Source organism: Pelobates fuscus, chromosome 3 (genome assembly GCF_036172605.1).
Source record: "Pelobates fuscus isolate aPelFus1 chromosome 3, aPelFus1.pri, whole genome shotgun sequence".
Classification (NCBI taxonomy): domain Eukaryota; kingdom Metazoa; phylum Chordata; class Amphibia; order Anura; family Pelobatidae; genus Pelobates; species Pelobates fuscus.
This window is the reverse complement of record NC_086319.1, coordinates 422,409,666-422,481,754: the sequence shown is the minus strand read 5'-3', so window position 1 is coordinate 422,481,754 and position 72,089 is coordinate 422,409,666. Positions and strand designations below refer to the sequence as shown.

Genomic DNA, 72,089 nt, shown 5'->3' with positions numbered 1-72,089 from the left:
TATAGACCCCAGAGTTCTGGTAAGGTAGAGAGAATGAATAGAACTATAAAGAACCAGTTGGCTAAAATGTGTCAGGAAACCCAACTTAAGTGGAACGTTCTCTTACCCATAGCTTTATTGCGAATCCGCAGTACCCCTACCAGAAGGATGGGCCTCTCTCCTTTTGAAATCATGTATGGGCGACCACCTCCCGTACTTGGTAACTTAAGGGGGGACTTGAGTCAGTTGGGAGAAGGAATTACCCGGCAGCAGGTTGTAGAGTTGGGTAAGACTATGGAGGAGGTACAGAAATGGGTACAAGATAGATTACCTGTGAATATTTATCCCCCTGTTCATAGTTATCATCCAGGAGACCAAGTGTGGATTAAAGAGTGGAATAATGTACCGTTAGGGCCCAAGTGGAGAGGTCCTTATGTTGTTCTTTTGTCTACCCCTACAGCGATAAAAGTAGCCGAAGTAACTCCGTGGATACATCACTCCAGGGTTAAACCAGCAGCAGTCGATTCTTGGCAAATTACAGCAGATCCAGAGAATCCCTGCAAGATCCGGTTGAAACGCACTACTCAGTCGGAGTAACGAGGAATTATTGTGGATTACAAATTTTATTGTTACAGGTGTGAGTGAGAAGGCCATAATAAAGCCTGTCCGCTTACCAACACATAGTGTATAAGCCAGGAAAGTCTCGAAGGGACACCTGTGAAGACGAGCAGAACTCCATTCCCTGCAGCCCTCACATCCTGGAAGCTGAGGTTCCATCGCACGGACGAAGACTGAGGATGACGGCGAAAGATGTGCTTTTGATTGTGTTTATTTATATGTGTTTTTATATTCAGGAAGGTAGAGGTACCGACACTCCTAGCTGTGAGGTATGCATTAAGACTACGAGAACAGGTAACCATATTTCCCAAACCCTAATTTGGCATTCACAATACGAATGTAAAGGAGAGGTATCAAGATGTAGATACCTAAATATAGACTATAGTGTGTGCCATTTAGGAGTAGGAGAACCTAAGTGCTTCAGTCCAGAGTATCAACCTCGTACAATTTGGTTGACTCTCAGGAATGGAGATCCTCAGGGGACCCTAATTAATAAGACGGTGTTAGAATCCGTACATTCTTCGGGTGTTCTGCTATTTGATGCATGTAAGGCGATATCAAGTGGTAGAAAACCGTGGAATGTATGTGGGGATCTTAGATGGGAGAGGACGTATGGGTCTAATGATAAATATATTTGTCCCAGTAGTAAAAATAAATATGTGAGTCCTAGATGCCCAAATAAAGACTATAACTTTTGTCCATATTGGTCTTGTGTGGGGTGGGCGACTTGGGGACAGACAGTAGATAAAGACATGATAGTGACTAAGTTGCCGACTAGCCCTTATTGTAAGTCTATGGAATGCAACCCAGTCCATATACTTATTAATAACCCCGACAAGTTCCTAGATAAGTATGGAAATTTATTTGGGTTTCAGATATACGGGACGGGTTTAGATCCTGGGACATTATTGTTTATAGGAATAGAGACTGATACGGTATCCTCCCAGACTCATCAAGTATACCATTCCTTTTATGAAGAGATGAGTATAGATAATAAGATCCCCCATAACGCTAAAAACCTGTTCATTGACCTAGCTGAAAGTATTGCCGGTAGTCTTAATGTTACCAACTGCTATGTGTGTGGAGGTACTAACATGGGAGACCAATGGCCTTGGGAAGCAAAGGAGGTAATGTCCGGTTCTGAGGCAGTTGACCAACTAATATCTACACAAGCCGATTATCATTTGAGTGTTAGAGGTAAATCTGAGTGGAGATTAAAGACCTCCATCATAGGTTATGTTTGCATAGCAAGGAAAGGAATAATGTATAATACTTCTGTAGGAGAATTAACTTGTCTAGGGCAAAAAGCTTATGATGATGATACTAAAAATACAACTTGGTGGTCGGCTTCAAATGTCTCAGAACCATCTAACCCGTTTGCTAGATATGCCAGTTTAAAGGATGTGTGGTTTGATTTATCCATCACATCTACCTGGAGAGCCCCAGCAAATTTGTACTGGATCTGTGGTAAGAAAGCCTATTCGGAGTTGCCACAGGACTGGGAAGGGGCATGTGTGTTGGGTATGCTCAAACCATCCTTCTTCTTGTTACCGATTGAAACAGGTGAGACTTTAGGTGTTAAAGTGTATGATGTGAATCATAGGAAGAAAAGGGGACCCTTAGAGATAGGCACCTGGGAAGATAATGAATGGCCTCCCCAGCGTATCATAGATTATTATGGGCCAGCCACGTGGGCAGAAGATGGTACCTTTGGTTATAGAACCCCAATTTATATGCTCAACCGTATTATAAGATTACAGGCGGTGGTTGAGATTATTACTAATGAGACCTCACAAGCACTCAATCTTCTAGCGAAGCATAATACCAGGATGAGGACAGCAGTGTACCAAAATAGATTAGCCTTGGATTACCTTTTGGCAGTAGAGGGAGGTGTATGTGGGAAGTTTAACCTGAGCAATTGCTGTCTTCAAATAGATGACGAAGGGCAAGCAATAGCTGAGCTTACTAGCCATATGGTTAAACTAGTGCATGTGCCTACTCAGGTATGGAAAGGGTACAATCCAAGTAGTTGGTTTGGTAGCTGGTATGAGTGGTTTGGAGGGCTTAAGGCAGTGGTAGGTGGAGTCCTACTGATTTTACTGTTGTGTCTACTCCTACCGTGTCTTATACCCTTAGTAGTTAGGTCTGTGCAAAGCCTGATAGGAAGTATAGCAGAGAGGAAGGCTGCTGCACAGATAATGGCGATATATAAGTATAAGGCTCTAGATCAAGGAGAACCAATGCAGGAAGATGAGTGTTAAAAGATTCACATCATAAGATAAGTCTGGTCTGGTTCATGGTAACCTGAGGTATATGCAAACCAAGGTTAAGTGATGCCTCAAGTAATTGTGAAATATCAGAGGCATCAAAGGGGGGAATGTGATGTAATTCCAGTAAAATACAAGTTTAGCAGGCTAAGATTGCCACAAGGCATATGTATGTATATGTGTTTGTAGTATCAGTTAGTTAATTACACGTAGCTAAGATACTGTTATCACTGTACTGACCAGGTGCAGGAATGTAAGAACTGGAATTACGCGTCCCTCTCCTTTGTATCAGATGAGCCACGTGGTTAGACCGGATGGATGAGTTTAGACTCTATTTATTAAATAGGTTAAGGGTATGTGTGGGTGTAGTTAATTGTGGGAGGAGCTACAGTGCTATATAAGGAATGTACTCTATGTATTCAGTACTCAGACTTTGCTGTATTTTGGTGACGCTAGTCCCTCTGAGTCCCGATCGGTGATCCAATAAAGAATCTCTTCCTTCCTGAAGAAACCTGTGTCCATCTCTCTGTGCTTGGCTTCCGTCAGTTTCTCCGGTATCAACATTGTATTTCTATATCCTCCCAGGACCCAATCCGGGAATCATTTCATGCCCCAATTCAATCTCTAATCTCTGTCCCACAGCAGTCCGATCCCGAATTAAAGGGACAATCACATGCACCCAATAACTATAAAACGACAAAGAGAAATCTGGATTCAAAGGAACAACCCAAGTTATCTCCTGATTATAAACTATGCAACAATACAAATATAGATTTATTTATCATTTAGAGTGCTTAGATTACTGGATTTTCCCCGTTTAAAAGAAGAAAATGATTTGTGAAGAATTTCCTGAAGTGCCTTTACTTACTGTCTGGAAGATAACCATTATAGAAGTGAAAACACGGCTGTTTCTAACATCAAAATGTTACATTGTTTGGGAGCCGGGGCTAAGCCAGCAAGCAGAGCGGACGCCTGAAAGCTGAGCTCCTGTGGGAACTACCGATAATCTACAATATCCCGCAAAAATCGTGCTAAATATTAAATCGGGAGTCACTGCCTGCACACAGGGGAAACCTGGTGACACATTTGACACTTTTCCCGAGAGTATCGGTGACCGGGAACCCAAGATGGCTAGCTGGGGCCTGCAAGCGACAAAGGAGGGGAGAGACAGCCGCTCTCTCAGCCAACGAATCAGAGAACCAGACCCGTGGGCACCCTCTCCCCCCCCCAGACCGGAGGGGGTTATCCCGGTTCAACTTCAAGAAGCTACACCCCGGCACTGAACCCTATGAGAGAAACAAGCGGGCAGAGAGGCAAGGCACAGCCTCGTAAAATGGCAGTCGCCACGTGCGCTCATAACGAGGAAAGACCCGGCCTCTCAACCAGGCTGGAGACTATACTGTCTGCGTTCTGGGAGAAATTGGTGGCCAAGGAGCAACAAGCAGAGGCACTCAGAAGGGCCACAGGCTCACCCACGGCTCGGCCGACAAACCCCCACCGCAAACGCACACTCCCTCCCATAGCCAGAACCAGAAACTGGCGCCAACATAGACGGGGCTCCCGGCGGGCCCGCAGACCCAAACGACTATCCTCGCCACAAATGGGGCACCGCCGGAACCGCCGCCCTGAACACTCCAACCCACAACCCTGGCAAGCAAAGGGGACCCACTCAACCCAGCGACGAGAATCGGCAGCACCAAAGAGACTCCAGCAAAGCACTCCAGGCTTTCTCCGACTACCCCACGCGGGTTCTACCCCTTCCTCAGCCATGCTTCTGAACTTACAATGCCACACACGGGGCTGATTCTAAGCTTGGAAAAATAACTTGGACCCTTGTTTGAAGAACTGCGTCAAGTTGGGGAGATCTCTTGACCTGGATGGATCTATTATTATTATTGTTACCCAAAGCTTTCATTGACTTTAAACATTAATATTTTATTTACAATGAAAGTTCTGTTATATATGCAGTACATTTTGTACATACCGCAAAAAAAAAAAAAACTGCAAGCTACATCTAACCTATCACTCACTAATCTATTACTGCCTTGCATTTGATACATGTATTGTATCAAACTGGATGGTTGGCATTGTTAGCATAGCTTATCTTACTTAAATGCCCCTGTAATGCTAATGACCACTAGTAATCAGAGAGCTCTGTCCTAGCATGAATAACGACGGCTATCCTGCATTAGACTTTTGCCTCTATCTTAAATAACACGGTCTTTACTTGGCTTAGATTCCCTGCAACGCTGTGAAGCATTTGCTGGATTACTGCCACAGGGGGCTTCAGGTGTTCCCTTTGGTGACCGCACTGAGTGCGGGCCGGTTTCTCAGACTCCAGCAATATTAACTCCCCAGATGCCATTGCAGAAAGCGTTTACTGTTAATCTACTTTAGCTTCAACGTATTGTTTAATAAGCCGGCATAAATAATTAATGACCCGCAGCATGTATCTTAACCATACGTTCAGGCTAGCATGCTAAACTATACGATCTGTATGTTTAACTACCTGCATTCCTCATGTCACATGAATGTGTGCTGTTTACACTGTTATGTTATGTAAATGTGCGCAGAAGCTAGCGTGGCTCTGCGCGCCTGTTGTTAAGCTGAGCACATGAAAAATAAAGAATTATAATAAAAATGTTACATTGTATGAAAAGCGCGCATGCAGTGAATCCACGTTATTAAAGGGAACCTGTCATTTTTATTTACTTATTTATTATCGTTACTTTTTTTCCTCTTAATGATGGAATGCAATACTTCGTCCTACTTAGAGTCTATATAAATATCACTCACCTTGTCGTACAGAATATCTGAACACACCACCTTCCTGTCCAGAAATTCTACCAGAATCCTCAAAGCATGCAGAACAAGTACATAACATCTTTAATATTCTGTATAGTGACCCTATATCTGATATAATCGCCGAGTCCCACGGTGAGAGAGAGAGATTTATTATTATGTATTGTTACCCTATATCTGATATAATCGCCGAGTCCCACGGTGAGAGAGATTTATTATTATGTATTGTTACCCTATATCTAATATAATCGCCGAGTCCCACGGTGAGAGAGAGAGATTTATTATTATGTATTGTTACCCTATATCTGATATAATCACCGAGTCCCACGGTGAGAGAGGGAGATTTATTATTATGTATTGTGACCCTATATCTGATATAATCACCGAGTCCCACGGTGAGAGAGGGAGATTTATTATTATGTATTGTGACCCTATATCTGATATAATCACCGAGCCCCACGGTGAGAGAGGGAGATTTATTATTATGTATTGTTACCCTATATCTGATATAATCACCGAGTCCCACGGTGAGAGAGGGAGATTTATTATTATGTATTGTGACCCTATATCTGATATAATCACCGAGCCCCACGGTGAGAGAGGGAGATTTATTATTATGTATTGTTACCCTATATCTGATATAATCACCGAGTCCCACGGTGAGAGAGGGAGATTTATTATTATGTATTGTTACCCTATATCTGATATAATCGCCGAGTCCCACGGTGAGAGAGAGAGATTTATTATTATGTATTGTGACCCTATATCTGATATAATCGCCGAGTCCCACGGTGAGAGAGATTTATTATTATGTATTGTGACCCTATATCTGATATAATCACCGAGACCCACGGTGAGAGAGAGAGATTTATTATTATGTATTGTGACCCTATATCTGATATAATCACCGAGTCCCACGGTGAGAGAGAGAGATTTATTATTATGTATTGTGACCCTATATCTGATATAATCGCCGAGTCCCACGGTGAGAGAGGGAGATTTATTATTATGTATTGTGACCCTATATCTGATATAATCACCGAGTCCCACGGTGAGAGAGATTTATTATTATGTATTGACACCCTATATCTGATATAATCACCGAGTCCCACGGTGAGAGAGATTTATTATTATGTATTGTGACCCTATATCTGATATAATCGCCGAGTCCCACGGTGAGAGAGAGAGATTTATTATTATGTATTGTGACCCTATATCTGATATAATCGCCGAGTCCCACGGTGAGAGAGATTTATTATTATGTATTGTGACCCTATATCTGATATAATCACCGAGTCCCACGGTGAGAGAGGGAGATTTATTATTATGTGTTGTGACCCTATATCTGATATAATCGCCGAGTCCCACGGTGAGAGAGAGAGATTTATTATTATGTATTGTGACCCTATATCTGATATAATCGCCGAGTCCCACGGTGAGAGAGATTTATTATTATGTATTGTGACCCTATATCTGATATAATCACCGAGTCCCACGGTGAGAGAGGGAGATTTATTATTATGTATTGTGACCCTATATCTGATATAATCACCGAGTCCCACGGTGAGAGAGAGAGATTTATTATTATGTATTGTGACCCTATATCTGATATAATCACCGAGTCCCACGGTGAGAGAGGGAGATTTATTATTATGTATTGTGACCCTATATCTGATATAATCGCCGAGTCCCACGGTGAGAGAGGGGGATTTATTATTATGTATTGTGACCCTATATCTGATATAATCGCCGAGTCCCACGGTGAGAGAGATTTATTATTATATATTGTGACCCTATATCTGATATAATCGCCGAGTCCCACGGTGAGAGAGAGAGATTTATTATTATGTATTGTGACCCTATATCTGATATAATCGCCGAGTCCCACGGTGAGAGAGAGAGATTTATTATTATGTATTGTGACCCTATATCTGATATAATCACCGAGTCCCACGGTGAGAGAGGGAGATTTATTATTATGTATTGTGACCCTATATCTGATATAATCACCGAGTCCCACGGTGAGAGAGATTTATTATTATGTATTGTGACCCTATATCTGATATAATCGCCGAGTCCCACGGTGAGAGAGAGAGATTTATTATTATGTATTGTGACCCTATATCTGATATAATCGCCGAGTCCCACGGTGAGAGAGAGAGATTTATTATTATGTATTGTGACCCTATATCTGATATAATCACCGAGTCCCACGGTGAGAGAGATTTATTATTATGTATTGTGACCCTATATCTGATATAATCGCCGAGTCCCACGGTGAGAGAGAGAGATTTATTATTATGTATTGTGACCCTATATCTGATATAATCGCCGAGTCCCACGGTGAGAGAGAGAGATTTATTATTATGTATTGTGACCCTATATCTGATATAATCGCCGAGTCCCACGGTGAGAGAGAGAGATTTATTATTATGTATTGTGACCCTATATCTGATATAATCACCGAGTCCCACGGTGAGAGAGGGAGATTTATTATTATGTATTGTGACCCTATATCTGATATAATCGCCGAGTCCCACGGTGAGAGAGGGAGATTTATTATTATGTATTGTGATCCTATATCTGATATAATCACCGAGTCCCACGGTGAGAGAGGGAGATTTATTATTATGTATTGTGACCCTATATCTGATATAATCGCCGAGTCCCACGGTGAGAGAGAGAGATTTATTATTATGTATTGTGACCCTATATCTGATATAATCGCCGAGTCCCACGGTGAGAGAGGGAGATTTATTATTATGTATTGTGACCCTATATCTGATATAATCACCGAGTCCCACGGTGAGAGAGAGATTTATTATTATGTATTGTGACCCTATATCTGATATAATCACCGAGTCCCACGGTGAGAGAGATTTATTATTATGTATTGTGACCCAATATCTGATATAATCACCGAGTCCCACGGTGCGAGAGGGAGATTTATTATTATGTATTGTTACCCTATATCTGATATAATCGCCGAGTCCCACGGTGAGAGAGGGAGATTTATTATTATGTATTGTTACCCTATATCTGATATAATCACCGAGTCCCGCGGTGAGAGAGGGAGATTTATTATTATGTATTGTTACCCTATATCTGATATAATCGCCGAGTCCCACGGTGAGAGAGGGAGATTTATTATTATGTATTGTGACCCTATATCTGATATAATCACCGAGTCCCACGGTGAGAGAGGGAGATTTATTATTATGTATTGTGACCCTATATCTGATATAATCACCGAGTCCCACGGTGAGATAGGGAGATTTATTATTATGTATTGTGACCCTATATCTGATTTAATCGCCGAGTCCCACGGTGAGAGAGAGAGATTTATTCTTATGTATTGTTACCCTATATCTGATATAATCGCCGAGTCCCACGGTGAGAGAGGGAGATTTATTATTATGTATTGTGACCCTATATCTGATATAATCACCGAGTCCCACGGTGAGAGAGAGAGATTTATTATTATGTATTGTGACCCTATATCTGATATAATCACCGAGTCCCACGGTGAGAGAGGGAGATTTATTATTATGTATTGTGACCCTATATCTGATATAATCGCCGAGTCCCACGGTGAGAGAGGGAGATTTATTATTATGTATTGACACCCTATATCTGATATAATCGCCGAGTCCCACGGTGAGAGAGAGAGATTTATTATTATGTATTGTGACCCTATATCTGATATAATCACCGAGTCCCACGGTGAGAGAGAGAGATTTATTATTATGTATTGTGACCCTATATCTGATATAATCGCCGAGTCCCACGGTGAGAGAGGGAGATTTATTATTATGTATTGTGACCCTACATCTGATATAATCGCCGAGTCCCACGGTGAGAGAGAGAGATTTATTATTATGTATTGTGACCCTATATCTGATATAATCACCGAGTCCCACGGTGAGAGAGGGAGATTTATTATTATGTATTGTTACCCTATATCTGATATAATCACCGAGTCCCACGGTGAGAGAGGGAGATTTATTATTATGTATTGTTACCCTATATCTGATATAATCACCGAGTCCCACGGTGAGAGAGAGAGATTTATTATTATGTATTGTTACCCTATATCTGATATAATCGCCGAGTCCCACGGTGAGAGAGAGAGATTTATTATTATGTATTGTGACCCTATATCTGATATAATCACCGAGTCCCACGGTGAGAGAGAGAGATTTATTATTATGTATTGTGAACCTATATCTGATATAATCACCGAGTCCCACGGTGAGAGAGGGAGATTTATTATTATGTATTGTGACCCTATATCTGATATAATCGCCGAGTCCCACGGTGAGAGAGGGAGATTTATTATTATGTATTGACACCCTATATCTGATATAATCGCCGAGTCCCACGGTGAGAGAGAGAGATTTATTATTATGTATTGTGACCCTATATCTGATATAATCACCGAGTCCCACGGTGAGAGAGAGAGATTTATTATTATGTATTGTGACCCTATATCTGATATAATCGCCGAGTCCCACGGTGAGAGAGGGAGATTTATTATTATGTATTGTGATCCTATATCTGATATAATCGCCGAGTCCCACGGTGAGAGAGGGAGATTTATTATTATGTATTGTGACCCTATATCTGATATAATCACCGAGTCCCACGGTGAGAGAGAGAGATTTATTATTATGTATTGTGACCCTATATCTGATATAATCACCGAGTCCCACGGTGAGAGAGAGAGATTTATTATTATGTATTGTGATCCTATATCTGATATAATCACCGAGTCCCACGGTGAGAGAGGGAGATTTATTATTATGTATTGTGACCCTATATCTGATATAATCACCGAGTCCCACGGTGAGAGAGAGAGATTTATTATTATGTATTTTGACCCTATATCTGATATAATCACCGAGTCCCACGGTGAGAGAGAGAGATTTATTATTATGTATTGTGATCCTATATCTGATATAATCACCGAGTCCCACGGTGAGAGAGGGAGATTTATTATTATGTATTGTGACCCTATATCTGATATAATCACCGAGTCCCACGGTGAGAGAGAGAGATTTATTATTATGTATTGTGACCCTATATCTGATATAATCGCCGAGTCCCACGGTGAGAGAGGGAGATTTATTATTATGTATTGTTACCCTATATCTGATATAATCACCGAGTCCCACGGTGAGAGAGAGAGATTTATTATTATGTATTGTGACCCTATATCTGATATAATCGCCGAGTCCCACGGTGAGAGTGAGAGATTTATTATTATGTATTGTGACCCTATATCTGATATAATCGCCGAGTCCCACGGTGAGAGAGAGAGATTTATTATTATGTATTGTGACCCTATATCTGATATAATCGCCGAGTCCCACGGTGAGAGAGGGAGATTTATTATTATGTATTGTGACCCTATATCTGATATAATCACCGAGTCCCACGGTGAGAGAGAGAGATTTATTATTATGTATTGTGACCCTATATCTGATATAATCGCCGAGTCCCACGGTGAGAGAGGGAGATTTATTATTATGTATTGTGACCCTATAACTGATATAATCACCGAGACCCACGGTGAGAGAGAGAGATTTATTATTATGTATTGTGACCCTATATCTGATATAATCACCGAGTCCCACGGTGAGAGAGAGAGATTTATTATTATGTATTGTGACCCTATATCTGATATAATCACCGAGTCCCACGGTGAGAGAGATTTATTATTATGTATTGACACCCTATATCTGATATAATCACCGAGTCCCACGGTGAGAGAGATTTATTATTATGTATTGTGACCCTATATCTGATATAATCGCCGAGTCCCACGGTGAGAGAGAGAGATTTATTATTATGTATTGTGACCCTATATCTGATATAATCGCCGAGTCCCACGGTGAGAGAGATTTATTATTATGTATTGTGACCCTATATCTGATATAATCACCGAGTCCCACGGTGAGAGAGGGAGATTTATTATTATGTGTTGTGACCCTATATCTGATATAATCGCCGAGTCCCACGGTGAGAGAGAGAGATTTATTATTATGTATTGTGACCCTATATCTGATATAATCACCGAGTCCCACGGTGAGAGAGATTTATTATTATGTATTGTGACCCTATATCTGATATAATCGCCGAGTCCCACGGTGAGAGAGAGAGATTTATTATTATGTATTGTGACCCTATATCTGATATAATCGCCGAGTCCCACGGTGAGAGAGAGAGATTTATTATTATGTATTGTGACCCTATATCTGATATAATCGCCGAGTCCCACGGTGAGAGAGAGAGATTTATTATTATGTATTGTGACCCTATATCTGATATAATCACCGAGTCCCACGGTGAGAGAGGGAGATTTATTATTATGTATTGTGACCCTATATCTGATATAATCGCCGAGTCCCACGGTGAGAGAGGGAGATTTATTATTATGTATTGTGATCCTATATCTGATATAATCACCGAGTCCCACGGTGAGAGAGGGAGATTTATTATTATGTATTGTGACCCTATATCTGATATAATCGCCGAGTCCCACGGTGAGAGAGAGAGATTTATTATTATGTATTGTGACCCTATATCTGATATAATCGCCGAGTCCCACGGTGAGAGAGGGAGATTTATTATTATGTATTGTGACCCTATATCTGATATAATCACCGAGTCCCACGGTGAGAGAGAGATTTATTATTATGTATTGTGACCCTATATCTGATATAATCACCGAGTCCCACGGTGAGAGAGATTTATTATTATGTATTGTGACCCAATATCTGATATAATCACCGAGTCCCACGGTGCGAGAGGGAGATTTATTATTATGTATTGTTACCCTATATCTGATATAATCGCCGAGTCCCACGGTGAGAGAGGGAGATTTATTATTATGTATTGTTACCCTATATCTGATATAATCACCGAGTCCCGCGGTGAGAGAGGGAGATTTATTATTATGTATTGTTACCCTATATCTGATATAATCGCCGAGTCCCACGGTGAGAGAGGGAGATTTATTATTATGTATTGTGACCCTATATCTGATATAATCACCGAGTCCCACGGTGAGAGAGGGAGATTTATTATTATGTATTGTGACCCTATATCTGATATAATCACCGAGTCCCACGGTGAGATAGGGAGATTTATTATTATGTATTGTGACCCTATATCTGATTTAATCGCCGAGTCCCACGGTGAGAGAGAGAGATTTATTCTTATGTATTGTTACCCTATATCTGATATAATCGCCGAGTCCCACGGTGAGAGAGGGAGATTTATTATTATGTATTGTGACCCTATATCTGATATAATCACCGAGTCCCACGGTGAGAGAGAGAGATTTATTATTATGTATTGTTACCCTATATCTGATATAATCGCCGAGTCCCACGGTGAGAGAGAGAGATTTATTATTATGTATTGTTACCCTATATCTGATATAATCACTGAGTCCCACGGTGAGAGAGAGATTTGTTATTATGTATTGTGACCCTACATCTGATATAATCGCCGAGTCCCACGGTGAGAGAGGGAGATTTATTATTATGTATTGTGACCCTATATCTGATATAATCACCGAGTCCCACGGTGAGAGAGGGAGATTTATTATTATGTATTGTGACCCTACATCTGATATAATCGCCGAGTCCCACGGTGAGAGAGGGAGATTTATTATTATGTATTGTGACCCTATATCTGATATAATCGCCGAGTCCCACGGTGAGAGAGAGAGATTTATTATTATGTATTGTGACCCTATATCTGATATAATCGCCGAGTCCCACGGTGAGAGAGGGAGATTTATTATTATGTATTGTGACCCTATATCTGATATAATCACCGAGTCCCACGGTGAGAGAGAGAGATTTATTATTATGTATTGTGACCCTATATCTGATATAATCACCGAGTCCCACGGTGAGAGAGGGAGATTTATTATTATGTATTGTGACCCTATATCTGATATAATCACCGAGTCCCACGGTGAGAGAGAGAGATTTATTATTATGTATTGTGACCCTACATCTGATATAATCGCCGAGTCCCACGGTGAGAGAGAGAGATTTATTATTATGTATTGTGACCCTATATCTGATATAATCGCCGAGTCCCACGGTGAGAGAGGGAGATTTATTATTATGTATTGTGACCCTATATCTGATATAATCGCCGAGTCCCACGGTGAGAGAGGGAGATTTATTATTATGTATTGTGACCCTACATCTGATATAATCGCCGAGTCCCACGGTGAGAGAGGGAGATTTATTATTATGTATTGTGACCCTATATCTGATATAATCACCGAGTCCCACGGTGAGAGAGGGAGATTTATTATTATGTATTGTGACCCTACATCTGATATAATCGCCGAGTCCCACGGTGAGAGAGGGAGATTTATTATTATGTATTGTGACCCTATATCTGATATAATCACCGAGTCCCACGGTGAGAGAGGGAGATTTATTATTATGTATTGTGACCCTACATCTGATATAATCGCCGAGTCCCACGGTGAGAGAGAGAGATTTATTATTATGTATTGTGACCCTATATCTGATATAATCGCCGAGTCCCACGGTGAGAGAGGGAGATTTATTATTATGTATTGTGACCCTATATCTGATATAATCACCGAGTCCCACGGTGAGAGAGGGAGATTTATTATTATGTATTGTTACCCTATATCTGATATAATCACCGAGTCCCACGGTGAGAGAGGGAGATTTATTATTATGTATTGTTACCCTATATCTGATATAATCACCGAGTCCCACGGTGAGAGAGAGAGATTTATTATTATGTATTGTTACCCTATATCTGATATAATCGCCGAGTCCCACGGTGAGAGAGAGAGATTTATTATTATGTATTGTGACCCTATATCTGATATAATCACCGAGTCCCACGGTGAGAGAGAGAGATTTATTATTATGTATTGTGACCCTATATCTGATATAATCACCGAGTCCCACGGTGAGAGAGGGAGATTTATTATTATGTATTGTGACCCTATATCTGATATAATCGCCGAGTCCCACGGTGAGAGAGGGAGATTTATTATTATGTATTGACACCCTATATCTGATATAATCGCCGAGTCCCACGGTGAGAGAGAGAGATTTATTATTATGTATTGTGACCCTATATCTGATATAATCACCGAGTCCCACGGTGAGAGAGAGAGATTTATTATTATGTATTGTGACCCTATATCTGATATAATCGCCGAGTCCCACGGTGAGAGAGGGAGATTTATTATTATGTATTGTGATCCTATATCTGATATAATCGCCGAGTCCCACGGTGAGAGAGGGAGATTTATTATTATGTATTGTGACCCTATATCTGATATAATCACCGAGTCCCACGGTGAGAGAGAGAGATTTATTATTATGTATTGTGACCCTATATCTGATATAATCACCGAGTCCCACGGTGAGAGAGAGAGATTTATTATTATGTATTGTGATCCTATATCTGATATAATCACCGAGTCCCACGGTGAGAGAGGGAGATTTATTATTATGTATTGTGACCCTATATCTGATATAATCACCGAGTCCCACGGTGAGAGAGAGAGATTTATTATTATGTATTGTGACCCTATATCTGATATAATCACCGAGTCCCACGGTGAGAGAGAGAGATTTATTATTATGTATTGTGATCCTATATCTGATATAATCACCGAGTCCCACGGTGAGAGAGGGAGATTTATTATTATGTATTGTGACCCTATATCTGATATAATCACCGAGTCCCACGGTGAGAGAGAGAGATTTATTATTATGTATTGTGACCCTATATCTGATATAATCGCCGAGTCCCACGGTGAGAGAGGGAGATTTATTATTATGTATTGTTACCCTATATCTGATATAATCACCGAGTCCCACGGTGAGAGAGAGAGATTTATTATTATGTATTGTGACCCTATATCTGATATAATCGCCGAGTCCCACGGTGAGAGTGAGAGATTTATTATTATGTATTGTGACCCTATATCTGATATAATCGCCGAGTCCCACGGTGAGAGAGAGAGATTTATTATTATGTATTGTGACCCTATATCTGATATAATCGCCGAGTCCCACGGTGAGAGAGGGAGATTTATTATTATGTATTGTGACCCTATATCTGATATAATCACCGAGTCCCACGGTGAGAGAGAGAGATTTATTATTATGTATTGTGACCCTATATCTGATATAATCACCGAGTCCCACGGTGAGAGAGGGAGATTTATTATTATGTATTGTGACCCTATATCTGATATAATCACCGAGTCCCACGGTGAGAGAGAGAGATTTATTATTATGTATTGTGACCCTATATCTGATATAATCGCCGGGTCCCACGGTGAGAGAGGGAGATTTATTATTATGTATTGTGACCCTATATCTGATATAATCACCGAGTCCCACGGTGAGAGAGAGAGATTTATTATTATGTATTGTGACCCTATATCTGATATAATCGCCGAGTCCCACGGTGAGAGAGGGAGATTTATTATTATGTATTGTGACCCTATATCTGATATAATCGCCGGGTCCCACGGTGAGAGAGAGAGATTTATTATTATGTATTGTGACCCTATATCTGATATAATCGCCGAGTCCCACGGTGAGAGAGGGAGATTTATTATTATGTATTGTGACCCTATATCTGATATAATCGCCAGGTCCCACGGTGAGAGAGGGAGATTTATTATTATGTATTGTGACCCTATATCTGATATAATCACTGAGTCCCACGGTGAGAGAGAGAGATTTATTATTATGTATTGTGACCCTATATCTGATATAATCGCCGAGTCCCACGGTGAGAGAGAGAGATTTATTATTATGTATTGTTACCCTATATCTGATATAATCGCCGAGTCCCACGGTGAGAGAGGGAGATTTATTATTATGTATTGTGACCCTATATCTGATATAATCGCCGAGTCCCACGGTGAGAGAGGGAGATTTATTATTATGTATTGTGACCCTATATCTGATATAATCGCCGGGTCCCACGGTGAGAGAGAGAGATTTATTATTATGTATTGTGACCCTATATCTGATATAATCGCCGAGTCCCACGGTGAGAGAGGGAGATTTATTATTATGTATTGTGACCCTATATCTGATATAATCGCCGGGTCCCACGGTGAGAGAGGGAGATTTATTATTATGTATTGTGACCCTATATCTGATATAATCACCGAGTCCCACGGTGAGAGAGAGAGATTTATTATTATGTATTGTGACCCTATATCTGATATAATCGCCGAGTCCCACGGTGAGAGAGAGAGATTTATTATTATGTATTGTGACCCTATATCTGATATAATCGCCGGGTCCCACGGTGAGAGAGGGAGATTTATTATTATGTATTGTGACCCTATATCTGATATAATCACCGAGTCCCACGGTGAGAGAGAGAGATTTATTATTATGTATTGTGACCCTATATCTGATATAATCGCCGAGTCCCACGGTGAGAGAGAGAGATTTATTATTATGTATTGTGACCCTATATCTGATATAATCGCCGGGTCCCACGGTGAGAGAGGGAGATTTATTATTATGTATTGTGACCCTATATCTGATATAATCACCGAGTCCCACGGTGAGAGAGGGAGATTTATTATTATGTATTGTGACCCTATATCTGATATAATCGCCGAGTCCCACGGTGAGAGAGAGAGATTTATTATTATGTATTGTGACCCTATATCTGATATAATCACCGAGTCCCACGGTGAGAGAGGGAGATTTATTATTATGTATTGTGACCCTATATCTGATATAATCACCGAGTCCCACGGTGAGAGAGGGAGATTTATTATTATGTATTGTGACCCTATATCTGATATAATCGCCGAGTCCCACGGTGAGAGAGAGAGATTTATTATTATGTATTGTGACCCTATATCTGATATAATCGCCGAGTCCCACGGTGAGAGAGAGAGATTTATTATTATATATTGTGACCCTATATCTGATATAATCGCCGAGTCCCACGGTGAGAGAGGGAGATTTATTATTATGTATTGTGACCCTATATCTGATATAATCGCCGAGTCCCACGGTGAGAGAGAGAGATTTATTATTATGTATTGTGACCCTATATCTGATATAATCGCCGAGTCCCACGGTGAGAGAGAGAGATTTATTATTATGTATTGTGACCCTATATCTGATATAATCACCGAGTCCCACGGTGAGAGAGAGAGATTTATTATTATGTATTGTGACCCTATATCTGATATAATCGCCGAGTCCCACGGTGAGAGAGGGAGATTTATTATTATGTATTGTTACCCTATATCTGATATAATCACCGAGTCCCACGGTGAGAGAGAGAGATTTATTATTATGTATTGTGACCCTATATCTGATATAATCGCCGAGTCCCACGGTGAGAGTGAGAGATTTATTATTATGTATTGTGACCCTATATCTGATATAATCGCCGAGTCCCACGGTGAGAGAGAGAGATTTATTATTATGTATTGTGACCCTATATCTGATATAATCGCCGAGTCCCACGGTGAGAGAGGGAGATTTATTATTATGTATTGTGACCCTATATCTGATATAATCACCGAGTCCCACGGTGAGAGAGAGAGATTTATTATTATGTATTGTGACCCTATATCTGATATAATCACCGAGTCCCACGGTGAGAGAGGGAGATTTATTATTATGTATTGTGACCCTATATCTGATATAATCACCGAGTCCCACGGTGAGAGAGAGAGATTTATTATTATGTATTGTGACCCTATATCTGATATAATCGCCGGGTCCCACGGTGAGAGAGGGAGATTTATTATTATGTATTGTGACCCTATATCTGATATAATCACCGAGTCCCACGGTGAGAGAGAGAGATTTATTATTATGTATTGTGACCCTATATCTGATATAATCGCCGAGTCCCACGGTGAGAGAGGGAGATTTATTATTATGTATTGTGACCCTATATCTGATATAATCGCCGGGTCCCACGGTGAGAGAGAGAGATTTATTATTATGTATTGTGACCCTATATCTGATATAATCGCCGAGTCCCACGGTGAGAGAGGGAGATTTATTATTATGTATTGTGACCCTATATCTGATATAATCGCCGGGTCCCACGGTGAGAGAGGGAGATTTATTATTATGTATTGTGACCCTATATCTGATATAATCACTGAGTCCCACGGTGAGAGAGAGAGATTTATTATTATGTATTGTGACCCTATATCTGATATAATCGCCGAGTCCCACGGTGAGAGAGAGAGATTTATTATTATGTATTGTTACCCTATATCTGATATAATCGCCGAGTCCCACGGTGAGAGAGGGAGATTTATTATTATGTATTGTGACCCTATATCTGATATAATCGCCGAGTCCCACGGTGAGAGAGGGAGATTTATTATTATGTATTGTGACCCTATATCTGATATAATCGCCGGGTCCCACGGTGAGAGAGAGAGATTTATTATTATGTATTGTGACCCTATATCTGATATAATCGCCGAGTCCCACGGTGAGAGAGGGAGATTTATTATTATGTATTGTGACCCTATATCTGATATAATCGCCGGGTCCCACGGTGAGAGAGGGAGATTTATTATTATGTATTGTGACCCTATATCTGATATAATCACCGAGTCCCACGGTGAGAGAGAGAGATTTATTATTATGTATTGTGACCCTATATCTGATATAATCGCCGAGTCCCACGGTGAGAGAGAGAGATTTATTATTATGTATTGTGACCCTATATCTGATATAATCGCCGGGTCCCACGGTGAGAGAGGGAGATTTATTATTATGTATTGTGACCCTATATCTGATATAATCACCGAGTCCCACGGTGAGAGAGAGAGATTTATTATTATGTATTGTGACCCTATATCTGATATAATCGCCGAGTCCCACGGTGAGAGAGAGAGATTTATTATTATGTATTGTGACCCTATATCTGATATAATCGCCGGGTCCCACGGTGAGAGAGGGAGATTTATTATTATGTATTGTGACCCTATATCTGATATAATCACCGAGTCCCACGGTGAGAGAGGGAGATTTATTATTATGTATTGTGACCCTATATCTGATATAATCGCCGAGTCCCACGGTGAGAGAGAGAGATTTATTATTATGTATTGTGACCCTATATCTGATATAATCACCGAGTCCCACGGTGAGAGAGGGAGATTTATTATTATGTATTGTGACCCTATATCTGATATAATCACCGAGTCCCACGGTGAGAGAGGGAGATTTATTATTATGTATTGTGACCCTATATCTGATATAATCGCCGAGTCCCACGGTGAGAGAGAGAGATTTATTATTATGTATTGTGACCCTATATCTGATATAATCGCCGAGTCCCACGGTGAGAGAGAGAGATTTATTATTATATATTGTGACCCTATATCTGATATAATCGCCGAGTCCCACGGTGAGAGAGGGTGATTTATTATTATGTATTGTGACCCTATATCTGATATAATCGCCGAGTCCCACGGTGAGAGAGAGAGATTTATTATTATGTATTGTGACCCTATATCTGATATAATCACCGAGTCCCACGGTGAGAGAGAGAGATTTATTATTATGTATTGTGACCCTATATCTGATATAATCACCGAGCCCCACGGTGAGAGAGGGAGATTTATTATTATGTATTGTTACCCTATATCTGATATAATCGCCGAGTCCCACGGTGAGAGAGGGAGATTTATTATTATGTATTGTGACCCTATATCTGATATAATCGCCGAGTCCCACGGTGAGAGAGAGAGATTTATTATTATGTATTGTGACCCTATATCTGATATATTGTTATTATTATTATATTATTATTGATCCTGTATGTGATACAATGTGTCTATAGATAGAATATAATATTAGGAGTGATAACAAAGGGACAATGTGAGGCAGTAACACGTGGGCTGACTCTGGGTGAGCCAAGATGGCGGCCGGCGCTGGGGGTGAGCCAAGATGGCGGCCGTCCTGGTGTGACCCCTCAGCCCGGTGACTTGGTGTCGGGGAGCTGGCCCGGGGGGGCCGCTCGCGGTGACCGTGAGAGTCTCCAGCCCGCACACGGACAGACAATGCCAGGCTGCGAGGACTGGGTGTAGCAAGATGGCGGCGGGAGTCCTAAGATGGCGGCGTTTCCGGGACGGAGGAGGTGTTACCATAGTGATCCGGTCCTTAGCCTGCTGTGTCCTCCCTGGGCCCGTCAGCGCGACGGCCGTGACGTCATCACTCCGCGCCACCATTGACCGACGACGCAAGGGAGAAAAGAGCGCGACCCGGGCCCGGGGAGGGGATGAGAGGACACGGGAGGCACTGCGGCCACCAACCGGGGTACTTACCGGGGAGAGAGAGAGAGGGGGGAACCTACCGGAGGGGGGAACCTACCGGAGGGGGGAACCTACCGGGGGTAGAGAGAGAGGGGAACCTACCGGGGGGGGGAGAGAGAGGGGAACCTACCGGGGGGGGAGAGAGAGAGGGGAACCTACCGGGGGTAGAGAGAGAGGGGAACCTACCGGGGGGGGAGAGAGAGGGGAACCTACCGGGGGTAGAGAGAGAGGGGGGAACCTACCGGGGGGGGAGAGAGAGGGGAACCTACCGGGGGTAGAGAGAGAGGGGGGAACCTACCGGGGGGGAGAGAGAGAGGGGAACCTACCGGGGGGAGAGAGAGGGGGGAACCTACCGGGGGGAGAGAGAGGGGGGAACCTACCGGGGGGAGAGAGAGAGGGGGGAACCTACCGGGGGGGGAGAGAGAGAGGGGAACCTACCGGGGGGGGGAGAGAGAGAGGGGAACCTACCGGGGGGGGAGAGAGAGAGGGGAACCTACCGGGGGGGAGAGAGAGAGGGGAACCTACCGGGGGGAGAGAGAGAGAGGGGAACCTACCGGGGGGGGAGAGAGAGAGGGGAACCTACCGGGGGGAGAGAGAGAGGGGGGAACCTACCGGGGAGAGAGAGGGGGGGGAACCTACCGGGGAGAGAGAGGGGGGGGGAACCTACCGGGGAGAGAGAGGGGGGGGAACCTACCGGGGAGAGAGAGAGGGGGGGGAACCTACCGGGAGAGAGAGGGGGGGGAACCTACCGGGGGAGAGAGAGAGGGGGGAACCTACCGGGGGGAGAGAGAGAGGGGAACCTACCGGGGGGAGAGAGAGAGGGGAACCTACCGGGGGGAGAGAGAGGGGGAACCTACCGGGGGGAGAGAGAGGGGGGAACCTACCGGGGGGAGAGAGAGAGAGGGGAACCTACCGGGGGGGAGAGAGAGAGGGGAACCTACCGGGGAGAGAGAGGGGAACCTACCGGGGAGAGAGAGGGGGGGGAACCTACCGGGGAGAGAGAGGGGGGGGGAACCTACCGGGGGGAGAGAGAGGGAGGGGAACCTACCGGGGGGAGAGAGAGGGGGGAACCTACCGGGGGGAGAGAGAGGGGGGAACCTACCGGGGGGAGAGAGAGGGGGGAACCTACCGGGGGGAGAGAGAGAGAGGGGAACCTACCGGGGGAGAGAGAGAGAGGGGAACCTACCGGGGGGGGAGAGAGAGGGGGGAACCTACCGGGGGGGAGAGAGAGAGGGGAACCTACCGGGGAGAGAGAGGGGAACCTACCGGGGAGAGAGAGGGGGGGAACCTACCGGGGAGAGAGAGGGGGGGAACCTACCGGGGGGAGAGAGAGAGGGGGAACCTACCGGGGGGAGAGAGAGAGGGGGGAACCTACCGGGGGGAGAGAGAGAGGGGGGAACCTACCGTGGAGAGAAGAGGGGGGAACCTACCGTGGAGAGAAGAGGGGGGGGACCTAGCGGGGAGGGAGAGGGGAACCTACCGGGGGGAGAGAGAGGGGAACCTACCCTACCGGGGGAGGGAGAGAGAGGGGAACCTACCCTACCGGGGGAGGGAGAGAGAGGGGAACCTACCCTACCGGGGGAGGGAGAGAGAGGGGAACCTACCCTACCGGGGGGAGGGAGAGAGAGGGGAACCTACCCTACCGGGGGGAGGGAGAGAGAGGGGAACCTACCGGGGGAGGGAGAGAGAGGGGAACCTACCGGGGGAAGGGAGAGAGAGGGGAACCTACCGGGGGAAGGGAGAGAGAGGGGAACCTACCGGGGGGAGGGAGAGAGAGGGGAACCTACCGGGGGGAGGGAGAGAGAGGGGAACCTACCGGGGGGAGGGAGAGAGAGGGGAACCTACCGGGGGGAGGGAGAGAGGGGAACCTACCGGGGGGAGGGAGAGAGAGGGGAACCTACCGGGGTGGAGAGAGAGAGAGAGGAACCTACTGGGGGGGTGGAACCTACCGGGGAGAGAAAGAGGGGGAACCTACCGTGGAGAGAGAGGGGGGGAACCTACCGTGGAGAGGGGGGGGGAACCTACCGGGGAGAGAGAGGGGGGGGGAACCTACCGGGGGGAGAGAGAGGGGGGGAACCTACCGGGGAGAGAGAGGGGGGGAACCTACCGGGGAGAGAGAGGGGGGGAACCTACCGGGGAGAGAGGGGGGGGAACCTACCGGGGAGAGAGAGGGGGGGGAACCTACCTGGGGGAGAGAGAGGGGGGGAACCTACCTGGGGGAGAGAGAGGGGGGGAACCTACCTGGGGGAGAGAGAGAGGGGGGAACCTACCTGGGGGAGAGAGAGGGGGGGAACCTACCTGGGGGGGAGAGAGGGGGGGAACCTACCTGGAGGGGAGAGAGGGGGGGAACCTACCGGGGGGAGAGAGAGGGGAACCTACCGGAGAGAGAGAGAGAGAGGGAACCTTCCGGGGGGGAGAGAGAGAGAGGGAACCTTCCGGGGGGAGAGAGAGAGAGAGGGAACCTTCCGGGGGGGAGAGAGAGGGGGGAACCTTCTGGGGGGAGAGAGAGAGGGGGAACCTTCCGGGGGGGAGAGAGAGTGAGGGGGGGAACCTTCTGGGGGGAGAGAAGAGGGGGAACCTTCTGGGGGGAGAGAGAGAGGGGGAACCTTCTGGGGGGAGAGAGAGAGGGGGAACCTTCTGGGGGGAGAGAGAGAGGGGGAACCTTCTGGGGGGAGAGAGAGAGGGGGAACCTTCCGGGGGGGAGAGAGAGAGGGGGAACCTTCCGGGGGGGAGAGAGAGAGGGGGAACCTTCCGGGGGGGAGAGAGAGAGGGGGAACCTTCCGGGGGGGAGAGAGAGAGAGAGAGGGAACCTTCCGGGGGGGAGAGAGAGAGAGAGAGAGAACCTTCCGGGGGGGAGAGAGAGAGAGAGAGGGAACCTTCCGGGGGGGAGAGAGAGAGGGAACCTTCCGGGGGGGAGAGAGAGAGGGAACCTTCCGGGGGGGAGAGAGAGGGAACCTTCCGGGGGGGAGAGAGAGGGAACCTTCCGGGGGGGAGAGAGAGAGAGGGAGGGAACCTTCTGGGGGGAGAGAGAGAGGGGGAACCTACCGGGGGAATGGAGAGAGAGAGGGGGAACCTACCGGGGGAATGGAGAGAGAGAGAGGGGGAACCTACCGGGGGAATGGAGAGAGAGAGGGGGAACCTACCGGGGGAATGGAGAGAGAGAGGGGGAACCTACCGGGGGAATGGAGAGAGAGAGGGGGAACCTACCGGGGGAATGGAGAGAGAGGGGGGGAACCTACCGGGGGAATGGAGAGAGAGAGGGGGGAACCTACCGGGGAATGGAGAGAGAGAGAGGGGGGACCTACTGGGGAACGGAAAGAGAGGGACCTACCGGGGGAGCTGGGATAGACACGGTTGGAGAATGGGGGGGTGAAGTGTTATGTCTGTGAGAGGGTATGTACACAGTGGGGAGGGAATGGTTGTGGTATGTACACATGTGGATGGTGTAATCACCCTGGGAGAGAATGGGGTCAGGGGGCATGTACATGTGTAATGGGAAGGGCGGGATTACACTTGGGGGGTATACATGTGGGCTATAGCATTTAAGAAAAAAATATACTTCAATATTAAGGCATGTTGAAGTAAGGAATACCTTATATTTGTATTTAATTATACTCCCCAGCAGCATCTGCCACCAGTCATATTCCAGGAGGAAAGATGGGGACACAGCTTCATGTTCTCTCCCGCCTTGCTGAATTAAAATAGCGGCAGGTGCTCTCGGCAGTGTAAATCCCACTAATCTCTGGCCATGTTTCAGTCAAAGCATGCAAAACAGGGCCTGCCTGCAGACATAATGGGCAGGTCATGTTTTCTTATTTATGAATGAATTAACCAATACTTGCGGAATTTCCTGCAGCGTGTTTGTGGTGTCGAACAGTAATATTGATGTTTGTCAACGTGAAGACATACAGAACTGATTCAAAGTCCATGGTTTATATATTCTACAGGTATTGCAAGACTAGAACCTAGCAAACCCCTCTTTTGTGTTTGTATGTAAAATGCCTAGTCCGCGAGATATTCCGCATAAACACATGGTGTGACTTTATTATAATATATCTCAAAGAAAATGGCAAACGTTTATTCCAATAATCGGACATGCTTTTCTTGCATACCTTTATCAAACTCTTCATGAAGGATCAGATCTCTTTCCACTAAGGACCGCACATCCTATGCCGTCAATTATCCAAATAATATAGTGGTTCTCAGGGAATGTCAGACCCCTTTATTACTTCTAGCCCTTTAATAATTCCAAATGCATTCAGATGTATCGGGATCAGAAGGTAATCGTGCAAAACATGTTTGTAAGTAGCAGAGAATAACCGCTTTATTTCAATACAAGACCCTGAATATATGCTGACGTTTAGAGGCCCATAATGCTCTGCCGAATACAATTGAAATTCACTTTAAAGGATTATATTATATTATATTTAAAGGATTACATTGTTTTGTGAGAACATAAAACATATCTTGTGATTTTATAGTTTGTTTATACTTTCATAGCAGCCTGAAGTATGTGTGACTGTAAGTAAGTGTGCATGCGCGGATATTAAACAGCCGGGCGTTTTTTTAGAAAGAGGTTTCTGCTCACACATAGTTTGACACGTGTTCCACCCGTTCCACCCGCACATTGGGTGTCGCAGTGATGTTTTGATGTATCATGTAGCTATGGTGCAATGGAAGCTTATGATAGAGCGTCACAGTGGTTCAGTAGTCCTTTTCGTTCACAAATACTCTCCGTACAAAACCTCATGTGTATAGATTCAATTATTACAATAATTTATAAATCAAAACATCTAACTACTTCACATTTGTTGTGCATTAGATATGAAAACATTATAGTGTGCGTTCAGCTGTAACATATTGCCTGTCTGTGAACGGCACACATTACTGGGTATGTAGATATTTTGCAAATTAGAGTATCCTGACACAGTGGCTATCGTTGCATGTCTAGGTGGTGTGAGCCTTCAGTCTTTGTATTCATTCCAAGGGGCCCAGATGGGCCGCTATGATGGTGGCCGTCGTTCAGTGTACCCAGGGGTCAGTGAACTATGATGGCGCCCGTCGTTTAGTGTGTCCAGTGGGCAGTTAGATATGATGGCAACTGTCATTCAGTGTGCCCAGGGACAGTGAGCTATGATGGCGGCCGTCGTTCTGTGTGCCCAGTGGCAGTGAGCTATGATGTTGGCAATCGTTCAGGGTGCCCAGTGAGCTATGATGGCAGCCGTTGTTCAGTGGGCAATGAGATATGATGGTGGCCATGTTGTTCAGTGTGTCCAGGGGGCAGTGAGCTATGATGAAGACTGTCGTTCAGTGTGCCCAGTAAGCTATAATGGCGACTGTCGTACAGTATGCCCAGTGAGCAGTGAGACATGCATGTATACCGGCTGCTCCTGAATTGTTCTGGCTTAACCCCTTAAGGACTGAGCCAGTTGTAGAAGTTGTGATCAAAACGTAAACAAAACCTGGAATTTGCACTATATGTGGTTCAACCATAATTCACCTCTGTCATATTAAATGCACCCACACTTATTATATATCATTTTATTCAGGGGAAACAGGGCTTTCATATCAATTATTTATATATGAAACATAATTTAATATGGATAAAATCTTAAGTGTGAGATATTAAGAATTTATTTTTTATTTTTCAAGTTCTGCATAACATTTTAACTGTGCTCGATACCCACGGTATTCAAAATAGGGTATGTCCAGTCTTTTGTAGTAGCCACTCGGTCACAAACTCTAGCCAAAGTAAGCATTCATATTTGTTTTTTGCAGATTTTGTTTGTTTGTTTTTTGTTTTTACACAAAAACTGCACTTTTACTGCTGATATCCTCGTCGTGATACTGTTTTAAACACTCATATTTGTATTCAGCGAAGTCTCCCGTGTATAACAATACCCCCCATGTACACGTTTTATGGTGTTTTGGAAAGTTACAGGGTCAATATAAGGCTTGCCCATTTTGGTTTGCTGGGTCTATGTTGCCTTTTGACACCATATGGTAGCCCAGGAATGTGAATTAACTCCATCATGGCATACTGTTTGCAAATGTACACAACCCAGGGTATTAAAAATGGGGTGTGTCCAGTCTTTTGTAGTAGCCACTTCGTCACAAACGCTGGACATAGTTGCCGTTTTTATTTTTTACATTTATTATTTATTTTTACATGAAAACTGCACTTTTACTGGTGATCTCATCGTCGTGATAAGTTTTCCCTTTTAAAACATTCATATTTGTGCTCAGCGAAGTCTCCGGAGTATAACAATACTTCCCATGTAAAGGTTTTATGATGTTTTGGAAAGTTACAGGGTTAAATATAGGGCTTGCCAATTAAATTCACCGGACTGTCTGCCTGGGTTGTCAGACAGGTCCCTCAAATTATAATTAAATGGATACTGTAGTGCCAGGAATACAAAGCTCTGCCTACCCCCTCCCCGATAAACAAAGGGTTAAAAACCCTTTGTGGCAGTCTGTCAAGGTATTAGCGCCATGAATACCCTTTTCCTATAATAATCATACGCCAAACTATCGCCGGTATTGCATAATCACCCAAACATGAGCCATGGCTTAATGCTGGGATAAGACTGATTTTAATTGAGGACAGGTATCAAATTTATACAGTCAGCAAACTCCTCCTCTGAACCTCGGAGATAATTGAGTCAGAAAATGTACTAAACTCCATTATCTCCAGGTACAGAAAAGGGTACAATTTTATAACACCCCAAAAGTACCCCTAAAATACATGTGAACCCCACAAAAGTCACATCCCTGGGTTGCTTGAATCTGGGGGAACAATATATATCCAAAAATCACCCAGATCCGTTCGGTAGTTTGTGATCGGCACCGCAGGGAAGATTTGACCGGTTTGCCGAGGTCGAAGCCTTGAAATAGTTCCATGGAAAGTGTGGCAAGAGCCGGTCTCCGTTCGTGGTTTTTTACACGAAAACCACATAACATATAGTCAAGCTGGTTCATGGAGAATGCTCCCTGTGTTTTGGTATTCTGGAACTCCCTAACACCGTTCGTCTAGGTCAGTGGTAGTCAACCTTTTTTTACCTACCGCCCACTAATGCATCTTTTTGGTTGAAAAAAATTCCTTACCGCCCACCAGTTTTCGCGCAAATGCGGATTTTTTTTAGAAAGGAGGGTGTTTTACAAAAAATAAATGTACGTACATTTATCTTTTTATTTCTACTTAATGCATGTTTATAAGGTTTTTAACTTTATAAAGTTTAATGAGAAAACAATAAAGTAAATTGAAATTACCTTTACTAGTGATTAATGAGATCCTTGAGGTTGATGCTGCGAGACTAAATATTTGATATCTGGTTCGATTTTCGTAAGGAACAAACGAAGGTCTCTTTCAGTGATATTCAGACGACTTCTCTGTTTGCGCATAATATGATTTCTCATTTGTGCGTCAGCTCCTCTCCTCTCCCTCCTCAATTCCCCTCCCCACCTTTTTTTCCCCCTTTTTTCTATTTTTTAACCTTCCTTGTAGCAATGCCCAGTAGGAAGGCTGAGCTAGGTAGCCCACTTACTATATAGTCCACTATAACAGACAGACACACGTACAAGACACACGTACAAGACACACGTACACAAATACAGCCACACATACACAAATACAGCCATACACACACACGACGCATACACACACACGACACATACAGACACATACTGACACACACACACGACGCATACACACACGACGCATACACACACGACGCATACACACACGACACATACAGACACGACACATACAGACACACACACATACAGGAACACAGACAGACACACATACACACAAGACACATACATACAGACACACACAAAACACACATACCAACAGACAGTCATACATACATACACACAAGACACACATATATACAGACACACACAAGACATACATACAAAGACACACACACACAAGACATACATACAAAGACACACACACACACACATATTATATTTAAGTCACCCTCCTGTTTCCTACCTTTTAGATTCAGGAGGGTGACTTTCCCTGGGGTCCAGTGGTGGCTCAGGTGGATGGGAGTCAGAGTTCCCACTCTGACTCCCTCCTCCTCCTTCCTCCCGCGCGGGCTCTCAGTATGCTGGGAGGAGTGACCGGGAATCACTTCCTCCCAGCAGAGATGATGTCATCACAGGGGGCCCGGTCAGCGCTGGGCGCTTTACCAGCGCGACCAGGCCCCCTCACAATCCACATCCATCGGGTGGCCCTGACAGCATGGGCCACCCGATGGAACCCTCCATATGCGGCCCCGGCGGTTTGCCGCGTGGGCCGGGGCCGCAAATTGTCACGGCGGTACCCAGTCGCAGGGGTACCGCCGGCTCGCACCCGGTCGTCAGGTCGTCAAAACCTGGAAATCCCTACCGCCCACCTGAAATCGTAAAACGCCCACTAGTGGGCGGTAGGGACCAGGTTGATGACCCATGGTCTAGGTGAATGGTAACGAGAATGGAGAGTAGATCCATAGAGACCAGTGTTCGTGAGAATGCCTGGCCAAAATGAGTTCCAGGCACTCTGCGACCAGGTCCCGCTGGCAGCGTTCGGGAGACAAGATGGCCACCATCCATTGTCCCAACCACGTGTATTCGTATGCACTTAATGGGGGCCATCCAGTAGAGCATTCTCTTAATGATTTTCGCTGTGGTTTTCATACAAGATACATAACGACCTATGTTCTAATTGGTCTTGGTTCGGGAATCTAACAAAACTGGTACATGATGGTATATAGCTACACAGTGATGGGGTATTCCTTCACACCCTTTATTTGCTTACCTGATCCCAGTGCTGATGTCTCTTGGCGCTGGGTCGAAGCTCCGACCCTCCTCCGTACCGCAACGAGCTGGGTCTGATGCGCATGCTCGACAAATGCTGCGTGCGCATTAAACCTCCCCCATAGGAAAGCATTGAGTCGATGCTGGAGGTCCTAATGCAGAGCGTGAGGACGTCCAGCGTCGCATAACGGCTGTCTGGTAGGCTAAGGGCAGACTTAGTGCCGCAATGTTTCTCTGAAACTAGGTGTAAAACGGACACCGCACCCAGACCACTTCAATTAGCTGAAGTGGTCTGGGTGCCTACAGTGTCCTTTTAATAAAATCAAAGGGACTGTCAAGATTTTCTTGGTGAAATGCTTTGTGTGAAGATTTTTATGATTTCATTTTACAAAAAGTGTAGATTTCAATAGCAATTATCACTTTAATAAATTCACCTGGTTACACCGACGGCTGTCCGACACTGTCCTGTTACTTCCTGGTTTGTTTAGCTCTGTGGAGCTAAACTCAAGAGGCAGCAATTCTTGCAAAGACTTCTCATTGAGCTGTATTGGGCAGTCTGTGATTGGACAGCCACCGAAAGTCTGTGCGGGGTTGTTGCAAACTCACCCCTTTAACCCCTTAAGGACACATGACATGATTCCCTTTTATTCCAGAAGTTTGGTCCTTAAGGAGTTGAGAGAGTTTGCCATGAGCTTTTGGAGGGGCTTGCTTGCCCGCCTCCTGCCTTCAGACTATGGTCCTGAGGGTATTGCTCTTTAAAGACAGTATTTGGGCATATTGTATTGTACTGCACTGTTTCTGGACCTTTAAGTACTTTGGGAAAAGACCTGCAGCTTTGTTTTGGCACTTCGGATGCAGCCGAAGTAATCAAAGTGGCCGCCATTCGACAGCCGAACACGTGGCGGCGGCCATTTTAGTTCATTCGCACGTGGTCAGCGGTGTTTTGCCGTCAATTTCATGGAACTGAAATGGGCTACTCAACGGCACGAACACCGCTGAAGTTTACTACTACTACTACTAAAGTCGAAGTGGGTTCGACAATTCGAACGCCAGGTTATGCTGTATTATTTGCACGAACGGCCCCATTTGTGCATTCGAATGAGACTTGGTAATTTTTTCAGTGTGAAATTGACCGAACGCACAGCCCAAATCTATGGAATTGTTTTGGGCAGGAAAATGTGCTCAGAAGAGGACTCCCGACAAACTTTTGAACTACTGGAGGGATTTGTATGATTTTTGAGTGTGTATATTTCAAGTGTGCTTATTCTGAAAATGTATGGTTTATGTGAATGGCATGTTTATTTTAGTAGTTACTAATATTTTGTAAACACTGTATATTTTCTGCCTGTTATAATTAAGTTAGTATATTGTGTTGAGAATTGTATCACAGGCAGAGGGGAGGATTTCTGATGTCATGAATGGGAGTGTTTAGCTGTGTTGTAATGTATTGATTGGTTATACTTCAAAACCCTGTGGGCGATACTATGGTTGTAGAATGGGCATAAAAGCAGAGTGTTTGAATAAAAGTTCAGTACTACTTCACCCTCAATTTGGAGTGCCGTCTCTTATTGGGGGAACCTGCTACAAGGGATTGCTATGCTAGTTATACTCTCTTGCTGTATTCACTGCTAAGCTCTTGTAAGAGCTTGTTCCTGTTTTTGCTCTCTGAAGGAGTCTACGGTGGTTATGGTGTTGTCTGCTGGAGTGCTGGAAACCCTCAGGAAGCGCTAAAAGCATCCTTCAACGGGGGTACCCAGTCGGGGTCCATGTGATCAGTTACAGGGGTTAGAAGGGGAGGGTTTGTAAAGGCTGCAGACAAGATTATATTTAGGTATAGAGATATACCCTTGTAGCGGTCACCCCATGAGATGAGAGGTGTTCACTGCCAGAGACGTCCTTCTCCCCTAGTGTGAGTAGCGCTGCAGTAATCCTAAAGCAATCTCCAAGCAGACCATGAATCCTGTATAGCTGTACAGCTCTTAGAAGAGCTAGTGGTTATAGCTGTTCGCTACAATCACGAGACAAGGCTGCGTGTTGAGGGTAAAGTGGACTGATTTTAATGGTGCCACACTTGGCCTTTTATGACAATCCGCATGCAAGAGGCATTCCCACATGGACCTTGTGAGGGACTACAATATAAAATTACAGACCAATAACAGGGTTCAGTGTATCGCACTCCCACACATACCATACAATCCCTCCCCTCTGCTTGGGAGATAATTGAGTCAATTGCTGTATCAACTCCATTATCTCCAGGTGAAAGAACAATTTTCAGACAACCTGAAAGTACCCCAAAAACTCACATAAACCCCATAAAAAAAAAAAAACTGGGTGAGCAACATATCCAAAAATCACTTAGATCAGTTCAGGGTTTCAGGATTTTTATGGAAGTCTTATTTCTGACCGACCGCACACGAGGCTCCTACCCAGAATAGTTCCATAGATTTCAGGTTGTGCGTCCGGTCTTTTTCGGGAGCTTCAATTGCAACGAAATATCACAAATAACTGTACGTGAGAAAGCTAGTCGTGTGCCCCTCGTTCGGGAGTTTGGTTTTATCAAACGCTGCCTCTTTCATATGACTTGGACGAACATAGGTGATCCTGGAAGTCTCAGCGTTGTTCGGGCTGCTGAGTGTCCGAAAATAGAAATAGTTCCATACACTCGACGACTGCTGGGCGTGTTCGACAAAACAAGATGGCCACCGCCTCATATTTGCGTATACGAACGATGGCCACCCAGTGAACCACTTAGAACGTTCAGTGTCAGTAAGGTCAGGTGGGTCAATTAGACGCACACAACTGCTCTGGGTGGTCCAAGTGTACCGTACAAAATATTCTGTACGAACCAGCTGGGGCAAATCCGTTCGTTTAGGTTCGTATACTGATCCAGGCAAAGCAAAATAAAACTCCAGGAACAGGGCATCTGTTAACAACCCTAATAAAGAAAATACCTAACTAAATGCAGACATGTTTTTATTGAGGTTGTATCTGCTACATAGTGCTTTCAAATAAATGTGTGTGTGTTGTGTGTGTATATGGGGCTGGCAGAATCCTAAATTCAAAACTTCCTGACGAAACTAGAAACGCTGATAAGTTTGTAAAGAGGGGACTTGTTGCTGGCAGTAACTGCTTATCTCACGAGATAAAATCCAGCAGAATAAAGTATGATAGGCCTCGGACTGGTGCAGCTTCTCCCTGGTTTGGGAAGAGTTTTGCAGCTTCTGGAAGTTTGCTAGTTTCTCTGATTGGTGCTGTGAGTTTATGGCTATCAGGAAAAAGGTTAAACAATCAACAGTGCTCGTTACAGTTAGATGCTCACTGATGCCTAAACTTCAGATTAAACAAGGACTGCTATCCAAGACAATGCCGTCCACACACCTCTGCCCACACTGTCTGTACCGGGCAGAAACTTGGTTTTGAGGTGTTAAAACATCCTCCCTATAGTCCTGATCTTTCTCCATCAGACTTTCACCTGTTTTCGTCCTCGTTAGGCTACTCTCAGGGGACCAGATTCACCTCTGATGGCGAAGTGAAGACAGCAGTGCATCCGTGGCTTGCAGCTCAGCCCAAAACCGTTTTTAATGAGGGAATAAGAAAGTTTGATAGATAAAGTGAATTGAAAAGCAAGGAGATTATGTTGAAAAATGATGCATTTGTCTTTTCTAAATGTTAAGCATAACTGAGTCTACCTTTGGCACTCCAGACCTTGTAAGTTATATCTCCCCTAATACTTTGCAAGCATTTTGGGAGATGTAGTCCACAACATCTGGTACCAAAGGTTGTCTTCCCCAGAATATATTATAAAGTAGCACTGACACACACACTATGAGTACTTCATAAGACATCAACAACATGAAATGCTCGTTTTGGCTGGGTTGGAATTAATCGAGATATACAGAGACAAAGTAGGAACTCCTCCATCTGACTTTCTTAGACTCAAGGCGAAGTAAGAGTCACTCCTGACAGCTGCAGGTTATTGGCTGCGTCTATGGAGGATCATGCTGGACCCTCATAGACTTCCATGCTGCACTCTCACACATGCGCAAGAGTACAGCAGTGAGATTGGCTCAGAAGAGGAGCATGAGAAAGATGGCGGCACCTCACCGTATCTGTCCATCCTCTCCCTTTCAAGTCACCGGATCCCCAGTGAGGGACTTTGCGAATGCACTGTGACGGTTCCGTCTTAAAAAGTGCTGAATGTGGAGCTCTTTGTGTATTTGATCCAGGATGAAAGATTCTGGATAGAATGGTGGGATAGAAGGGCAGTTTGGGTACATTTGTATCTTATAAAAGAGGTTTCTGTATATGTGAGATGTTGGATTGGGCCTGACTATTACAATATGTTGGTTACTAAGCCTTGACGCATCATGTTTTTATGTTCCCAGATCACTACGATGAGGCACACGCCAGTTCAGCGCCACCTGCCTCCATTCTCCCTCTTGCCCCCAGGGAGACGGGATAAGCTATTCCAGGGTCGGAGTGAAGAAAGATGGAGGCCAGAAGAAGATGATGAGGAAGAGGAGATGAGCTTTAGGTCATGCACACCTCCTCCCAGACAACACAGAGGAAGGCGGCAGAAACTGCGTGCTCTTCGCGCTCTCTACCTTCGCCTCTATAAGCGCTCTGTTACACTGCCTTTTTATTGGAAACTTTGGGGAGGCCTGGGGGTTCGGAGGAGGCGCCCAGTCTTCAGGAGAAGGGAAGGGGGGGGTTCAGTTGGGATTGAAGTGAGAAAGACACAACATGTGGAAGGCATCCTGGAAACTGGATCGGAGGCAAATTATTTAGCAGAAACTTCAGGTGAGAAGGTGTTTACCATTACCTCTTTCAACCCCTGCTCTATTCCCACTACCAAACTGTCTGTCCCGAATGCGGGCTCCAGTTCCCATCCTCAACACACTGTTGTCTCTTGTCAATTCAGGTCCCCCTCCTGGACTCCCCAATGGATTCTCTCCCCTCCCCTCAGAACATGGCTCCATCCTCATCACTAATGTGTGCAGCATGGGGAACCAAGACAGCCATACCTCCAATGGGCCACACGCACAGGACGACCTATCTCCACCTCCTGAAAAAGAGCCTCCCGCGGCGCTCACAGAGGAACATGTGGCGTGTGTACAAAGTGAGTTTATTACCTAGAGTCTGCTGATTACAGCTCCATCATCCCTGGCTGGAGCGGGGGGGTGGTGTAGTTGCAGATTACACTATATTGTTGATATTTGTGAGTGTATGTTCTTCATTCGCTGTCCATTACTGGAACACAGTCCTTGAATATGGTTAATTCTAGGATCTCTGTCCCCCTCTAGGACTCAGGGCCAGCCTTTCCCTATTTCATAGCCCAAGCAGTCTTCTCCTGACCTCCAATATAAGTGGCGACAGCCTTCCCCTAAACCCTCCAGTACTAGTGGCGGCAGCCTTCCCATCGTGGCGACAGCCTTCCCCTGCCCCTCCAGTACTCGTGGTGGCAGCCTTCCCTTGGCCCTCCAGTACTCGTGGCGGCAGCCTTCCCCTGGCCCTCCAGTACTCGTGGCGGCAGCCTTCCCCTGGCCCTCCAGTACTCGTGGCGGCAGCCTTCCCCTGGCCCTCCTGTACTAGCGGCGGCGGCGGCAGCCTTCCCCTGGCCCTCCAGTACTAGCGGCGGCGGCGGCAGCCTTCCCCTGGCCCTCCAGTACTAGCGGCGGCGGCGGCAGCCTTCCCCTGGCCCTCCAGTACTAGCGGCGGCCTTCCCCTGGCCCTCCAGTACTAGCGGCGGCGGCAGCCTTCCCCTGGCCCTCCAGTACTAGCGGCGGCGGCAGCCTTCCCCTGGCCCTCCAGTACTAGCGGCGGCGGCAGCCTTCCCCTGGCCCTCCAGTACTAGCGGCGGCGGCAGCCTTCCCCTGGCCCTCCAGTACTAGCGGCGGCGGCAGCCTTCCCCTGGCCCTCCAGTACTAGCGGCGGCGGCAGCCTTCCCCTGGCCCTCCAGTACTAGCGGCGGCGGCAGCCTTCCCCTGGCCCTCCAGTACTAGCGGCGGCGGCAGCCTTCCCCTGGCCCTCCAGTATTAGCGGCGGCGGCAGCCTTCCCCTGGCCCTCCAGTATTAGCGGCGGCGGCAGCCTTCCCCTGGCCCTCCAGTATTAGCGGCGGCGGCAGCCTTCCCCTGGCCCTCCAGTACTAGCGGCGGCGGCAGCCTTCCCCTGGCCCTCCAGTACTAGCGGCGGCGGCAGCCTTCCCCTGGCCCTCCAGTACTAGCGGCGGCGGCAGCCTTCCCCTGGCCCTCCAGTACTAGCGGCAGCCTTCCCCTGGCTCTCCAGTACTAGCGGCGGCCTTCCCCTGGCCCTCCAGTACTAGCGGCGGCCTTCCCCTGGCCCTCCAGTACTAGCGGCGGCGGCAGCCTTCCCCTGGCCCTCCAGTACTAGCGGCGGCGGCAGCCTTCCCCTGGCCCTCCAGTACTAGCGGCGGCGGCAGCCTTCCCCTGGCCCTCCAGTACTAGCGGCAGCCTTCCCCTGGCTCTCCAGTACTAGCGGCGGCCTTCCCCTGGCCCTCCAGTACTAGCGGCGGCCTTCCCCTGGCCCTCCAGTACTAGCGGCGGCGGCAGCCTTCCCCTGGCCCTCCAGTACTAGCGGCGGCGGCAGCCTTCCCCTGGCCCTCCAGTATTAGCGGCGGCGGCAGCCTTCCCCTGGCCCTCCAGTATTAGCGGCGGCGGCGGCAGCCTTCCCCTGGCCCTCCAGTACTAGCGGCGGCGGCAGCCTTCCCCTGGCCCTCCAGTACTAGCGGCGGCGGCAGCCTTCCCCTGGCCCTCCAGTACTAGCGGCGGCGGCGGCAGCCTTCCCCTGGCCCTCCAGTACTAGCGGCGGCGGCGGCAGCCTTCCCCTGGCCCTCCAGTACTAGCGGCGGCGGCAGCCTTCCCCTGGCCCTCCAGTATTAGCGGCGGCGGCAGCCTTCCCCTGGCCCTCCAGTATTAGCGGCGGCGGCAGCCTTCCCCTGGCCCTCCAGTATTAGCGGCGGCGGCAGCCTTCCCCTGGCCCTCCAGTATTAGCGGCGGCGGCGGCAGCCTTCCCCTGGCCCTCCAGTACTAGCGGCGGCGGCAGCCTTCCCCTGGCCCTCCAGTACTAGCGGCGGCAGCCTTCCCCTGGCCCTCCAGTACTAGCGGCGGCGGCGGCAGCCTTCCCCTGGCCCTCCAGTACTAGCGGCGGCGGCAGCCTTCCCCTGGCCCTCCAGTACTAGCGGCGGCGGCGGCAGCCTTCCCCTGGCCCTCCAGTACTAGCGGCGGCGGCAGCCTTCCCCTGGCCCTCCAGTACTAGCGGCGGCGGCGGCAGCCTTCCCCTGGCCCTCCAGTACTAGCGGCGGCGGCGGCGGCAGCCTTCCCCTGGCCCTCCAGTACTAGCGGCGGCGGCGGCAGCCTTCCCCTGGCCCTCCAGTACTAGCGGCGGCGGCGGCAGCCTTCCCCTGGCCCTCCAGTACTAGCGGCGGCGGCGGCAGCCTTCCCCTGGCCCTCCAGTACTAGCGGCGGCGGCAGCCTTCCCCTGGCCCTCCAGTACTAGCGGCGGCGGCAGCCTTCCCCTGGCCCTCCAGTACTAGCGGCGGCGGCAGCCTTCCCCTGGCCCTCCAGTATTAGCGGCGGCGGCAGCCTTCCCCTGGCCCTCCAGTATTAGCGGCGGCGGCAGCCTTCCCCTGGCCCTCCAGTATTAGCGGCGGCGGCAGCCTTCCCCTGGCCCTCCAGTACTAGCGGCGGCGGCAGCCTTCCCCTGGCCCTCCAGTACTAGCGGCGGCGGCAGCCTTCCCCTGGCCCTCCAGTACTAGCGGCAGCCTTCCCCTGGCTCTCCAGTACTAGCGGCGGCCTTCCCCTGGCCCTCCAGTACTAGCGGCGGCCTTCCCCTGGCCCTCCAGTACTAGCGGCGGCGGCAGCCTTCCCCTGGCCCTCCAGTACTAGCGGCGGCGGCAGCCTTCCCCTGGCCCTCCAGTATTAGCGGCGGCGGCAGCCTTCCCCTGGCCCTCCAGTATTAGCGGCGGCGGCAGCCTTCCCCTGGCCCTCCAGTATTAGCGGCGGCGGCAGCCTTCCCCTGGCCCTCCAGTATTAGCGGCGGAGGCAGCCTTCCCCTGGCCCTCCAGTACTAGCTGCGGCGGCAGCCTTCCCCTGGCCCTCCAGTACTAGCGGCGGCGGCAGCCTTCCCCTGGCCCTCCAGTACTAGCGGCGGCGGCGGCAGCCTTCCCCTGGCCCTCCAGTACTAGCGGCGGCGGCGGCAGCCTTCCCCTGGCCCTCCAGTACTAGCGGCGGCGGCAGCCTTCCCCTGGCCCTCCAGTACTAGCGGCGGCGGCAGCCTTCCCCTGGCCCTCCAGTACTAGCGGCGGCGGCAGCCTTCCCCTGGCCCTCCAGTACTAGCGGCGGCGGCAGCCTTCCCCTGGCCCTCCAGTATTAGCGGCGGCGGCAGCCTTCCCCTGGCCCTCCAGTATTAGCGGCGGCGGCAGCCTTCCCCTGGCCCTCCAGTATTAGCGGCGGCGGCAGCCTTCCCCTGGCCCTCCAGTACTAGCGGCGGCGGCAGCCTTCCCCTGGCCCTCCAGTACTAGCGGCAGCCTTCCCCTGGCTCTCCAGTACTAGCGGCGGCCTTCCCCTGGCCCTCCAGTACTAGCGGCGGCCTTCCCCTGGCCCTCCAGTACTAGCGGCGGCCTTCCCCTGGCCCTCCAGTACTAGCGGCGGCGGCAGCCTTCCCCTGGCCCTCCAGTACTAGCGGCGGCGGCAGCCTTCCCCTGGCCCTCCAGTATTAGCGGCGGCGGCAGCCTTCCCCTGGCCCTCCAGTATTAGCGGCGGCGGCAGCCTTCCCCTGGCCCTCCAGTATTAGCGGCGGCGGCAGCCTTCCCCTGGCCCTCCAGTATTAGCGGCGGCGGCAGCCTTCCCCTGGCCCTCCAGTACTAGCTGCGGCGGCAGCCTTCCCCTGGCCCTCCAGTACTAGCGGCGGCGGCAGCCTTCCCCTGGCCCTCCAGTACTAGCGGCGGCCTTCCCCTGGCTCTCCAGTACTAGCGGCGGCCTTCCCCTGGCCCTCCAGTACTAGCGGCGGCCTTCCCCTGGCCCTCCAGTACTAGCGGCGGCCTTCCCCTGGCCCTCCAGTACTAGCGGCGGCCTTCCCCATGCCCTCCAGTACTAGCGGCGGCCTTCCCCTGGCCCTCCAGTACTAGCGGCGGCCTTCCCCTGGCCCTCCAGTACTAGCGGCGGCCTTCCCCTGGCCCTCCAGTACTAGCGGCGGCCTTCCCCTGGCCCTCCAGTACTAGCGGCGGCGGCAGCCTTCCCCTGGCCCTCCAGTACTAGCGGCGGCGGCAGCCTTCCCCTGGCCCTCCAGTACTAGCGGCGGCGGCAGCCTTCCCCTGGCCCTCCAGTACTAGCGGCGGCCTTCCCCTGGCTCTCCAGTACTAGCGGCGGCCTTCCCCTGGCTCTCCAGTACTAGCGGCGGCCTTCCCCTGGCCCTCCAGTACTAGCGGCGGCCTTCCCCTGGCCCTCCAGTACTAGCGGCGGCGGCAGCCTTCCCCTGGCCCTCCAGTACTAGCGGCGGCGGCAGCCTTCCCCTGGCCCTCCAGTATTAGCGGCGGCGGCAGCCTTCCCCTGGCCCTCCAGTATTAGCGGCGGCGGCAGCCTTCCCCTGGCCCTCCAGTATTAGCGGCGGCGGCAGCCTTCCCCTGGCCCTCCAGTATTAGCGGCGGCGGCGGCGGCAGCCTTCCCCTGGCCCGCCTGTACTAGCGGCGGCGGCAGCCTTCCCCTGGCCCTCCAGTACTAGCGGCGGCGGCGGCAGCCTTCCCCTGGCCCTCCAGTACTAGCGGCGGCGGCGGCAGCCTTCCCCTGGCCCTCCAGTACTAGCGGCGGCGGCGGCGGCAGCCTTCCCCTGGCCCTCCAGTACTAGCGGCGGCGGCAGCCTTCCCCTGGCCCTCCAGTATTAGCGGCGGCGGCAGCCTTCCCCTGGCCCTCCAGTATTAGCGGCGGCGGCAGCCTTCCCCTGGCCCTCCAGTATTAGCGGCGGCGGCGGCAGCCTTCCCCTGGCCCTCCAGTACTAGCGGCGGCGGCAGCCTTCCCCTGGCCCTCCAGTACTAGCGGCGGCGGCGGCGGCAGCCTTCCCCTGGCCCTCCAGTACTAGCGGCGGCGGCGGCAGCCTTCCCCTGGCCCTCCAGTACTAGCGGCGGCGGCAGCCTTCCCCTGGCCCTCCAGTACTAGCGGCGGCGGCGGCAGCCTTCCCCTGGCCCTCCAGTACTAGCGGCGGCAGCCTTCCCCTGGCCCTCCAGTACTAGCGGCGGCGGCGGCAGCCTTCCCCTGGCCCTCCAGTACTAGCGGCGGCGGCGGCGGCAGCCTTCCCCTGGCCCTCCAGTACTAGCGGCGGCGGCAGCCTTCCCCTGGCCCTCCAGTACTAGCGGCGGCGGCGGCAGCCTTCCCCTGGCCCTCCAGTACTAGCGGCGGCGGCAGCCTTCCCCTGGCCCTCCAGTACTAGCGGCGGCGGCAGCCTTCCCCTGGCCCTCCAGTACTAGCGGCGGCGGCAGCCTTCCCCTGGCCCTCCAGTACTAGCGGCGGCGGCAGCCTTCCCCTGGCCCTCCAGTACTAGCGGCGGCGGCAGCCTTCCCCTGGCCCTCCAGTACTAGCGGCGGCGGCAGCCTTCCCCTGGCCCTCCAGTATTAGCGGCGGCGGCAGCCTTCCCCTGGCCCTCCAGTATTAGCGGCGGCGGCAGCCTTCCCCTGGCCCTCCAGTATTAGCGGCGGCGGCAGCCTTCCCCTGGCCCTCCAGTATTAGCGGCGGCGGCAGCCTTCCCCTGGCCCTCCAGTACTAGCGGCGGCGGCAGCCTTCCCCTGGCCCTCCAGTACTAGCGGCGGCGGCAGCCTTCCCCTGGCCCTCCAGTACTAGCGGCAGCCTTCCCCTGGCCCTCCAGTACTAGCGGCAGCCTTCCCCTGGCTCTCCAGTACTAGCGGCGGCCTTCCCCTGGCCCTCCAGTACTAGCGGCGGCCTTCCCCTGGCCCTCCAGTACTAGCGGCGGCGGCAGCCTTCCCCTGGCCCTCCAGTACTAGCGGCGGCGGCAGCCTTCCCCTGGCCCTCCAGTATTAGCGGCGGCGGCAGCCTTCCCCTGGCCCTCCAGTATTAGCGGCGGCGGCAGCCTTCCCCTGGCCCTCCAGTATTAGCGGCGGCGGCAGCCTTCCCCTGGCCCTCCAGTATTAGCGGCGGCGGCAGCCTTCCCCTGGCCCTCCAGTACTAGCTGCGGCGGCAGCCTTCCCCTGGCCCTCCAGTACTAGCGGCGGCGGCAGCCTTCCCCTGGCCCTCCAGTACTAGCGGCGGCCTTCCCCTGGCCCTCCAGTACTAGCGGCGGCCTTCCCCTGGCCCTCCAGTACTAGCGGCGGCCTTCCCCTGGCCCTCCAGTACTAGCGGCGGCCTTCCCCTGGCCCTCCAGTACTAGCGGCGGCCTTCCCCTGGCCCTCCAGTACTAGCGGCGGCCTTCCCCTGGCCCTCCAGTACTAGCGGCGGCCTTCCCCTGGCCCTCCAGTACTAGCGGCGGCCTTCCCCTGGCCCTCCAGTACTAGCGGCGGCCTTCCCCTGGCCCTCCAGTACTAGCGGCGGCCTTCCCCTGGCCCTCCAGTACTAGCGGCGGCCTTCCCCTGGCCCTCCAGTACTAGCGGCGGCCTTCCCCTGGCCCTCCAGTACTAGCGGCGGCCTTCCCCTGGCCCTCCAGTACTAGCGGCGGCCTTCCCCTGGCCCTCCAGTACTAGCGGCGGCCTTCCCCTGGCCCTCCAGTACTAGCGGCGGCGGCGGCCTTCCCCTGGCCCTCCAGTACTAGCGGCGGCGGCGGCCTTCCCCTGGCCCTCCAGTACTAGCGGCGGCGGCGGCCTTCCCCTGGCCCTCCAGTATTAGCGGCGGCGGCAGCCTTCCCCTGGCCCTCCAGTATTAGCGGCGGCGGCAGCCTTCCCCTGGCCCTCCAGTACTAGCGGCAGCCTTCCCCTGGCCCTCCAGTACTAGCGGCAGCCTTCCCCTGGCCCTCCAGTACTAGCGGCGGCGGCAGCCTTCCCCTGGCCCTCCAGTACTAGCGGCGGCGCGGCAGCCTTCCCCTGGCCCTCCAGTACTAGCGGCGGCGCGGCAGCCTTCCCCTGGCCCTCCAGTACTAGCGGCGGCGCGGCAGCCTTCCCCTGGCCCTCCAGTACTAGCGGCGGCGCGGCAGCCTTCCCCTGGCCCTCCAGTACTAGCGGCGGCGCGGCAGCCTTCCCCTGGCCCTCCAGTACTAGCGGCGGCGCGGCAGCCTTCCCCTGGCCCTCCAGTACTAGCGGCGGCGCGGCAGCCTTCCCCTGGCCCTCCAGTACTAGCGGCGGCGCGGCAGCCTTCCCCTGGCCCTCCAGTACTAGCGGCGGCGGCAGCCTTCCCCTGGCCCTCCAGTACTAGCGGCGGCGGCAGCCTTCCCCTGGCCCTCCAGTACTAGCGGCGGCCTTCCCCACTTTCCATTCTTTCTAGCTCTACTAGTGTTATCCAGGTTCCATCACTAGCCTTGTCTTTTCTATGGTTTTTCCCTCTCCGTGCCTGGCAGCAGTGTTGTCCTTTTCTATCCTTCTCATTCATACCCCCAGTACCAGCCTTGACCTTTATTCCTCCTGTACTTAGCAATGCCTCCAGTATCCAATGCCAGCTTTGTCCATTCTGTCCTATTCCTCGTTTTTAGCATACACCTTGTCCAATAGGTTTTCTGGACCAGTTTCTCCATACATATGGGAGCCTCATACCTGTTGGAACCGAGGAGGTCTTGGAAAAGCTTGAAGATGTTTTTCAACAATCGTTTTCTACACCTGCAAGGTATGCTATGTCACCATGCTATGTCCGGCAAATAACCAGCGGTTGGGAGACTGTCACGATGTTTAATAGTCCTAGCACCACACATGGTATTGGCAGAACATGTCCGAGGGCTCCTGGCATTCGAAAAGCAAAGCTTTTCAGTATCTTTATGGACTACGTATTGTAATAAATCTAGGCTAGAGAAACCGTGAGTAAAATACCATCTCTGGGCAGGAGGAAGATCCTTACATGTTGTTATAGTGAGCAGAGAGAATGCCACTTATTTATAGACAAAGCTACAGTTTGAAAATGCTGATTTTATGAAAAGGTTTATATATTTTTTTCTTTTTGTTACTTAGTCTTATGTTATAAGAGAGATGTGGATTGATTGAACCCTTATATTTTAAACAATTTCTTCTGCTTTCTTCAGGAAAGTAGTTGTGCAGCATTTAATCCAATCATACCAGCGTCTTCCTGGGAACGCCTTGGTACGCAGCTTCCGTGTTACATACAAGAGACATGTTCTAAGCATGGACGATTTGGGGACTCTGTATGGACAGAACTGGCTCAATGACCAGGTACTCAAACAGGGCTGCGCGGCAGGATGGAGGTGCAGTGACAAAGCTGTGTGTGGGGTCAGTACAGGAATAGCAGAGAGAGCTGCAGGGCAGGATGGAGGTGCAGTAACAGAGCTGTGTGGGGTGTCAGTACAGGAATAGCAGAGAGAGCTGCAGGGCAGGATGGAGGGGTAGTGACAGCTGTGTGGGGGGTCAGTACAGGAATAGCAGAGAGAGCTGCAGGGCAGGGTGGAGGGGTAGTGACAGAGCTGTGTGTGGGGTCAGTACAGGAATAGCAGAGAGAGCTGCAGGGCAGGATGGAGGTGCAGTAACAGAGCTGTGTGTGGGGTCAGTACAGGAATAGCAGAGAGAGCTGCAGGGCAGGATGGAGGTTCAGTGACAGAACTGTGTGTGGGGTCAGTACAGGAATAGCAGAGAGAGCTGCAGGGCAGGATGGAGGTGCAGTGACAGAGCTGTGTGTGGGGTCAGTACAGGAATAGCAGAGAGAGCTGCAGGGCAGGATGGAGGTGCAGTGACAGCTGTGTGTGGGGTCAGTACAGGAATAGCAGAGAGAGCTGCAGGGCAGGATGGAGGGGTAGTGACAGAGCTGTGTGTGGGAGTTCATAAACCTGTTCCCAATTCTCTGCAAAAAAATTGGAAAAGGCAGTGATTTAAATGTTTCTTTTAGGTAATGAACATGTACGGAGATTTAGTAATGGATGCTGTACCAGACAAGGTTAGTATATCTTTTTTTACACTGTAAGCACCAAAACAGATTTAGTTTATTGAAGTAGTTATGGTGTATAGCTCATTCCCTTGCAGTCTCATTGTCCAATTATCTGCCATTTGAGTTACAGCACTGTAGTTTATGCAGTCCTAGTCACAAAATGGTTTAATTTTCAATGCCATCTTACAGCACAATGTGTTTATTTAAGAAGTTTTATTTTTCATGGACTTTGAATTGAACTCTAAACACACACAGGACACTTTAGTAGGAAATAAGCAAGTCTACATTAAACACACTCTGTCATAAGGAAAGGTAAAGAAATATTCTAACCATTTTTCATGGAGTGTGTAGGGAGACGGAGTCTCAGGCAAGGGAGGTCTGGGTTGGACTTAAGTGATTTAACACCTAAATGGCAGAGAATTAAGCCGTGAGATGGCATGGGTGTGATGTATACACCAATTATACACCAAAATTGCTTCATTAAGGTAAAGTTGCTTTGATGCTTAGAATGCTCCTTTAAATCCTAGAATGATTGTTTTGGAATTTGTCAGTGCTGTTGGGGAGGTCAGGGGGTCCACATGTTCTGTTGCTGCTGGTGGGGAGGTCATGGGGTTCATTGTGGCGAAAGTGACCTCGCCACTGGTTTTTGGAGGGGCCTGTTTGCCAGCCTCCTGCCCTGCGACTATGGCCCTGGGATGTATTGCCCTTCTAGGAACTGATTTGGGCATAGTGTCCGTGATTCTGTTGTTGTTGGAAGGTCAGGGGTCCATGTGTTCTGTTGCTGCTGGTTGGGAGGCCAGGTGGTCCACGTGTTATGTTGCTTATGTTGGGAAGGTCAGGGGGTTCACGTGTACTGCTGGTGGGGAGGTCAAGGGGTCTGTGAGTTCTGTTGCTGCTGGTGGAGAGGTCAGGGGGTCCACGTGTTCTGTTGCTGCTGATGGGGAGGTCAAGATGTCCATGTGTTCTGTTGCTGCTGGTGGGGAGGTCAGGGTACCTTTGTTTGACTTAATATGACATGGCATTCCACAGGTTCACTTCTTCAATAGCTTCTTCTATGACAAGCTGCGAACAAAAGGATATGAAGGAGTTAAGCGCTGGACTAAAAATGTAAGCATGTTTTCCACTTGTACTGTCTCTACTTCCCACCACCTAATTTCCTACTCATACCTGCTATCTCTTAGATCTGACCAGTGTTATCTACTCCACCCCTCTCTGTGTAACTGTCACCTACGTGAACTTATTCTCTCTAGTGCTCCGTCTGCCTGTACTCCTCATGAACCATCTTCTCCTGCAATCTGCCTGCCTGCATAAACCTGCTCCGCCTTACTACCCCCACTCCCCCTCTGCAATATACCTGCCCGGTGCCCAGACCGTTTTGGTCCATTCCTTGTGACTGATTTTTGTCCCGTCTTCTTTCACCAGGTTGAAATATTTAACAAACAACTGCTCCTAATTCCCATCCACTTGGAGGTTCACTGGTCCCTGGTGTGTGTGGATGTTTCCAGACGAACAGTCACTTACTTTGATTCCCAGCGCACGCTGAACAGACGTTGCCCGAAGGTAAACCCACCCAGCTTGTATAGCCGTCGCACAAGGCTGTAACACTGAGTTTTGAATTTTTCAGCAGTAATTGCCCTTCAGGTAACGGTTAGCACATTGCACATCCTAGCTTATAATGGCTGGCTCCTAGTGTTGGCAATTGCACATCCTAGCTTATAATGGCTGGCTCCTAGTGTTGGCCATTGCACATCCTAGCTTACAATGGCTGGCCCCTAGTGTTGGCCATTACACATCCTAGCTTACAATGGCTGGCCCCTAGCGTTGGCCATTACACATCCTAGCTTACAATGGCTGGCTCCTAGCGTTGGCTATTACACATCCTAGCTTACAAAGGCTGGCCCTAGCAATGGCCATTACACATCCTAGCTTACAATAGCTGGCCCCTAGCGTTGGCCATTACACATCCTAGCTTACAATAGCTGGCCCCTAGCGTTGGCCATTACACATCCTAGCTTACAATGGCTGGCCCCTAGCTTTGGCCATTACACATCCTAGCTTACAATGGCTGGCTCCTAGCTTTGGCCATTACACATCCTAGCTTACAATGGCTGGCCCCTAGCGTTGGCTATTACACATCCTAGCTTACAATGGCTGGCTCCTAGCTTTGGCTATTACACATCCTAGCTTACAATGGCTGGCCCCTAGCGTTGGCCATTACACATCCTAGCTTACAATAGCTGGCCCCTAGCGTTGGCCATTACACATCCTAGCTTACAATGGCTGGCCCCTAGCTTTGGCCATTACACATCCTAGCTTACAAAGGCTGGCCCCTAGCGTTGGCTATTACACATCCTAGCTTACAGTGGCTGGCCCATAGCGTTGGCTATTACACATCCTAGCTTACAATGGCTGGCTCCTAGCTTTGGCCATTACACATCCTAGCTTACAATGGCTGGCTCCTAGCGTTGGCTATTACACATCCTAGCTTACAATGGCTGGCTCCTAGCGTTGGCTATTACACATCCTAGCTTACAATGGCTGGCCCCTAGCGTTGGCTATTACACATCCTAGCTTACAATGGCTGGCTCCTAGCTTTGGCTATTAAACATCCTAGCTTACAATGGCTGGCTCCTAGTGTTGGCTATTATCCATCCTAGCTTACAATGGCTGGCTCCTAGCGTTGGCTATTACACATCCTAGCTTACAATGGCTGGCTCCTAGCGTTGGCTATTACACATCCTAGCTTACAATGGCTGGCCCCTAGCGTTGGCTATTACACATCCTAGCTTACAATGGCTGGCCCCTAGCGTTGGCTATTACACATCCCAGCTTACAGTGGCTGGCCCCTAGCGTTGGCTATTACACATCCTAGCTTACAGTGGCTGGCCCCTAGCGTTGGCTATTACACATCCTAGCTTACAATGGCTGGCTCCTAGCGTTGGCTATTACACATCCTAGCTTACAATGGCTGGCCCCTAGCGTTGGCTATTACACATCCTAGCTTACAATGGCTGGCCCCTAGCGTTGGCTATTACACATCCTAGCTTACAGTGGCTGGCCCCTAGCGTTGGCTATTACACATCCTAGCTTACAATGGCTGGCCCCTAGCGTTGGCCATTACACATCCTAGCTTACAATGGCTGGCCCCTAACGTTGGCCATTACACATCCTAGCTTACAATGGCTGGCTCCTAGCGTTGGCTATTACACATCCTAGCTTACAATGGCTGGCCCCTAGCGTTGGCCATTACACATCCTAGCTTACAATGGCTGGCCCCTAGCGTTGGCCATTACACATCCTAGCTTACAATGGCTGGCCCCTAGCGTTGGCCATTACACAGCAGGAAAGCAATACACCAACACGTAGCATTGTTTTACTTTTCCAGATCTTATGAACATAGCTTCCCAGCTTACTGCAATCATTCCCATACATGCTTGATTGAGTACCTCACTAAAGATACTACAGATTACTAGCGACCGAAGAGTCAATCATTCCAGAACATGAAAATTCACTTTACAAACTCCCATTTTCTTTCATACTGAAGCCATAAAGCTCATTTGTGAAATGTCCAATCGTATCCACTTTAACTGAACATTCTCCTTCGCAGCACATAGCCAAATATCTCCAGGCTGAGGCCATTAAGAAGAACCTGCCAGAGTTTGCCAACGGTTGGAAGGGCTTATTCAAGATGGTGAGATATGGGACATAGAATGGCTTCCCACTTCCGGTTACGTTCCTCCTTCTAATGGCTTATGTTTTTCCTTTCAGAACATTGCAAGACAGAATAACGACAGTGATTGTGGGGCGTTTGTATTGCAGGTGAGAGTGGCCACAATACCCTGTGAACCTTGGGAATTTTATGATTGGGGGGTAAATTATTTTTTACCTTATTTCTATTTCTTTCTGTTAGTACTGCAAGTACCTGGCGCTTGGTCTCCCGTTCTCGTTCGGCCAGCAGGATATGCCCAAACTTAGACGTCAGATCTACAAAGAGCTGTGTCACTGCAAGCTGACTGTATGAGGGCGTCCCCCCCCCCCCCCCCCCCCCCCAGGAGGGATTAATGTCTGGACTGACCCAGAATCCAGCTCTGCAGAACTGTTTACCTCTCTCCTATTAGGAGCTGCCTGTGGGTGGAGGGTCTGCTCTGCTTACAACTTGCTGGAACTTCGTGGAGCATATGGCCTGTCTCTGCCGACACTTTGCAGGTCCCCCACCTGTATGTTGGACTGAAGTGAGACCACCATTTTTCTTCATTTTTTTTGTTTTTGTTTTGTTAATCCCCTTTTTCCCTGGTACTCGTGCAGACCCAGTCCTCTGACCTGCAGAGCCTTTCCTTTGGCTCGTCCCATGTTGCTTTTTTAAAAAGCAGTTCCCTACCTTTTGTTTTCTGTTTTTGTTTTTTACTGTTTTGTTTTTTCATATTTAAATGTTTTCTGGGAAAAAAATGTAGTTTCTTTTTTTTTTTTTTTTTGTCAAGAAAAGTAAGAGAAGTAAAAATGAATAAAAAAAAAATGTTCTATAGAAACGTGGTGTGTATTGTAGTGGTGGTAGTGTCTTTGGCAAGAACTTAAGTGGCTGCATTTGGTGCTGTGTTCATGTGATTTAAGAGCATATGTCGCCTATTTCCTGGGTGACCAGACCCTAGCCCAGCCCATTACTCCGAAGGTTTAGGAACCCTGGCTCTTTATTTTATTCACTCTGATAGTCAGAGAGACGAGAACTGTTACATAGTTACATAACTGAAAAGAGACTTGCGTCCATCAAGTTCAGCCTTCCTCACATATGTTTTTGCTGTTGATCCAAAAGAAGGCAAAAAACCCAGTCTGAAGCACTTCCAATTTTGCAATTTGCTGCCTAATTTGTTGTCCATAACAATTCCCAAATCCTTCCTTAATTCACTACCATTTAGGGTGTGAGATGCTTGTGCATTCTTTACCCCGAAGTGCATAACTTTGCATTTCTCTACATTAAAGGGACACTATAGTCACCAAAATAACTTTAGCTTAATTATGCAGTTTTTTGTGTATAGATCATGTCCCTGCAGCCTCACTTAATTCTCCTTATTTCCAGCTCTCCACAGGGCTGCCCCAATGCATCTCCATGAGAAAAATTTAGCATCCCCATGCAGAGTGTGGAGACGCTGAACAGCATGGCTGCTAAATGTGCAGCACTGAGCCAGGAAGCCCCTCCATAGGCCATCTAAGGAGTAGCCATTTAGAGGTGTCCCCAGGGAAAATGTAAACACTGCCTTTTCTCTGAAAAGTCAGTGTTTGCATAAAAATGCCTGAAGGGAGCTATTATACTCACCAGAAGAACTACATTAAACTGTATATTATACATTAAGCTGTAGTTGTCCTGGTGACCTATAGTGTCCCTTTAAGCCAATGTTCTACCCAAGAACAAGAGTTATCATTTCTTTTACTTTGAACACTAACCTATTGTGAGGAACCGTATCAAATGCCTTGGCAAATTTCAAGTAGATCACATCCACTGCAACACCCTGATCTATACTTTGACTTACTTCTTTGTAGAACGCAATTAGGTTAGCTTGACATGACCATTTTCATAAAACCATGCTGATTATTGCTAATAACATTGCTCCTCCCAATGAATTCATGAATATTATCCATTAATAGCCATTCAATTACTTTCCCAGTCACAGAAGTTAAGCTCACATGTCTATAATTTCCAGGCACGGATTTTGAATCCTTTTTAAATATAGGAACGACCTCTGCCCTCCTCCAATCCTCCAGCACAATTCCTGAAAGATTAAATACAGAGGTTCACTTATTTCCCCACTTAGCTCCTTAAGTACTCGTGGGTGAATACCGTCAGGCCCTAGAGCTTTATTTACATTCATTTTCTTTAACTGCTGTAGCGCCTTGTCTTGAGTCATCCAATCACAAGTTTTTTGCAGAAATCATTTGCATATCTCTTGCCATAGGATTCTCATAACTATTTTTCTTCAGTATATATTAACTTAAAATGTCTGCCTTTTCCTGGTCTTCATTAGCTAACAGACCCATCTGTTTCCAGTGTACCTACACTTTTCATGAATTGTTTTTTTTTTTTTAGAATTGATGTACTTGAAAGTTTTTGGGGTTGGTTTTGGATTCGTTGGCTATCAATTTCTCCTTTTCTAGTTTAGCCACTTTAATTGCCTTTTTGCAAGTAGTATTGGCTTCCTTATATCTTATATAGGATGCCTCTGATTTGTCCGATTTTAAATGCCCTTTTCTTATTTTTAATCTCTTGTTTTACTTCTCTACTAAGCCACATTGGTTTCAATTAGTTTATTTTATATTTATTTCCCAATGGTACATACTGTGAAATGTACCTTTCTAATATTTGTTTGAGTAGTTTCCATTTTTCCTCAGTGTTTTTATCACTAAGGAGTTTATGCCAGTCGATATGTTGTAGAGCTGCCCTAATCTTATTAAAATTAGCTTTTTTTTAAATTATACGTTTTAATATACCCCACGTGCTTTTGCTTTTTTGAGTTTATTTAAAAAGTTACCATATTGTGATCACTATTTCCCAAATGCTCACCTACTTGAATGTTGGTTAAAAGATTAACATTGTTTGTTATAACGAGATCCAGACAAGCATCCTTTCTAGTTGGTGCTTGTACCAGTTGTGACATAAAGGTGTCATTTAACACATTCAAAAACCGGATTCCCCTAGCTGAAGTACTAGTCCCTCTATCCCAATTTATGTCCGGGTAATTAAAATCTCCAATAATTAACGTGTTACCCCGATTTGCAGCTTTCCCAATTTGCTCTAACAGCTGTTCTTCCTCATTAATATTAACCCCTTAAGGACCGAGTCAATTGTAAAAGTTGTGATCAAAACGTAAACAAAACCTGGAATTTGCGTTATGTCTGTTCAACCATAATCCAACTCCCATTAAGTACGCCCACACATATATATCATTTTGTTCAGGAGAAACCGGGCTTTCATTTCATACCAAATTTATAAATGAAACATAATTTAATATGAATAAAATGTAAAAAAACGAATTTGTTTGCAAGTTCTGCAAGGCATTTTAACTGTTCATATCATAATACTGTTTTACTGCAATAAGTTGTTTAATGTTTGTGTTCAGCAATGTCTCACAAGTACCCACTATGTACAGGTTTTATGGGGTTTTGAAGAGTTGCCGGGTCAAATATAGGGCTTCCTCTTTTTAATGTTTGCAGATTGCAATTTGCCATGTTTGTTTGCTGGGCCTATGCTGCCTTTGGGACCGTATGGCAGTCCAGTGATGAAAATTAACCCCAGCATACCATTTGTAAAAGTAGATAACCCAGGGTATTCAAAATGGGGTATGTCCGGTCTTTTGTAGTAGCCACTTGGTCACAAACCCTGGCCACAGTTAGCGTTCATATTAGCTTTTTGCGTTTTTCACACACAGACTTTCATTGATTATATCATCGTCAATATACATTTTACTGCTCTAAAACACTCAGAATTGTGTTCAGCGATGTCTCATGAGTAAAACAGTACCCCCCTGTGTACAGGTTTTATGGGGTTTTGGAAGGTTCCAGGGACAAATATAGGGCTTTCCCATTTCAGTTTGCCAGAATGGTTTGCTGAGCATATATTGCCATTGAGGCCATATGGCAGTCAAGGAATGAGAATTACCCCATCATGGCATACCATTCACAAAAGTAGACAACCCAGGGTATTCAGAATAGGGCATGTCCAGTCTTTTTAGTAGCCACTTAGTCACAAACCCTGGGCAAAGTTAGCCTTCATATTTTTTTTTTTCTTTTGCATTTTTCACAAATAAAAACCCTGCACTTTCACTATCATTGTCAATATAGGTTTTACTGCTCTAACACTCATATTTATGTTCAGGGATTACTCACGGGTAAAGCAGTACCCCCCGGTGTACAGGATTTATGGTATTTTGGAAGGTTACGGGGACAAATATAGGGCTTTCCCATTTCAGTTTGCCTGATTGGTTTGCTGAGCCTATGTTACCATTGAGGCCATATGGCAGTCAAGGAATGAGAATTACCCCCATCATGGCATACCATTTACAAAAGTAGACAACCCAGAGTATTCAGAATTGGGTATGTCCAGTCTTTTGTAGTAGCCACTTAGTCACAAACGCTAGTCAAAGTTAGTTTTTATATATATATATATATTTATTTTTTTTTACACAATTACTGCACTTCCACTGATATCATTACAAGTTTTAGTGTTTTAAAACGCTCATATTTGTGTTTAGCAAAGTCTCACAAGTGCAACAGTAGCCCACACGTGCAGGTTTTATGATGTTATGAAAAGTTACAGGGTTAAATATAGGGCTTGTAAATTAAATTCAATGGACTTTCTGCCTGGGTTGTCAGACAGGTCCCTTGAATTAGAATTATGTAAATGTACACGTAATATATATTTAATACACGTACATATATTTTATTTATATATATATTTACAATTCTAAGTGTATTTTGAGAGAAAATATATATATATTTTCTATCTAATACTTGTATGAAGTTACGCTTATGACTACATTTTTGGGGGGCGAATTTTTAATTTATGTATATTTTGTAATATATGTATAATATATAAGTTCATTAAAACATCTGATTAGGATATTATACATATATAATTTAATTCAAAGTGTATTTATACCAAAATACAGTAAGAATGAAATTATGTATTATATGTGTAATATACTAATCAGGTGTTTTAGTTACCCTATAATAAATTATATATGTATAATATATTCTTTGAATGTGTTTTGCTAACTTTATTTTGTTTTTCAGACACTAGGGGGACTGCCTGAACAGTCAAGTAGTCTTATGGACTGCTTTGCGGACTTTCTTTTGACCCAAGCAAATATCTAGCCATAAAGCTTCCACATTTTCCTCGTCACACTCCACATGCCTAAGATTTTACTTTAACTCATGGTTTACATACAAACATACCCCACCACCCTTCTTGTTTTTCCTATCCTTCCTAAATAATGTGTACCCATTTAAGTTAACTGCCCAGTCATGTGTCTCATCCCACCATGTTTCTGTTATGCCTATTATATCATATTGTTTAGTGTATGCGATTGCCTCTAGTTCCCCCATTTTGTTGTTTAGGCTCCTTGCATTAGTAACCATACATTTAATATCATGAGTCATTTGTACTTTTTGTGAATTTTTATCAATATTACATACCTCCTCTGCTCTGAGCTTTCCCCTCCCCCCATCTCCATTCCCCTTATACTGAGCTAAAGCCCATCTTCTTTCCATCCTATCTCCATTTTCTAGATTGCTTTGACCCTCCCCCCCTACTACTAGTTTTAAATCTCCTCCAACCTTCTAGCCATCCTATCCCCCAGCACAGCAGACCCTCTCCTGTTTATGTGCAATCCATCACGACTATACAGGTTGTACCCGAACGCAAAATCGGCCCAGTGCTCTAAAAACCCCAAACCCTCTTTCCTGCACCAAGAGTTCAGCCACGCATTTATTTATTTATTATTGCCATTTATATAGCGCCAACAGATTCCGTAGCGCTTTACAATATTATGAGAGGGGGATTTAACTATAAATAGGACAATTACAAATAAACTTACAGGAACAATAGGTTGAAGAGGACCCTGCTCAAACGAGCTTACATTCTATAGGAGGTGGGGTGTAAAACACATTAGGACAGGAATTTACACTCAAATAAGGTGGGCTGCCCTTTAGGAGAGGGCAAGAGACAGGTATGTGAGGTAAGGGTTAGTCTTGGAGGCCATAAGCTTTCCTAAAGAGATGGGTTTTAAGGCACTTCTTAAAAGATGCAAGACTAGGGGAGAGTCTGATGGTGGTAGGCAGGCTATTCCATAGGAAGGGAGCCGCCCGCAAGAAGTCCTACAAGCGTGAGTTGGCCGTACGAGTGCGGACAACGGACAGGAGGTGGTCACGGGCAGAACGGAGAGACCGAGAAGGGACATACCTATGGATCTGTGAGGAGATATAAGAGGGGCTAGAGTTGTTCAGTGCTTTATAGGTGTGAGTTAGTACCTTGAATTGACTCCTATAGCATACAGGAAGCCAATGTAAGGACTGGCAGAGGGGTGAGGTGTGAGAGAAACGACTAGAGAGGAAAATCAATTTGACCTCTCTAATCTCCCGCTGCCTTTCTGCTGTCCCGTGCGACACAGGTAATATTTCTGAAAATACCACCTTGGAGGTCCTTTTCTTTAGCTTACTTCCTAGTTCCCTGAACTCATTCTTTAGGACCTTCCATTTTCTCTCACTTTGTCCTTGGTACCAACATGGACCATGGCAACTGTTTTTTTTATGAGCATCATATACTTGCTTTTCCAGAAGTCATTCTGGTAATTTGATTATTAAAGCAGATCTGTCACTTTCAGGGGCTTTGTATATAGTGCAAAAATCCCAAAGGTGACACCTCCGTTTAGGGTGCAGTGGTCGCGGGGTGCAGTGCAGGCCTTCACTGCTGCCATAATTTTTAACGGGGACCTTCTTCAGCCCGTGGTGCTTCATCTGTCGTGTCACTGATGTACTTTTCTGCACGTGTGAGAGTACAACTCTGAGGTCTATGGAGAATAGCCATAGATGACTTCTCAACCATGGAGACTCATTGCCTGATTCTCACAGCCATCGCTTGTGCCACTTTATGGAATCGGAGTTGAGAGTGAAGCTCCTCCCGTTTTGTGAACTTCAGGATTGCCCATAAGACAAACAGTCCATGAGTATTTCATACAGATTTTGTCTTTATAAAATACTGAGAAGTGACAGACTTTACAGGGTTTTCCAACCATTATAACCACTCATTGACCTTCTTTATAAGGTTTGACAATAAATTAGCTTCTCCTGACCCCTGTGTTGCAGATCATCCAGCTTGGAAGGATAGTTCCAATCTGCAGTGGCGGCTCTAGACTTTGTGAGGCCTTAAGCGAAACTCAACATGAGGTCACCCACTCATACCCAAAGTATGGAAGGAATAGGGGTTGCATTGTGTGTGAAAAGTAGCTGTAGTTGTATTGAAGGATGGGCTTGCAGAGCTGAATACAGAGAGCTAGTCTCTGTATTCATTGTTCAGAGGCTTACAGTGTCGCGGCTCCCTGTGCCTCTGCGTTGAGAGCTCTCCGACTCAATTATTGCATAATTTGCAATAAACAAATTTAATTTGCGGTTATGCTAATCGTTTATACACAGGGTATGGTTGTATAGCCTGACAGTTGTGCTGGTGTGAAGGGGTTATTTGAATCAAAAATGAAACTTGACAAAAAAAATTACCAAGCGAAGTTGCAGATAAGAAAAGGGTCTCGTAGACATTTCCCCCACGTATTCTATAATACTTTCACATATACATCCTATATTTTATGTATGTATATATATATATGTGTGTGTGTGTGTGTGTGTGTATATGTGTGTGTATATATATATATATATATATATATATATATATTACACACACACATACAAAAATAAACCAGGATGCTCACACAGGTCTTCAAAGAAATATGATGTGATTTATTTGGTGTTTAGGCATACAGCAAAAACAAATCTACGTTTCGACCCTACCGGGTCTTTAAGATAACACTTCAAATCACTCCACATCCAACCCAGGTCACATGTCACCCACTTCCTACAGTGCCAGCTTTGCCCCCAAATAGCTTCATTGTGCCCAGCTTCCCAGGGCCAACTTTGTCCCAATATAGCTAATCAGTGCAATCTCTCTGTCCCACTATAGCTAATCAGTGACATCTCTCTGTCCCAATATAGCTAATCAGTGCCATCTCTCTGTCCCACTATAGCTAATCAGTGCCATCTCTCTGTCCCACTATAGCTAATCAGTGCCATCTCTCTGTCCCACTATAGCTAATCAGTGCCATATCTGTCCCACTATAGCTAATCAGTGCCATCTCTGTCCCAATATGGCTAATCAGTGCCATCTCTGTCCCAATATGGCTAATCAGTGCCATCTCTGTCCCAATACGGCTAATCAGTGCCATCTATGTCCCAATACAGCTAATCAGTGCCATCTCTGTCCCAATACAGCTAATCAGTGCCATCTCTGTCCCACTATAGCTAATCAGTGCCATCTCTGTCCCAATATAGCTAATCAGTGCCATCTCTGTCCCAATATGGCTAATCAGTGCCATCTCTGTCCCAATATGGCTAATCAGTGCCATCTCTCTGTCCCAATATGGCTAATCAGTGCCATCTCTCTGTCCCAATATGGCTAATCAGTGCCATCTCTCTGTCCCAATATGGCTAATCAGTGCCATCTCTCTGTCCCAATATGGCTAATCAGTGCCATCTCTCTGTCCCAATATGGCTAATCAGTGCCATCTCTCTGTCCCAATATGGCTAATCAGTGCCATCTCTCTGTCCCAATATGGCTAATCAGTGCCATCTCTCTGTCCCAATATGGCTAATCAGTGCCATCTCTCTGTCCCAATATGGCTAATCAGTGCCATCTCTCTGTCCCAATATGGCTAATCAGTGCCATCTCTCTGTCCCAATATGGCTAATCAGTGCCATCTCTCTGTCCCAATATGGCTAATCAGTGCCATCTCTCTGTCCCAATATGGCTAATCAGTGCCATCTCTCTGTCCCAATATGGCTAATCAGTGCCATCTCTCTGTCCCAATATGGCTAATCAGTGCCATCTCTCTGTCCCAATATGGCTAATCAGTGCCATCTCTCTGTCCCAATATGGCTAATCAGTGCCATCTCTCTGTCCCAATATGGCTAATCAGTGCCATCTCTCTGTCCCAATATGGCTAATCAGTGCCATCTCTCTGTCCCAATATGGCTAATCAGTGCCATCTCTCTGTCCCAATATGGCTAATCAGTGCCATCTCTCTGTCTCAATATAATTAATCAGTGCCATCTCTGTCCCAGTATAGCTAATCGGTGCCATCTCTCTCAATATAATTGATCAGTGCCATCTCTGTGTCCCAGTACGGCTAATCGGTGCTATCTCTCTGTTCCAATATATCTAATCAGTGCCATCTGTCTCAATATAACCAGTACCATCTCTGTCCCAATATAACTAATTAGTGCCGTCTCTGTCCCAATATAGCTAACTAGTGCCAGCTTAGTTTCAAAATATCTTTGTCCCCATCTTATCAGTGCTATTTTTGTGCCCAAATCCCTGACCCCAGGTGTGCACATGGGGTGTGCCTGGGCACACCCTAATACCCGCGCTAGCGCTATGTGCCTCCACAGGCAGGGAGGAAGGCAGGAAAGGATCCAGCCAGCAGCTCCGCCAGGTTCCTATCGCGAGGTCAGAGCATTGCCAGGGCAACGCTCAGATCTCGCGAAAGTGAACTCTAGCCCCGCAGGCTAGAGTTCACTCACCACTGGACCACCAGGGATGGCACGGTCCCCCCCTCCCTACAAAAGGTAAGATGAGAGGGGGGCTTCCACTTTTGGCTCTATCCCATCCCCAGGGGCGTTGTTATGTGGACTAGTGACTTTAACCTAAAAATACATTTGATGACCCCTCCTATAAATGAAATTAAGCTAGCCCAAATACTCCACCTCAGGTGTACCATAAAAAATAAAAATGGATGAAATGCTGCCCCCCCCCTCCTCACCAATGGCATGCACACCAAAACACGACCACATCCATTATGCTATGCAGTGTGTGTAGTGAATAGTGTCTGAGTGTGTGCTGGGAATGCAGTGTGTCTGTGTGCTGGGAATGCAGTGTGTCTGTGTGCTGGGAATGCAGTGTGTCTGTGTGCTGGGAATGCAGTTTGTGTGTGTGTGTGTGTGTCTCTCTGCTGGGAATGCAGTGTGTGTCTGCAGGGAATGCAGTGTGTGTGTGTGTGTGTGTCTGTGCAGGGAATGCAGTGTGTGTGTGTGTGTGTGTCTGTGCAGGGAATACAGTGTGTCTCTGTGTCCAGGGGATGTAGTGTGTGTAAAAGAAAAACACCCACCTTTCAAAACGTAGCCTCGTCTCGTTCTTGGAGGGGATTTATTGTACTGTTACTCTGTTCCAGTTTACAGCTATGCCTAACTCTACCCTTGGATTTCGTGGATGGGATTAAGAGCTCCATTACTACACAGCAGCTTTCCAGGAAAAGGACGTCTCCAACGGCTGATACCCCCTTATTATCTGGGTAGCCGTTACACTGTTGCTGGCTGGCTGCTGTGACTGTCAGGCTGCTGGGGCTGGTTGGCAGGCAGGCTGGTCACTGTGGATAGCCGGCGGGCTGACGCTGGCAACTGTGGCTGGCCTCTTTCTTCCACCAGCAGGCATCTATGTCTCTTCCCCCCCCCCCCATCCCTTTTGTGTCTCTCTCCCCCAGCCCTTCTGTGTGCCTCTTTGTCGCCCCCAACCCCTTTGTGTGACTTTCTTCTGCAGCCAATTAGTGTATCTGATTCTCCCCCAAATCCTTTGTGTATCTTTCCCCAGCCCCTCTGTGTCTCTCTGCCTCCCAAGTACTTCTATGTTCCTCTTTGTCCCACCAGCCCTTCTGTGTGTTTTTTGCCCCCCCCCAGCCCCTCTTTGTGTCTTTGTCCCATCTTAGCCCATCTGTGTGCCTTTTTCCCCCAGCATCTGTGTCTCTTTAGCCCCCTCCCCTCCTGTGCCCTCTTTAGCCCCCCTCTCCTCCTGTGTCCTCTATACTGTAGACCTTTCCCCTTCTGTGTCCACTATAGCCTTTGTGACAAACTCCCCTTTTCAAGTGAGTTTGCCACAAGCTTGCCAGCCTCCTCGCCACAGATTATGGGCCCTACAGGGAAACCTGTAAAAGACTACCGAACTTGACCGATTGTTAGCTCTGATTTCCCTGGAACTGTTTTGGGCATAGAACCATGTGCACGGTCGGTCAAAACTATGACTTCCAGGAAATTCCTGAACCGATCTGGGTGATTTTTGGACATGTTGTTCATCCAGATTGGGGCTATCAGGGGATATGTTGGATTTTGGGGTACTTTCTGAAGTTTGTGAAAATGTGTTTTTTTTCTGCCTGGAGATAATTGAGTTACTTACAGGACTTTACTCAATTATCTTGCAAACAGATGGGAGGGATTGTGTGCTGTACATGGGAGTGTCACTGACTGTATGTTTGTTCTGATTGGTTTATGTCCTTTGTGTTCCTGTGCCCCATCAGATCCAGGGGGTGTTCCTCTGGCCTGGAAAATTGTATAAAAGACCAGTGTGTCCCATTAAACTTGAGATTCCTGCTTGCACTACAAAACTGTGTGTCGTCCAGTTATTGGAGGGAAAGAAGATTTGCTCCTGTGTCTGCTGTTCCAGCTTGCAGGAGATTCAACGAGGAAAGTCCTTGTAAGGATCAGAGCTAATTCCCTATTCGGTTCCAGAGTTCCCAGGACTGAGTGTCGTCCAGTGCCTGGAGGTGTCAGCTATTTTCCCCTTCGGATCCAGGAAGGAGGTGGTGGTTCCAGGACCGCAGTCAAGCTACGGCGACTGAGAGCAATAAGTGCTGCACTTTATCCCCTGTTCAAGCTAGGAAGTGGTCCTTTGGCGGAGGTACCCAGCCATTTTCAGCCCCTCATGTGTCCTCTATAGACCTTTCCCCTCATGTGTCCTCTATAGACCTTTCCCCTCATGTGTCCTCTATAGACCTTTCCCCTCATGTGTCCTCTATAGCCCCCTCCCCTCCTGTGCCCTTAGGTAGCCCTCCTCCCCTCCTGTGCCCTCTTTAGCCCTCCTCCCCTCCTGTGCCCTCTTTAGCCCTCCTCTCCTGTGCCCTCTTTAGCCCTCCTCCTCTCCTGTGCCCTCTTTAGCCCTCCTCCTCTCCTGTGCCCTTATGTAGCCCTCCTCCCCTCCTGTGCCCTCTTTAGCCCTCCTCCTCTCCTGTGCCCTCTTTAGCCCTCCTCCTCTCCTGTGCCCTTATGTAGCCCTCCTCCCCTCCTGTGCCCTCTTTAGCCCTCCTCCTCTCCTGTGCCCTCTTTAGCCCTCCTCCTCTCCTGTGCCCTTATGTAGCCCTCCTCCCCTCCTGTGCCCTCTTTAGCCCTCCTCCTCTCCTGTGCCCTCTTTAGCCCTCCTCCTCTCCTGTGCCCTTATGTAGCCCTCCTCCCCTCCTGTGCCCTTAGGTAGCCCTCCTCCTCTCCTGTGCCCTCTTTAGCCCTCCTCCTCTCCTGTGCCCTTATGTAGCCCTCCTCCCCTCCTGTGCCCTCTTTAGCCCTCCTCCTCTCCTGTGCCCTCTTTAGCCCTCCTCCTCTCCTGTGCCCTTATGTAGCCCTCCTCCCCTCCTGTGCCCTCTTTAGCCCTCCTCCTCTCCTGTGCCCTCTTTAGCCCTCCTCCTCTCCTGTGCCCTTATGTAGCCCTCCTCCCCTCCTGTGCCCTCTTTAGCCCTCCTCCTCTCCTGTGCCCTCTAGCCCTCCTCCTCTCCTGTGCCCTCTTTAGCCCCCCTCCCCTCCTGTGCAGTATTTCCCCTCCTGTGTCCCCTTAGCCACCTCACTTCCTCTGCACATCTCAGCCCTGCACCCGGCGGAGCTGCATACCGGAGGATGGCTCTCTCCATGGGCAGACTGAACGGAGGGGCGACGGCATAAAGAACGAGCCTCTTTGGTCCCCTCCCTGCATCGGGACCTTTGTCAGAGGCCGAGGACCTGACAGGTCAGTCTGCCATAGTAGGCAGCCGCCTAAATGACCTAATTATAGAGAGCCGCCTCTACCAATGTGTGTCATATTGCTCAACCTGTTTGGGGCTCCAGTATTGTAAAAACTATGGCAAACTGTTCTCAGAAGACGATTTATGGTTCTGAATTTGCTCCCATTAAAGGGACCCTGTAGGCACTGTAACAGCTTCATCTCATTGTCTCCAGTCCCCTGGCAATGTCTTTCCATTCAACATTAAAGGGACACTTCACTGCCCAAATAAAAAATAACTTAAAATTACCAATTAGTAGATATAGTCCAAATGAAAACCTGTATGCATTAAACTGATTTATTTTCCCCCTTTCATTTAGGGTATATCCAAAAACAAATCGAAAAAGCTGCCGATCTCTTGTCTGCAGCCTTTACAAGCCCTCCCCTTCTAACCCCGCCCAGACTCTCTGTGCTGTCCAATCACAGACTCCCAATGCAGCTCAATGAGAAGTATTTACAAGGCAGGTGCTCTGGGCAATTGCTGCCTCCTGAGTTTAGTTCCACTGAGCTAAACAAACCAGGAAGTAACAGGACCGGCTTAATTTATTAAAAAAGACAATTTCTATTGAAATCTGCACTTTTTTGCAAAATGAAAGGACGACATACTTCACCCACAAAGCTTTTTTTTCAGCAGGCTGAAGTGCTGCAGGAGGCTGGAGTGTCCCTTTTAACCCATTAAGGACCAAACTTCTGGAATAAAAGGGAATCATGACGTCACACATATCATGTGTCCTTAAGGGGTTAAGCTATTTCGAAAGATTGAAGCTAAATGAGAGTACACAGCAGCCTATCCCTTCTATGTTGCTTGCAGCAATGGCCGGCCGTGATTGGCTGAGAGGGTCGGGTGTCAAGGTCGAGCACACAGAGTGGGGAATTAAAACGGTTAATTAGGGGCCGTCTATTGAGGGGGGGGGGGCACTGTTAGTATACGCAGCTCTACCTGGTGTAATAAACAGCCCTATGGCCGCCATTAATTAAATTATCCTTTCGTCCACCCATTGTAAAGCGCTGCGGTATATAAATATCATAATAATTATAATAATACGCAGCACAAAGTTAGTGAATAGGCGGGTGATGGGCTGTGACATGAATCATTCAATTTCTTTCTTTTTTTTTATATTTGATTTTTTTTTAAATATACAAAAACCTAAAGATACATAACATTGACAATACAGTACAATACAATACAATGGTTGACAACCAAAAAGACTGACATTCTCAGGCTGTTATAACTTAAAACGTATGTCATCTGTTTCTTAAGGTCCAGACTTCCTGGACATGTTCAAACTTTTTAACCCCTTAAGGACCAAACTTCTGGAATAAAAGGGAATCATGACATGTCACACATGTCATGTGTCCTTAAGGGGTTAAATTAAAACAAATGACGGGAAATGTTCATAGATATAAAATTATTATTTTCCTAGAATGCAGATACATGTCTCTAATATATTAACATGACTATTATATTTTATCAATCATTATGGATCAATCTCTTGTTGCGGAGAGGGGGGGAGAGGAATATGTAAAATCCTAAATAATTAATATACGGATAAACACTCAGCAACGCAACAAGAATATCTACGGGATTCTCCAAAATAAAATAAAAACCGAGAGAGGTGGCGAATGCAGATATATATAGAGACATGGGCCTCAGCGTTATAGTCTATGCCTCTTTGATATAATGATCCCATATATTCCATCCATATCTAGTCACAGAGGAGGAGATCTCTTTCTCCATATTTAATTGAAAGGAGATTTGAATTTGTATTGTGCTCCACGTTGGAGTCTCACTCCGCTTCCAGAACTTTACAATCCTTGTTTTTGGCCGCTATCAAGATATGGGTTACATATCTATTCCTTACAGACATTATGGGCCACCCTGGGGGGAGGATATCAGGAATATACCTGTGGTGTTCTCCATGATAGTAAATGTTAATTCCCAAAAAGCTTTTAATTTCTGACAGTTCCACCAGATATGGTTATAGGAACCCTCTGCATGGCTGCATCCCAGCAGGAGGTGGAATGTGTCTGGAACATCTTATACTGTAACTCTATAAGATTAAGACAATGTAACGCTATCCCCATGCTTTAACAGACGATCTAAACCCGGAATTCCGTTGTCTTTTTTGGAGGTAACTTTTAATTCGAAGATATCGGAATACTTCTTTTATTGGGAATATGGTATTCTATAGCTAATTCTTGGAAGGGTTTTATATGGGAATCGTTTAGATATCAGAAAGAATCATTATGCCATTCTCCTCCATCTTCTATTCTAAAATGCTGATATTACTCCTGGAACGGAGAGTGTTCTCCCATGACAAATTCTATTTTATTCTAAATCTAATGTTAAAATTTGATGTCTGAGGCTACTGCTACCTCGATTATTAACTGAAGTTTTTTATGGTCAATCCATAGGAGAAGGGAAAGATCTGATATTCCCAACATGTTTTTTCTATATCCTGCCAAGAATCTTTTGGGGCTGTTTTGAACCATTTATTAATATGTTTGAGCATAGCGGCATCGTGATATTTTTTAATATTCGGTATTGCTAGCCCTCCTTTATCCATACTGCTCACTAGAATCTTTCTCTTTTTTCCTGACTTTTTGCCATTTGATATATTTTCAGAGAGAATTCTCTGTATTTTTGTTAGACTCGATTTTTGTAAGTTTGTAGGAAGGGCCCCAAAAAGATAGTTCCATATAGGTAACACATATGATTTTCTGATATTTCTACGTCCCAGCCAAGACATTCCCAGAGGCTTGCAATCATTGAGCATTATGGAGGTCCGGTTTAGCAAAGCCTCCCAGTTGGCCTTTATTAAATGTTTTGAGTGCCCAGTAATAATAATACCAAGATACTCGATGCTATCTCTAGCCCACCTCAAAGGAAACTCTTTATTCTGTCTTGGGTTTCTGAGTCTAGATTTAAACACATAATGGTTGACTTAGAAGTATTACGTTTATAGTTTGACATCTTTCCAAATATTTCGAGTTCTTTAATTAACTAGTTTATCAAATTTTGAGGATCTGTCAAGATCATGATGACATGGTCAGCAAACAGACTTATTTTTGCCTGTTTGTGGTCGGATTTGATTCCCTTAATGTTTTTATTCCTTCTAATGTATTGGGAGAGCGGTTCCAAGGTAAGTATTTAAAGCATTGGGAAAGGAATCATTCAATTTCACAGTGCCAGACACGTCATGGTGGGGTCCGACTGGTCCTGCAATAAACAAGGGGTCTTAGGAAACCTCATGTTTGTATTCTTACCGCTGTGTTGCTCCATTGAGACGATTCAATTTAATTGCAAATTGGCCTATATTTCTATGCAATTTACCTGGTTTAAAGAGACACTCACGCCCAGTCACACACTGGGAACCAACCTAACAAGTGCATTCCATTTGTTGTGGTCTCGAACTCATGCTGTGCTTTTCTACATGCTCAAATCTCTTTAGTTTTGCTGAAAAAGACGGGAAAATGAAAGGTTTTGCGGCTTTGTGCAGTGTAACCCTATACGTTTGGGGACACCCCCTCCTTCCACAAGACAACTTGTTGGATGTGCTTTGAGTACAGACACGACTTCGCCCCACGGCAAATCCTCATAATACAAGGACATAATATTATCATCATAATACAAGCACATTGATTGATGTCAGTACATACTCCAAACTAACTCCATTAACCCCTTAAGGACCAAACTTCTGGAATAAAATGGAATCATGACGTGTCACACACGTCATGTGTCCTTAAGGGGTTAACAAAGTTCTGTTAAAACAGGGAGCGTCGCTAAAAGTACAGGGCTACGCTGCACAAACCTTTTTATTTCGTTTTTTTATTTTTCTGCAGAACTAAAGAGAATTGAGAGGGGTCGGCTGCCTCGTGACTCCTGATATTATTTACGCCTCCACCATGTTCCTTTTTTCTAATTTTAATTTAATGGTGTTACCTATTATTATTATTATTATTGCATGTATCTAGCCTAACATTGTATAGTTACTGTGGGGCATTACTTACCTCTTACCGCAAAGGCGCTGGGGTCCCCTGGGCGAAATTAGAATCTAAAACTTCTAGTCTGTTTTATGACCCTGGTGGTAATTTTCATATCTGATGTTTTGTCTTTGCATCTTATACATTGTCTCACCCTCAGACACGAATGGTTAGCATGATACTTCCTTTATATATATATTGCTAGGGCAGCGTTTGGGACCTGGTATTTGCCTCTTTATTTTTTTTTTTTATTTTTTTTTTTAATAATTATTTATTGAAAGAGTTTTCTTCTTTACAACAAAACATATAACATATACAAAAAGAGAAACAATAAATTCATTGTGAATATCCTATCCAACCATATGACATAAATTACCATAACAACCAAAAATAGTAATGTATCAGATGACATTAATATCATTTGAATTCACAAAGTTAAACATACGTACAGTCAAAAAAAAATAAAAAAAAATACACCCAAAACCCATCAGAGCAAGAGAAACCAAAAGATAGCACACAAACTCAATACATCCGGTCCTATGTCTCCACAGGACCTTTTGGGATTGTCAATGTATATAGATAAATAGAAAATTATACGAGAATTGATAAATATTATTATATTGTAGAAGTAGTCAGTAATTGAATAACCAATCAAATCACCCAAGTATATCATTTCCAAAGACAAATTATCTTTTCATTAAGAAAGATTTGAGAGTAATTCAGAGAACAATTCTTCTTTTCTCTTAGACAATAAGCCTATATTATATTATTTTCCATCATCACCTGAAACTTAATTTGCTTAATCAGGAGGGATTTTTGAAAGGGGATGAATGATCTCCAGCTTCTGGCAATTAGAATTTTTGCCGCGACAAAGCAATGAATAGCTATTGCAACATTTCTTGATTTAAGATTCCAATTTAAATGCAAAAGAGCAACTGCCGGATTCTGGGCTAAAGAGGTGTGAGACAGCGACCTAAAAATGGAAAAAGCCCAAGACCATGAAGGGCAGACCAGCGGACAGGACCACCATGTGTGTAAGTAAGAACCTATATGGGTTCCACATCTCCAACATGTAGAGTCATAATTATCATACATTTTAGCAATTCTTGCCGGGGTGAAATATCACCTAAAGAGAAGTTTAAAATGGCATTCCACCAAATTTAAGCAATGAATATGTTTAGCAATGTGGGTTAATGAAGTACACCAGTCCGTTTCGGATGTAACCATATTTAGGTCGCATTCCCAAATTTTAATAAGTTTGTAGGGAGTGGAGTTTAATGAATCCATAATCTGATTAGCAGTCAAAGTTACCTTTTTTTTTTAGAGACTTATAGTTGAAAATATGTTCAAAATGAGTAGAAAAAGAAGAAGAGCTCTTTATGAGATTCTTTTCAATATAAATCTTTATCCGAAGGTATGTAAAAATTTCCCGGCGGGGAATATGTAGGAGATCGACAATGGACTGAAATGGTAAGATATTATCGGCTATCATAAGGTCTGAGATTCTCATTTTATCGGTATCTGCCCAATGTTTTAATGTTAGATCTTGTATATTTATCTCCAGTAATCTAAGTCTAGAAGATCTAGGCATACATTGGCGGAGACCTAAAAAAATTTTTTAATTTCATCCCACTCCTCTAGAGACTGTAACAAAACAGTGGAGTTAATTTGAGACCTAATAGGAATTTTAATTGGCTCTGTCCACATCATGTATTGCAGATTCAAAATAGAGGATCCATAGGATACTATTTTAAACCAGGGTTCTTGCATCACCGAAGGATCTTGTAACGAATAAATGTGTCTGATCATATTGGCATAATAATTATAGAAAATGTTTGGAAAATTTAAACCACCCTTCGCCAGTTTTTTGGACAAAATTTTTCGACTAATCCTAGGAGTTTTATTCTTCCAGATGAATTTAGAAAAAAAGCGGCTTGTATCATTGTAAGCCAAGATTTGGGTACTCTGAGTGGAATCATATGAAAAAGATAAGACCACTTTGAGAGAATATACGAGTTTATAATATTTATTTTGCCTAACCATGAGATTTCCAAGTTTTTCCAAGTTTTAAGTTTTTGATTTGGTATTTGCCTCTTTAATTGAGAACAATGTCGTACATCTTGTGTTACTCTGTCATTTCTGCATCTGTCTCTACTTACCTGCACTACGCAAATAATCAGAAAATACGAAAACAACGCGCCAGTACAAAGCCAAAACATGCAAGTCGGCCAAAACGAATGCAATTAAATGATGTTAATGTCACGATTCGGGGAACCCAACACGCTAACACACACAGAGACACACACACAGAAAGTGTGCAGTACCGGACCTTAGAGTGGCCGGGCTAAGCACACACAGAATAGTCAGGAGATAAGCCGAGTAAGGGGAACCAGAAAACAGAATAACGAGAAACAAGCCGAGGTCAAAGGGTAGGAGAAAGTCACAAAGTCAGTATAACAAGCCAGAGAGTACGTAACCAGAAAGCACACGTTCAGTATCAATACATAAAGCAAAGACCACAACAGGGCACCGAGAGGCAGGAAAGGTAAGTATAAATATCCTAGCCTTAATTCTGATTGGATAACTTCCAATCAGAATTAACAAACACACGTGGGGGGTATCTATACCCCCCCACTGTGATTTTTGTACTGTCGCTTTAACGCCGGGTCACGTGAGTGACCCCGGCATACTGATATGGGTGCCGGCTCCCAGCGTGCAGCGTTAGACATGCTGCCGCTGGGGGGGTGAGAAGGAGAGGACACAAGCGGCGTGTCAAGAGGAGAGGACGCCGCTCGCCGAACGGTAAGAGGAGGGGGGACCGCGGGCAGCGACGGACCGAGGGTGAGTGCTGCGAGCGGATTGCAGCCTCCCCTCACCGCTGCCCGCGGAGCCCTGACAGTTGGTGCCTAGACTGTTCCTTTAAGACACATTCAGAGTTTAGTAAATTTGGAGTTGGATGGAGCCCAGAGGTGGGCTATAGGCGATAGAATGGCTATAGGGATTCACACAGTATAGCAGGGATTGCTAATTGACTTCATGGTATATAGCTGCTCTGTGTGTCTGGATATAAGGAAATGCACTTTTTAGAAGGGGTCCCTGATTTACATGTTTTATCAATACCAACCCCTCTTAGTCGCCCACCTGTACCAAGGTTGGGTATTTTTACTCCACCTTGGTGGGAGGGGGACAAGATATCAGTGGGGGTCCTAGAAAAGGAAGCTGGTGATCTGTTTGTAGCTGGGAGGGGGTCTGCCTAAATCTGGTAGGGGAATGGATAATGGATTGATCAGTGCGGCCCCCTATGGGGTTAATCAATACCTGTCTCCTCATCACTATTTTTTAACATAATAATCTTTTTATCACGTTTTAGAAAGAAATTGATATTTTAATAAAGTATATGTAAAACAGATAAACGAACTCCTGATCCCTCCCTTTAGTATATGTTAGCATTGTTTAGCCAGCGTTTGTAATATGGACGCGGTTATCATTGGGTTTATTCCCCTTGAATCGTGCTAATGGGGGCTGATATACAGCGTGCGTGTTCAACGCATACAGGACATCTACTGTGTATACGTGTATATAGAGGGGAGCCATGTTTACTCTGTATATAGAGGGAGCCATGTTTACACTGTATATAGAGAGGAGCCATGTTTACACTGTATATAGAGGGAGCCATGTTTACACTGTATATAGAGGGAGCCATGTTTACACTGTATATAGAGAGGAGCCATGTTTACACTGTATATAGAGGGAGCCATGTTTACACTGTATATAGAGGGAGCCATGTTACTCTGTATATAGAGGGGAGCCATGTTACTCTGTATATAGAGGGAGCCATGTTACACTGTATATAGAGGGGAGCCATGTTACACTGTATATAGAGGGAGCCATGTTTACTCTGTATATAGAGGGAGCCATGTTTACTCTGTATATAGAGGGAGCCATGTTTACACTGTATATAGAGGGAGCCATGTTACACTGTATATAGAGGGGAGCCATGTTACACTGTATATAGAGGGAGCCATGTTTACTCTGTATATAGAGGGAGCCATGTTTACACTGTATATAGAGGGAGCCATGTTACTCTGTATATAGAGGGAGCCATGTTACTCTGTATATAGAGGGAGACATGTTTACACTGTATATAGAGGGAGCCATGTTACACTGTATATAGAGGGAGCCATGTTACTCTGTATATAGAGGGGAGCCATGTTTACTCTGTATATAGAGGGGAGCCATGTTTACTCTGTATATAGAGGGAGCCATGTTTACACTGTATATAGAGGGAGCCATGTTACTCTGTATATAGAGGGAGCCATGTTTACTCTGTATATAGAGGGGAGCCATGTTTACTCTGTATATAGAGGGAGCCATGTTTACACTGTATATAGAGGGAGCCATGTTACTCTGTATATAGAGGGAGCCATGTTACTCTGTATATAGAGGGAGACATGTTTACACTGTATATAGAGGGAGCCATGTTTACACTGTATATAGAGGGAGCCATGTTTACACTGTATATAGAGGGAGCCATGTTACACTGTATATAGAGGGAGCCATGTTACTCTGTATATAGAGGGAGCCATGTTTACACTGTATATAGAGGGAGCCATGTTACTCTGTATATAGAGAGGAGCCATGTTACTCTGTATATAGAGGGGAGCCATGTTACACTGTATATAGAGGGGAGCCATGTTACTCTGTATATAGAGAGGAGCCATGTTACTCTGTATATAGAGAGGAGCCCTGTTACTCTGTATATAGAGGGAGCCATGTTACTCTGCATATAGAGAGGAGCCCTGTTACTCTGTATATAGAGGGAGCCATGTTTACACTGTATATAGAGGGGAGCCATGTTACTCTGTATATAGAGGGAGCCATGTTACTCTGTATATAGAGGGAGCCATGTTTACACTGTATATAGAGGGGAGCCATGTTACTCTGTATATAGAGGGAGCCATGTTTACACTGTATATAGAGGGAGCCATGTTACTCTGTATATAGGGGGAGCCATGTTACTCTGTATATAGAGGGAGCCATGTTTACTCTCTATATAGAGGGAGCCATGTTTACACTGTATATAGAGGGAGCCATGTTTACTCTGTATATAGAGGCAGCCATGTTACACTGTATATAGAGGGGAGCCATGTTTACTCTGTATATAGAGGGAGCCATGTTACTCTGTATATAGAGGGGAGCCATGTTTACTCTGTATATAGAGGCAGCCATGTTACACTGTATATAGAGGGGAGCCATGTTACTCTGTATATAGAGGGAGCCATGTTACTCTGTATATAGAGGGAGCCATGTTACTCTGTATATAGAGGGGAGCCATGTTACACTGTATATAGAGGGAGCCATGTTACTCTGTATATAGAGGGAGCCATGTTTACACGGTATATAGAGGGAAGCCATGTTACACTGTATATAGAGAGGAGCCATGTTTACTCTGTATATAGAGGGAGCCATGTTTACTCTGTATATAGAGGGAGCCATGTTACTCTGTATATAGAGGGGAGCCATGTTACTCTGTATATAGAGGGGAGCCATGTTACTCTGTATATAGAGGGGAGCCATGTTACTCTGTATATAGAGGGGAGCCATGTTACTCTGTATATAGAGGGGAGCCATGTTACACTGTATATAGAGGGAGCCATGTTACTCTGTATATAGAGGGAGCCATGTTTACTCTGTATATAGAGGGAGCCATGTTTACTCTGTATATAGAGGGAGCCATGTTTACTCTGTATATAGAGGGAGCCATGTTACTCTGTATATAGAGGGAGCCATGTTTACTCTGTATATAGAGGGAGCCATGTTACTCTGTATATAGAGGGAGCCATGTTTACTCTGTATAGAGAGGGAGCCATGTTTACTCTGTATATAGAGGGAGCCATGTTTACTCTGTATATAGAGGGGAGCCATGTTACTCTGTATATAGAGGGGAGCCATGTTACTCTGTATATAGAGGGAGCCATGTTTACACTGTATATAGAGGGAGCCATGTTACACTGTATATAGAGGGAGCCATGTTTACTCTGTATATAGAGGGAGCCATGTTTACTCTGTATATAGAGGGAGCCATGTTACTCTGTATATAGAGGGGAGCCATGTTACTCTGTATATAGAGGGGAGCCATGTTACTCTGTATATAGAGGGAGCCATGTTTACACTGTATATAGAGGGGAACCATGTTACTCTGTATATAGAGGGGAGCCATGTTACTCTGTATATAGAGGGAGCCATGTTTACTCTGTATATAGAGGGAGCCATGTTACTCTGTATATAGAGGGGAGCCATGTTACTCTGTATATAGAGGGGAGCCATGTTACTCTGTATATAGAGGGGAGCCATGTTACTCTGTATATAGAGGGAGCCATGTTACTCTGTATATAGAGGGAGCCATGTTTACACTGTATATAGAGGGAGCCATGTTACACTGTATATAGAGGGAGCCATGTTTACTCTGTATATAGAGGGAGCCATGTTACTCTGTATATAGAGGGGAGCCATGTTACTCTGTATATAGAGGGAGCCATGTTTACTCTGTATATAGAGGGAGCCATGTTACACTGTATATAGAGGGGAGCCATGTTTACACTGTATATAGAGGGAGCCATGTTACTCTGTATATAGAGGGAGCCATGTTTACACTGTATATAGAGGGAGCCATGTTACTCTGTATATAGGGGGAGCCATGTTACTCTGTATATAGAGGGAGCCATGTTACACTGTATATAGAGGGAGCCATGTTACTCTGTATATAGAGGGAGCCATGTTTACACGGTATATAGAGGGAAGCCATGTTACACTGTATATAGAGAGGAGCCATGTTTACTCTGTATATAGAGGGAGCCATGTTTACTCTGTATATAGAGGGAGCCATGTTACTCTGTATATAGAGGGGAGCCATGTTACTCTGTATATAGAGGGGAGCCATGTTACTCTGTATATAGAGGGGAGCCATGTTACTCTGTATATAGAGGGGAGCCATGTTACTCTGTATATAGAGGGGAGCCATGTTACTCTGTATATAGAGGGGAGCCATGTTACACTGTATATAGAGGGGAGCCATGTTACACTGTATATAGAGGGAGCCATGTTACTCTGTATATAGAGGGAGCCATGTTTACTCTGTATATAGAGGCAGCCATGTTACACTGTATATAGAGGGGAGCCATGTTTACTCTGTATATAGAGGGAGCCATGTTACTCTGTATATAGAGGGGAGCCATGTTTACTCTGTATATAGAGGCAGCCATGTTACACTGTATATAGAGGGGAGCCATGTTACTCTGTATATAGAGGGAGCCATGTTACTCTGTATATAGAGGGGAGCCATGTTACTCTGTATATAGAGGGGAGCCATGTTACACTGTATATAGAGGGAGCCATGTTACTCTGTATATAGAGGGAGGCATGTTTACACGGTATATAGAGGGAAGCCATGTTACACTGTATATAGAGAGGAGCCATGTTTACTCTGTATATAGAGGGAGCCATGTTTACTCTGTATATAGAGGGAGCCATGTTACTCTGTATATAGAGGGGAGCCATGTTACTCTGTATATAGAGGGGAGCCATGTTACTCTGTATATAGAGGGGAGCCATGTTACTCTGTATATAGAGGGGAGCCATG

General features: G+C 46.6%; 1 protein-coding gene across 1 annotated transcript; it reads left to right on the top strand.

The window, feature by feature from the left end:
- The first annotated feature begins 20,850 nt into the window (after positions 1 to 20,850).
- SENP3 (SUMO specific peptidase 3) lies at positions 20,851 to 48,333 on the top strand. The gene is made up of 11 exons (XM_063449804.1): positions 20,851 to 21,034; positions 34,221 to 34,635; positions 34,757 to 34,954; positions 42,495 to 42,606; positions 43,016 to 43,163; positions 43,831 to 43,878; positions 44,899 to 44,976; positions 45,292 to 45,429; positions 47,477 to 47,560; positions 47,638 to 47,688; positions 47,780 to 48,333. Exons 2-11 carry the CDS (start codon positions 34,230 to 34,232, stop codon positions 47,888 to 47,890), a joined length of 1,374 nt encoding a protein of 457 aa, XP_063305874.1. The 5' UTR covers positions 20,851 to 21,034; positions 34,221 to 34,229; the 3' UTR covers positions 47,891 to 48,333.
- The last annotated feature ends 23,756 nt before the right edge of the window (positions 48,334 to 72,089 follow it).

Coding starts and splice junctions, on each gene's coding strand:
- SENP3 (XM_063449804.1), top strand. CDS start 34,230: ATGAGGCACACGCCAGTTCAGCGCCACCTGCCTCCATTCTCCCTCTTG. Junction 43,879..44,898: donor TGGATGCTGTACCAGACAAG/GTTAGTATATCT, acceptor GGCATTCCACAG/GTTCACTTCTTCAATAGCTT. Junction 47,689..47,779: donor GTGGGGCGTTTGTATTGCAG/GTGAGAGTGGCC, acceptor TCTTTCTGTTAG/TACTGCAAGTACCTGGCGCT.